The sequence below is a fragment of the Geotrypetes seraphini genome, chromosome 1 (genome assembly GCF_902459505.1).
Source record: "Geotrypetes seraphini chromosome 1, aGeoSer1.1, whole genome shotgun sequence".
NCBI lineage: Eukaryota > Metazoa > Chordata > Amphibia > Gymnophiona > Dermophiidae > Geotrypetes > Geotrypetes seraphini.
The window spans coordinates 469,604,776-469,665,723 of record NC_047084.1 but is presented as its reverse complement, the minus strand read 5'-3'; the positions used below and the strand labels follow the sequence as shown (position 1 = coordinate 469,665,723).

Here is a 60,948-nt window from a genome sequence, read left to right as displayed (position 1 = left end):
GAGTGAGTGGGCATCTCTCATGCTCTTTGTCTACAAGTCTATTATGGATCACACAGGTAGGCTAGGGAGGTGGGAGGTGAGGCCTAAAGGGGATGCTTAGAGAGGGAACTGGAATGGGGGTAGGGTCTTATGGGGTGAGCAAGAGTAGATCAGACTAATTTGGGGGGGGGGGGGTTGAGAGGGGTTCAATGCTTTTCTGAGGGGAGGGAATGTGTGTGAGACAGAAAGGGAGAGAAAGAGAAAATCAGAATAGGGGGTGGTCAGACCTAGCCAGATAACCCTTTTGCAGGTCCTGGCCAATATTCAGTCAGAACTTGCTAAGTGTATTATTTGGATACCCAGATAAATATAATCTAGGAGTCACATAAATCCTTGTGGCTTCCTCTTATGTGGTTATCTGTGAACATTCATTTCTGATGGCCAGACATGGCCCATCATTCCACCCGCTCACCACTGCTGTCTGAAATATTGACCGATGTCCTCTCCTATCTCACTATCTACAGCTCCTAATCTCCAAACTACTTTTCACTGAAGAATCCCACCCTCACTCACTCTCAAGATAGCAAGGGCTATACATTTTAAAATAAAATAAATTTCTAATTTGTGTCTCCGGGTCTTTCCCTTTTTTAAAATCATAATGAATAGCCTTATTGAGAATATAATAACGCCTCTTTGTTGCTTGGGTTGGGTCATTGGCTGAGGAATAATCTTTCATTGTTAGGTGTGGCTCTACTGCAACCTTATAAAGAGTGTCAGTCTTAAAGCTTGCTCTGTTAGTTTGCAGCTTCCAGTGAAGACACATTCTAAGTTGTCTTAAAGAAGATGTAAGTTATTTTCTGATTCAGTTTTCTTCTCTACAGTAAGTAAGTTTTGTTTCCAATACAGATATCTATGGTCCGTTGGGAGGTTTTATAGGCTGGGGAAAAGATGTGGGTTTTAACACCTGGAAAGGTGTGGGTGTGACCCTTTCATGAAAGCTGTAGAACATTTGAAAGAAGCAAGAGCACAAGCAACTTGCAAGAGTAGACAGCATCTAGTTACCTATAAGTGCTTGAGGTTTATCTACAGGTCACTCTTGGGGATTATTAACCTCATAAATGCTTTTCTGTATTATACTTCAGTGCTGATTATAAAGTTTAATTTCTGATAATGGAAGACTGATACTGTGAGCTGATACTCTCCAGATACAACAAAAGTAGAATAGTTATTTATTTAATTATTTTCTAGCCTGCTGTCCCCAAAGAGCTCAGAATGGGTTGCAGGATTAACAGCAAGGACAACACAAAGGAATCCAATGAAAACTGCAGTATCACCAGCCATAGCAAAAACAAAAAACAAACTGCAGACTCCTAAGTACCAGATGCAGGCAATGTTTATTATACCAAATATTTTATGCAGTTGAAAATACCACCTTATAACAAACCAAGGGACCTGACACGGTCCGTGTTTCGGAAAACACTCCTTCCTCAGAGGTCCATGGTTGCTAAGGTATAAAGTAAACTGCAATAAAAGGTATAATACAGCCGTCTGTATGGTATCCTTCTCCACTTAGAGTGTGCGATGGCTGTTTTATACCTTTTATTGCGGTTTACTTTATACCTTAGCAACCATGGACCTCTGAGGAAGGAGTGTTTTCTGAAACATGGACCGTGTCAGGACCCTTGGTTTGTTATAAGGTAGTATTTTCAACTGCATAAAATATTTGGTATAATAAACATTGCCTGCATCTGGTACATAGGAGTCTGCAGTTTGTTTTTTGCTTTTGCTTTTGCAGGATTAACATACATACTTTCTATACAAGTTTACGACACAAGTTTTTATCCTAACTTGATACATGCAAGGGGCTAATAATAATATATGGTCTACTGGTTACAATTTGCTATGGTTGTCCTTATGATGCAAGGTTTCCAGTACAAGTTATATCTAATTTGACACGCAGAAAGTTACAGTGTAAGATGCAAGTTATCCTTATGTGACACTTACTGGTTCTGGTACCAGTATGCATTTCTTTGTAGTCTATCGGTCAAGGGTAGAGGTTTAGGTTTTTATTGCTTTTCTAAAGCTGAGGAGTCCTTCAAGTGATCGGATCTGCACGGACAGTCGATTCCAGTGACTCGGAATGAAGTGGGAATAGGATCGTCACTTTGTGGTTTGCAGTTGAAGGGCATGACCAGGGGGGCATTTTGAGGTGTATTTCATCCTGGGAGCAGAGGGATAGGTTTGGCACATATAGAGGAAGCTTAGTCATCATGTAGGCTGGCGTCATGTTATGCAAGGATTTGAACACTAGCATCAGGCCCTTGAAGACACAATGTTTGGCTACAGGCAGCCGGTGAGCCAACACTAGAGCTTGGGAGACAAGGTTGTGGGCTCTCTCAGCCTTCCATTAGTGTCTGAACCATGAGCCATGCGATGCCCCCATGTGACCCGTCTGACTGGTGGATTAAGACCTTGCCACCCAACTCCACTGGGGAAACAAGGTAACAACCGTAATCAAAATAGGAGGTTTAAACTCTCACAACAACAATGAAATCAAAACCAAATTGTTCTTCATCTTGCAGAGAGATGTACACAGCCTGATGGTGCAAAGGAAATATTGCACAGTTTCCTGAAAGATGAAATCTTACAGAATCTTAAAGTTAAAAAAAAAAATATATATATATATATATTTGTTTTTCTCAGCTTGGGGTCTCAGGGATGACATTAGTATTTTTTTTTTTGTAAATAAATCTAGAATTACATTTGTAAATACAACAGATGTGTTTCCCTTTCCCCTTTTATTAACCGGTGGAGGGCTGGTGTCCTTTTTTTTGCAACGTCCAGGAAATTTGGGTTGGTGGAAGAGGTGGGTTTTTATTGCCTTTCTAAAGTTCAGTTTTTGGTCGTTTTTATAATCCTTATTATATGTACCACACTCTTTAACCTGCAGAGGAAAATCACAAATTCTCTTTTGTTGTCTCTAAACTTGCTTCTTTCTGCTCTGCTACATGGAGATGTCCACCTTGTAAGAGCTTTGCATCCAAAGCTTCATAGACGACATGTTCAAATTTCACCCAAGAGGATTACCTAATTAATTGATATGCATGGATAATAAGAGAGATTGTAGTACTTGTGAATGCTTCCAGGACTGCAAATGTACATACCTGCTTGTGTTTTCAATTCTAGTATAGCATTACTATGGATGTGGTAGTCCACTTAGATATGTAGAAAAACTTCCTTAATGACTTCTCAATTAGGATTTTAGGAACTGGCAAGAAACCAAAACGTTTGAAATGAAGACATAGGAAGTAGGAACATAAGAATAGTCATACTGGGTCAGACCAATGGTCCATATAGCCCAGTTTTCTGTTTCCAACAGTGGCCAATCCAGGTCACAAGTGGCCCTAGCCACTTTAGCCTTTCCTCATAGGGAAGTCGTCTCATCCCTTTTATCATTTTCGACACCCTTCTCTGTACTTTGTCTAATTCCACTATATATTTATTCAGATGTAGCGACCAGAACTGCACACATTATTTCATGGGCAGTTGCACCATGGAGCAATACAAGGGTATTATAACATTCTCATCTTTGTTTTCCATTCCTTTCCTGATAATTCCTAACATTCTAGTTGCTTTCTTAGCTGCTGCTGCTGCATATTGAAATCAAGCACTTTGAAACAAACATAAGAGAACTTAATAAGGACACTGACCGTATTACCTATTGTAAAATTCCACTGCCTTCATCCCATCAGTCCCCTCTCCCACTTTATTGAACTGTAATGATATATTCAAATGAGCAAAGACTCCTCCCCCCTCCAGAGTTTGTACTATTAAACTGCAGTGTGGAGTATATCTGCAGTTTCCTCATTGACCCAATGAAACAAGGATATCTTTGGAAGATAGTCACAGGTATATTAAGTTAGTCCAATAAAAAGGTACCACCCAAAGCTTACTTGCTGACCCTTATTTTAACAGTTCTAGTATACACATTTTTTTAAAAGAATCAAGATGAGCATTTTCATGTGATAGTGTTGATAGGATATACTGAAAAGAAACACCAATAAGAGAAAAAGCTTCCTTACTCTGAACTGTAGAAAGATAAAGAGTGAGAAATATGAGGGGCCACTGAAATGTTCTCAGTCCAACCAAGAAGAGAATGGTGTGGAGCCATGAAACTTACAAGTTATTCTACACTTTTCTTGACGTTTTTTGTTTCAGTGGTCAAGAAAAAAAAAGTGTCAGAAAAAGTATGGAATACATTTTAAGTTTTATGCTTCCACATCATTCTCTTGTGGGTTGGGCTGAGAACTTTTCAGTGGCCCCTGGTATTAATGTTTGTTTAGGCAGCTTTTCTATTGAGCACTGTGGTTTGTAGACAGTTGCTACACCCTAAGAAAATATGCATGTGAAAAGACTCAAATGTCAAGACTAGATTTGTGCCCATCCTTTAAGATGAGTTCACTGGAAAGGAATTTTAGCTGGCACATGCTTTTTTGATCCCTATCATTTGATTTGCCTCGTCTAAAAATTGCTAACTAAAGTAAATGTACAGTGGTTTTTGGAAAATGTAGGTTGTGTGCTTTCTGGAGGTAGTTGAACCACATGAATGAGATTAGTGCACCTTTAAAAGAGCATAAGAACATAAGAGTTGCTATACTGGGACAGACCGAAGGTCCATCAGAACCCAAACACATTTTATGCTGCTTATCCTAGCATAAATAAAATCCATCTTAATAAATGCATATGGACGTTTGTTTTAGAAAATTAGCCAAACCTTTTTTAAACCTTGCTAAGCTAACTGCTTTCAGCACATTCTCTGGCAATGAATTCCAGAGTTTAATTACACATTGAGTGAAATAATATTTTCTCCAGTTTGTTTAAAATCTACTACGTAGAAGCTTCATCTCATGACATCTAATCTTATAATTTCTAGAAAGAGTAAACACTCATTATTTTATAGACCTATATCATATCTCCCCTCAGCCTTCTCTTCTCCAAGCTGAAGAGCCCTAGCCACTTTAGCCTTTCTTCATAGGGAAGTCGTCTTAACCCTTTTATCATTTTCTACACCCTTCTCTGTATTTTTTCTAATTCCACTATATATTTATTCAGATGTGGCGACCAGAACTGCACACATTATTTCATGGGCAGTTGCACCATGGAGCAATACAAGGGTATTATAACATTCTCAGCTTTGTTTTCCATTCCTTTCCTGATAATTCCTAACATTCTATTTGCTTTCTTAGCTGCTGCTGCATACTGAGCTGAAGGTTTCAACTTATCCTCAATGATGACACCTAGATCCTTTTCCTCTTGCACTTTTTCACAATCCTCTTGCGATTTAACAACTTTGAACAATTTAGGGCCTCTTCTATCAAACTGTGCTAGCAGTTTGTAGCGCGGTGAGCTGCGCTGAATGGCCCGTGCTGCTCCCGACGCTCATAGAGTTCCTATGAACGTCGGGAGCAGCACGGGCCATTCAGCGCGGCTCTCTGCACTAAAAACTGCTAGCGCAGTTTGATAGAAGAGGCCCTTAGTGTCATCAGGAAATTTAATTATCTTACTTGTTATTCCCAGCTCTAGAGCATTGACATATTATAAAGCAGCGTTCTTAGCACAGATACCTAGGGAACCCTACTATTTACCCTTCTCCACTGAGAATATTGACCATTTAACCCAACTCTCTAATTTCTATCTTTTCATCAATTCTTAATCTATAATAGTTCACTACCTCCCATCCTATGACTTTTAAATTTCCTCAGAAACCTTTCATGAGGTACTTTATCCAATTGTTTATCCAAATGTTATCAGTCAAATGTCTTTTGAAAATCTGGATAGAATATCAATGGCTCACCTTTATCCACATGCTTATTTACCGTTCAAAGTAATATAGTGGATTGATGAGGCAAGATTTCCCTTGACTAAATCCATGTTGGCTTTATCTCATTAATCCATACTGAGTATATGCTCTGTAATTTTGTTCTTTATAATAGTCTCTACTATTTTGTCTGGCACCAATGTCAGACTCACCGGTCTATAATTTCTTAAATCACCATTGGAACCCTTTTTAAAAATTAGAATTCCATTGGCCAGTCTTCTGGAACCATGCTGGATTTTAAAGAAAAATTACAAATTACTAGCAATAGTTCTGCAAATTCATTTTTCAATTCTATCAGAACACTGAGATGTATACCATCAGGTCCAGGTGATTTGTCACTGTTCAATTTGTCAAATTGCCCCATTATATATCCCAGTGTTAAAGAGATTTGTTTCAGTTTCTCTGGTACATCAGCATTGAATACCATTTCTGGCAATGGTATCTCCCCCACATCTTCCTCAGTGAAGACCAAAGCAAAGAATTAATTTAATCTCTCCACAGTTATGGATGTGAAAGCTAGACACTATGAAAACAAGTCAGAAGATTGAATTATTTGAGCTTTGGTGCTGGAGAAGGAGCTTACAAATTGATTCTGGAAGAGAACAAACCTGCTATGTCACTCGAAGCCCAAATGATGAAGTTATGACTGTCTTATTTTGGTCACACCATCAAAAGAGAAAGATCATTGGAGAAGGTCATCATGTTTGGGGAAAACTGAAGAACCAGGCAAAGAGGGTGACCTGCAATTAGATAGCTAGCCACATTGAAAACAACCATAGGGATGATGCTGGAGGACCTTACTGGACTAGCACAAAACCGACTCAAACATGAGTCAATGGCACCTAACACACTGTTTGTTAGCCACCCTAATTTCTGATAACATTTCAGCAGAATATTTCCTGAATCCTTAAGTGTAAAATGAGAACACCTATTGGTATTCTCTAATTCACTGAGACAAAATCCATGACACAAAAACAGCTTCACTTGCACACTGCAAAATCTTTGTTATGTGTGTGTGTGTGTGTGCACTTGTATGGCACAGTGCGGGGAGAGTGTGGTGCAATAGTTAAAGCTAAAGCCTCAGTACCCTGAGGTTGTGGCCAGAGGATGTGGTAAGAGCGGATGGCGTAGCTGGTTTTAAGAAAGGTTTGGACAAGTTCCTAGAGGAAAAGTCCATAGTCTGTTATTGAGAAAGACATGGGGGAAGCCACTGTATTGGTAGCATGGAATATTGCTACACCTTGGGTCTTGGCCAGGTACTAGTGACCTGGATTAACCTCTGTGAGAACGAGCTACTGGGCTTGAGGGACCATTGGTCTGACCCAGTAAGGCTATTCTTATGTTGTGGGTTCAAACCCACACTTGGCCCCTGTGACCCTGGGCAAGTCACTTAATCCCCCATCCCCGCAGGTATATTAGTTAGATTGTGAGCCCGGTGGGTCAGACAGGGAAAAATGCCTGAGTACCCAAATAAATGAATGTAAATGTTCTGAGCGACTGGTATAGAAAACTGAATAAATAAATATGTATATGCACATTTAGAAAATTCAGCACAGAGGCATCAGATATTCATTCCGGTAGCCAAATTCTTTGCTTGTTATTTGGAAAATATGGGTTTGATAATCGTTTTCAAATAACATTGTTATGTCTGTCTTTTAGACATCTGAAGTAACAGAGAACAATGTCGATTGTTCAAGAGATTCTCAGGACCAAGTACCTTGAAAAGGAACAAAGCTCTGTAGTAAGTGCTATACCACATCCTATTTATTGCATGAAGCAACGGTTTTAAGACAGACTGTGTTTCTTTTTTTTTTTTTTTTTCTTCAAATAACAAAGTGTTTAATGCACACAAGCATTTCTCAGTTCAGAACACAATGCCACAGCACACTTAACGCAACTGCTTCCTGATCTTCATGGCTTTCCCTATTCCTGTTGCATTGCTGTTCTTCCTGCTTGTGGTCCAGGTGAAGGAGCGAGACGACAGAAGTACTGGTTAGCAAAAAGATAAGTCAAGGGATGACTGGATGGAGGAAGGAAAAGGCTTGCGTTGCCTCTTTGGTGGCAAAACTCCATTGCTCTCCACCTGCATGAAATCCAGTTTACCATCATCCTTACAGCCAATATTCTTAACCCTTTCAGGACCAAGGGACATATTTGTCCCATAACTTTAAAATCCTATAAATTTTGATTGGGATAGTCTACAGTTCTAAATTTGATATGTACGGATTCCATATGATACTGCCTTTATGTAAACAAACTGGTTCCGACATTCATTCATTAGCGTCGTTGCCAGATTGACGAGAAGATTCACTTGCCACACTGTCCATAAGCCAGAAGTTTGATTTTTTTTTAAAAAAATAATGATATTTCACAAAAAAAAATCAATTTTTTGGCATCTGCAAGCCCTTTTTACCATAAAAATGTCGTCAAAACCACAGAAATTGCCCTACGATCCTTATGGTCCTGAAAGGGTTAAGGCCCTGCAGGAGGATCTCTCGTAAGCATGTGTATGGAGGTTGTGCCGAGTAACCCAGTTCATAGACTGCCAACAAGTACTTAGTTAATTCCTCTGGTTTCTTCTCAGGAAAGCATTCGTCCATCATAGTAGAAACTTCATCACTGAAGCTTATTTTAGCTTCTCTGACCGATTCATGATGACTGTGTTTCTAAAGGACATTGCAACTCTATTTTGGTTTTATAGGCACAAGCTGGGTCATCTGTGAAACCGTTCCCAGGTTTCAATGCTGCTACCGATGCTGCCAGTCTGGACAAGGCCATCCACGCTAAAGGTATTGCAATCAAAGTAAAAGCAAGTAATGCTACAATATTTGAGCAAATGCATAGGCAATAGACAACTGATTATTATAATTATTTGATTATGATAGCCTGAAACATTGTATCATATTACACTTATCCCCCCTCTTTCACTAAGGTGCGCTGACCGATTAGTGCATGCGAAACGCTAAGACGGACGTCTTAATAAAATAACATGCACATGTTAGTCTTTAGTGCACCTTAGGAAAAGAGGGCCTTAATTGCATTAATGACCACTGTACTGATAGCCCCAAGGGAAGGCTTCAACAGGGGGGAAAGGGATCATGAATAAAAATTCATGGTTGCATATGGGAGCTGCTAAAGTAGAGGTGGGATAGGGCTGGGGCAGAACAACCGAGATCCGGAGAGAGAACAGTGCCTAGATAACCTGTGTGCATGCGGACACACATGAAAAGGTTGACCAATTAGGCCTAGATTCACTAAACTCACCGATCCGGGCAATCCGTGGCCGAGTCTTGCCGGGCGACCAATTCACTAAAGAGTCCCCATGCAAATGATCTGATCGGACACACGCCCACAAGCGGTCGCACGGATCGCTGCAGAGCGATTCAGACATATGCGCAGACCGTCCTCTCCGCCTGGAAATGCGATCCGCCCATGCTCTCCGCACAAGCTTGAGGTCAAAACAAAAGGTAGGTGGCTGCACTCACTGGCCCCCACGAGAATCATTTCCATGGAACAGAACACGCTTTGCAGCCAGACTGGAACAACTAAGCAGAACACGCCATAGTGCAGCCCCGCTTTAACCCGCAGGTTAAAACCGCAGGTTAAAAAACACGGACTCGCAGAGAGGCGGGGCAGCAGAAAGCAGAGAGGCAGGGCGACTGAGAGCAAAGATCAGGACGGCAGAGAGCAGGGCACTTTTTGCACAAGGGAACTGTTTTATTTTGATGGTTTCAGGGCTGCAGAGCTAGGATTTCAGGGCGGCAGAAGTCAGGACAGTCGCTTCTTTTTGGATTGGCCAGCCCAGTCGGTGTTCCTTCTTCTGTTTAGTGAATCGCTGCCTTCCTACTTTGCATGGGAGCAAACAGATCTCTCCTGACAGTGTGTGTAGCGACAGTAGTGCCAAAAGAAACACTAATGCTAAATAAATTAAATTAATGTGGTTGGACGGAGGGCCCCCAGTAATCACAATTGAGGAATTAACAATAAACCCCTCTCACAGAGTTGTCACTACCAAAACCCAAAAGGGAAAATTGTGTTACATCCCTGAGTCCTAACCGTCCAGTGTAATGGTGCACAATAATGCTGAATAATAAAGTGCCTAAATAATGATAGTGAAATACTATAGTGCAGTGGTTCCCAACCCTGTCCTGGAGGAACACCAGGCCAATTGGGTTTTCAGGCTAGCCCTAATGAATACGCATGAAGCAAATTTGCATGCCTATCACTTCCATCATATGCAAATCTCTCTCATGCATATTCATTAGGGCTAGCCTGAAAACCCGATTGGCCTGGTGTTCCTCCAGGACAGGGTTGGAAATCACTGCTATAGTGTATCAAGGATCACTGCTGTCACTAAACATAATCAGCGACTATTTTTTAAGGTCACTGCTAAAGCAGTGTACAAACAACATTGCAGTTAAAATAGTTAGAAACCAATGTACTACTTATCTTCGGGCTATAATGAAAATCAGTCGCCCAAAAAGATGCTCTGCATGCCTTTAAAGTTCAACGGACTCCGTTTCGAAGGACAAGCCTTCTTCTTCGGGAACTGAATGCTGCTCAGTGTGAGGAAAATCAACCTGCTGCAATGAACGCAATGCTTGAAAAATGGCGCTACTTTGCATGCCATTTCCCCTCATTTGCATGTGCGCATCAAATCGGGCAGAAAATTAGTGAATTGGGTCGGGGGACACTCGCAAACTGGTCGGGACATGATCGGTGAGCTTAGTGAATCTAGGCCTTAGACTCTGGTCACCGGACAGCACGGTTGGGCCCTTTGAAATCAAAGTGATTCCCTTTAAGCTGTATTTCTAGGGATGGTCACTAGGGAGAGCCAGAGGAAACTTGGTTATACCAATTGTCACATTTTAAGTTTGGATAAAAGTTAGTATTGTTTCCATCATCTCCTTTGGTGAGTATTTTCATTATCAGTCACAATCAAATCTACCATTAGGTGTCCATATATTACTGCTTGTCATCATGGCATTGGAAACTTACAAAAGTGTAAGGAAGTCTATAAGACATGGGCAAGTCCCCTTAAGGGCACTCCATCACAGACTCAAAACTACCTTAAAACTCATAGTTTCACCTATGGTGTAAGTGATATGGGAGGGGTGGATCCAGGAGAGCATGGTCCAGGAAGTATAACAGTTCAGGGCATAGCTATGTATACCTCCACCCTGTGTCTTTGAACTACAACCATGACAGCCAGATAGGCTAAGTCTAATTTAAGACCTTGAAGAACTGTATTTTTGATTTAGGCAAAGTCAGGCTGGCAAATATTGCTGACTAGAGATCATAATGCATGCTATGGCCTGCAGGAGCAGGACCAAGAAGAAGTTGTGGGGGAGAGGGGGAACTTTTGCTGCATAGGACTAGTTTATGTTATTTTCTCCCTTGCCTTCATGTTAACAGGACCCCTAATACCTGGCACTTTTAAAAAAGTATCGTTTTCTGTTACCTTGAACCCGCAGTGTGATTCCACTTTGACCGAGCTCTGGGCTCACTCTTACTCATATTACCATAAAAAGAGAGAAAAGGGAAGTAAAGTATAACATTACTCAGAGGGACACGTTTTTAGGGCTATAAACGGCATCCCGATTGTAGGTAGCAGTAGGCATCCTACCTCTGTTTAACCAGTCAATCGGGACACGTTTTCTAAAAAAAAAAAAAAAAACAACAACAACAACCTGAGGCAGGCCACCTGTACTGTAGGCATCTGTTTCAGGTGCAAGGAGGCACCAAGGGATGCTTAAGCTTGCTTAAGGCTAGGTGTGGGCATGGTTTCGCTCGCATGTGGCCTACATTTCAAATAGACACAGTTGCTACACTGATTGCAGCAAGGAAAGCTCTCTGCCATGATCAACTGAGCGGCTGCAGCAGGGAACCCCCAAACCCCATGCAAGTCATCCAGCAGGAGGGATACCCACTCGTTCCTGCTGCCACACCTGAAGCCCCCCCCCCTCCCCACACACACACATACAGACTGCCCGTGGCAGGAGGGATGCCCATTCCCTCCTTCTGGCACCCCCCAAACACATGACCCCCTGAACCCCAAGGCCCACCCGGACCCCCAGAACCTTTAACAGCAAGGCCGGCCGGAGGGATGCCTACTCTCTCTGTCCAGCAGGCCCACGTCTTCAGAATGGTGCTGGGATGACCACCTGATTTACATACTGAGAAAGAATGGACTGTAAAAGAATGTTCACAAAATGGAGGCAAAGAAGGTATACAAATGGTGCAGACTTAAGAAACTGTTCTCATTTACAAGGAAAAGAAAACGTTATAGGACTGGACATAGGCAACATGTCCTTGGCTCACAGCCCAAAGACAGGACAAGATGGCCTTCAGCTGCACATGAAAGAAGAAGAAGAAGAAAGGAAGAGCACCCTTATATGGACAAGGAAACAACTCAGGCCCATGACAGCTAGGAAGGGGGGCTGGAGGTGAGGTGTAGCTGGGCAAACCAAGAACAATGAGGGAAATTAGGTGTCACAAGCAGATTTGCTAAGAAAACTTTCAGGAAAGTCAGATAGCAAGCTTGGCAAAATATTATAGGTTCATAGAGATGACGTCTTACAGAGTGTAAAATAGGAAAACAAATAGAGCAGGCTCAGAGTGAAACTTGTACCTTGTAAAAGCCAGCTACAGGGAGCAGAATTTCCTCCCTTGTTACAATTTCTTGAATTACTTACTTTTCTTTTTACTTTTTGTATTTGACTGCATTTCTTTGAGTAAAATAAACCATTTGAATTTGAGAATAGTAACAAGGCGAGGAGCTTACAGCAGCCGGCTTCTGATCTGTGGTCTTTCCCTTGCCTCCTCCTACATGAGAGGGGCTTTAGGTGCCTGGGCCAAGCAGAGTCTTAGGCCTCCTTCACAGTGCATTCTGGGATGCATTGGAAGTGGCTTTAGACTCTGATTGGCCAGATATCTAAAGCCACTCCCATGTAGGAGGAGGCAAGGGGAAGACCACAGATCAGGAGCAAGCACAGGACATGTAAATCAGGTGGTCATCATTCCTGCCTTCTTCTGCACTTCTTTACTGATAATTCTATTTCAATGCAATTGCAACAAATTTTACAGTCAGTTGAAAGTGTTTATTGGCTTTCTTTTCCAGGTGTGGATGAAGGCACTATCATAGACATCCTTACAAAAAGAATCAATGCACAGCGTCAGCAAATCAAACCAGCATACCAGAAGGCCACTGGGAGGGTAAATACCAGCTTTCTTCCATTTAATGAATGGACAAATTGGGGTCAGTGGCGTAGCTAGGAAGATTGGCGCTCGGGGCAGTGGCACCTGGCATCACCGCACTGTGTGCCTTCTGCCCCTCACTGTGATCAGGAAGTTATATCAGAAGGGAGCCAAGGCATGCGTGAGCAGGAGGTGGAATATGCTGCTCGCGCTGACGAACATTTAAAGAGATATGTGTGTGTATGTGTATGTGTGTGTGGGGAGGGAGGGGGGTGGCGGAGAGGAGGAGAGGCACCGGTGCCCCAGTGAACATGGTGCCCAGGATGGTCCACCCCTCTAACCCCCCCTCCACTACACCACTGATTGAGATCAATATTTAAAGAAATTTAGGTTTGTCCATAGCTAATTGCAGTTATTCAGCAACACTTAATCAGTAAGTGACATTGAGGGCTGGATTGTAGGCAGTGGTAGGCGTCCTACCGCTGTCTAACCAGACAAATGGGATGCATGTTTTTTTTTTTTAAAAAAAGCTCCCAAGGCAGGCCTATATTGGCGGTGCCTATGAGAGCCTAGGGAGGCGTGCAAGCCTGCCTAAGTTCACCTAAGGCTGGACATGGGCATGGTTTGCACCGGAAGTAGCCTTAGGCGGACCTAGATGGCCGTACTCATCTCCCTAGGCAAGTGGGAGACGCGCACAATGTAGGCCAGCAAAATACTGGCCTACATTGTACGTAGACACAGACGCTAAGCTTATCACGGCAAGGAATCTGCCTGCTGCATTAAGTTTAGCAGCTGCACTAGCAGCCACCTGTCCCGCCCAAACGAATGTGCAAGAGGGATGCCCAATCTCTCCTGCTGGAACCTCCCACCACTGTAGATTGCATGGCCCCACCCCCGCCCCCACTAGAGCCCCTCCTAACCTCCCCACCCTCCCCGGACCCTGCAGATCCCCCTCTAACCTGTTAGGCTGTTAGGATGGCTGGCCAGGTCTCTCCGTCCATCTGGCAGGCCCACCTCCATCAGAATTAGGCAGGTCCGTCCCTTCCTGGTGCATTGTGGGATGTACTGAGGAAGGGCCTAAGGCCTGATTGTCTCAGGTGCCTAAGTCCCTTCCCATAGGATGGGCCTTAGGCACCTGGGCCAACTGGAATCTTAGGTTGGTCCATGTGCCTATGGGCGGGAGACACATACAGCTGCCTAGGTTTGCCTAAGGTGACTTCTGGGGCAAACCACGCCCATGGCTAGCCTTTAGGTGAACCTAGGCGGCCATGCAGACCTCCCTAAGCTCCTGGAGGCACCTCCAATGTAGGCAGGCTGCCTGGGGAGCATTTTTTTAAGAAAATGTGCATCCCGATTGGCTGGTTAGACAGCTGTAGGACACCTACAGCTGTCTACAATCGGGATGCTGTTTCCAGAATTTGAGCCTAAGAGCCCACTGGGGTAACTGCATCCCCTTTTTATACCAAAGCCCAATAAAAATTAAAATGTATTCTCTTAGGGGGACATTTTACAAAGTGGGTATCAACATTTAGGCCCAAAACCATATTCTATATGATACCTAAAGAACTCAGCACCAAAAAGGACAGTTCATAGCTTGATTCTATAAACTGGCTCTAAAGTTAGGTGCAGTTTATACAATTATGCAGCTTGCAAATCCAAGATTATGCTATTGACCTTCAAAACTAGAGCCACTGGCCAGCCAGAATTTATTAACAGACTCTTGATTCCACATTCTTCTCAATGTTTTCTCCGATCGTCTAATCAAAACTTGCTCTCAATTCTCTCACTATGACACATTAATACAATGAGAACTAATATCTTATCCTTAGCTGCTCCCCCCCCCCCCTCATGCTTTGGAACTCAGCTCCTAATCACTTAAGAGAGATTATATCCTTAGACACTTTCAAATCTAGCCTAAAAACTGTTCAAAAATGCCTTTGAATTTTGATTGTCCTTTTAAGGATGTTTTACATTTCTGATAGACCTGACCTTAAGCTGGTCTCGCTGTTATCCCTGCCTTTTGTTTTTTTCCAATTTTGTTCTTTTCTATTCAAATTTTGTATTTCCTTCCCTTCTCCTCTCGTACCAGTCAGTCATTGTTTCTATTGAATGCTTCATGTTTGTCTGTTGCAGGTTTTGATGTATTACTCATTTTTATGTTTCTTCTGTATTTTTAACTATGTATAACTGCCTTGAATACTGATAAGGCGGTATATCAAATTTGAATGAACTTGAAGCTTGTTTCAAGTTTTTATTATTTCTTGATATCCTGCAAATGACAGAGTAACTAAGCGGCTTGCAATAAAATTAAAATTAACGTATCCAAATTCCTTTGGCTAGGATCCTCAACTAACCCATGTTACACTCCAAGGATTACAGTAGATGACACAGACTTTCCTTTAGAACTATAATACCGAATCTTAGGAAAAGCTGAAAACCACCTATCCATTGTACAATAAATAATAAAACAATCTTTCCTTGTACAATAAATAATAAAACAATAAATAATAAAACAATCTTTCCTTGTGATGAGAAAGCTAAGACCCAACAGAAAATACTTTGAAACAGAGGTTTTCTGAATTTTAGAGCAATCTCTAATCCTATATCGACTAGACTACTGTAATGTAACACTAGTAGTTCTTTCCTCTAAACCATTGCTATCACATCTATAACTAGTTCAAATTACAGCAGTAAGACTCCTATATGTACTATGGAGATCAGAATACCTACAACCTTTAAGATACTCAGAGGGAATTCCCCGACTACCTAATAAATATTAGTGCAAACCTGCATCAATATGCCTACGTTTAGATGTGAGCCTTTACAATAGGTCTGTGGCTCATAAGAACATAAGAACATAAGAACATAAGAACTGCCATCTCCGGATCAGACCTTCGGTCCATCAAGTCCAGCGATCCGCACACGCGGAGGCCCTGCCAGGTGTACACCTGGAGTAATTTATAGTCCACCATATCCTTATATGCCTCTCTTAAGGAGATATGCATCTAGTTTGCTCTTGAAGCCTAGGACGGTCGATTCCGCAATAATCTCTTCTGGGAGGGCATTCCAGGTGTCAACCACTCTCTGAGTGGTATATAAATCATGGTAGTTGTGGAAACAGCAGATTGGCTATAGGGAAATGTTCAACAAAACTTTATTCATGTGGAAGCCACACAATCACAGCAATAAAGTTTTGTTGAGCACTTCCCTTTAGCTGTTGTCGCCACTATCTTGGATTTTGCATACTGCCTGCCCTGTTGCTTTCTGGGTATGTAAATCACAGTATGCTGTAAAACTATGCATATAAAGTAACATCAGTGGCCCTTGCCCATGCCACTCCCCTTGCTCCCCTTCAAATTGGGTGCTAAACCATTTGAGCACATACAGTACATTGTAGAACAGAGCTTAGTGTGCTGCTACCATTTATATGCATACATATGCACACTACACAGAATGAGTGAGCACACTTCAACCTAGCAATTATATAAAACAACTAGTGTGTATTTTATTCTTTTCCTTTCCTGCTGAGGGTGTGACATGTTTTTATAGCAATATAGAAAAACAGTCTCAAAGACTCAACAAGCATAGAGAGCAGGACAACCGCCCAAATGAACTATGTTTTTCTGGAGCACAGCAAACTATCACTGGCTGGTGTTGCCAGAAAAAAAGAGCACAACTAAAAACCCACTTTCTTATAGGAACCACCCCCCCCCCCCCCCCCGAGCCAGTGATAGTTTTCTGTGCTCCAGAAAAGCATAGTTCATTTGGGCAGTTGTCCTGCTCTCTATGCTTATTGAGTCTTTGAGGCTGTTTTTCTATATTGTTATAAATATATGTATGTCACACCCTCAGCAGAAAAGGAAAAGAATAAAATACACACTAGTTGTTTTACATAATTGCTAAATATACACACTAACATAGGAAACATGGCAGTATTCTATAAATTTAAGCATACAAATGGCATTTACCGTATTTCTCCATGTATAGGTCGCCCATGTTTGAAAAAACAGAACATAAACTGCTCCATGGTATTAGCCACGGCTTATCTTCCGGTACCTCCCCTGCCTTTTCCATTCATCCCCCCCAACCCCTGGTACCTTTTCGTAAGCCCCCCTCGTTAGTGTGTGGCTCGGGTCTCCAGCGGTGCAAGACAGCTACGATCTCTTCGGCATCTGGCCTGCCCCTGCACCACCCGCTGAATGGCCGACATCATCTCTCGCGAGACTCACAGGACTCACGAGAACTGACCTTAGCCACTCAGCAAGCGGTGCAGAGGTAGGCCGGATGCTGAAGAGAGACTCGAGTCGCGCGCCAGCGAGGGGGCTTACAAAAAAGGTACCGGGGTGGGGGGGATGATTACAAATTTTTATATAGGTCACTCCATTTAACTAGGTAAACACCCCATACACGGGTTTGTAAAACCCATGTATAGGCCACGGCCTATATATGGGGAAATATGGTAAATGTGGACCACCTGTTATAGAATGAGGGATTAACTTCCAAAGTATTGCACAGAAAGCTGATTTACGCATGAGAAATACATCTGCATCAGCACTAATCTAATCTTACATGCATTCATTTCTGATATGTGGTTCCTCAGCTTGGAAAAGAGACGGTGTTTAAAGATTAGGGTACATTCAATGAAGTTACATGGAAGCACTTTAAAACAAATAGGAGGAAATATTTTTTCATTCAAAGAATGGTTAAGCTCTGGAACTCATTACCGGAGGATGTGGTAACAACGGTTAGTGTGTCTAGGTTTAAGAAAGTTTTGGACAAGCTCATGGAGGAAAAGTTCATGGTCTGTTATTGAGTTAGACATAGGGAAACTATTGCTGTCCCTGGGATTGTAGCATAGAATGTTGCTATTATTTGGGATTCTGTCAAATACTTGTCACCTGGATTGGCCACGGGTGAAAGCAGGATATTAGGCGTCGGGCTAGATGGACCATCAGTCTGCCCCAGTATAGCTATTTTTATGTTCTTATAACAAAAAAAAAGTCTAAAAATTGCCAGAAAAATCAAATCTGATCCGAAAACAAAACAGAACTTTTTTTTTTTTTTTTGCCTGTGCGTGTCTTTACATTACATTACATTAGGGACTTCTATTCCGCCTATACCTTGCAGTTCAAGGCGGATTACAAAAGAGCTAACTGGACATTTCCAGTGAAGTTACAACAGTTTTAGGATGTTATTTTTTTTTTTTTGGTTACAATGGAGGAGAGGTACCTGGATTAATTCTGGAAGAACTTGCAAATTGGATATTAAATTGACTGTACGTTACTGTGTGATATAACAAATAGATTACAGTTAGAATACAAATAAGATTGAGTTACATTTCAGGAATCTGATTGTCTTGTCTCAGGTTGTTTTTAAGCTCCATTCATTTCATAAATAATTATATTTTGTTTGTTTGCTTTCTTTGCAGTCCCTTGAAGAAGATCTAAAAAAAGCCGTTTCTGGTAATCTTGAAGGAGTTGTTTTGTCTTTGCTGAAAACTCCAGCTGAGTTTGATGCCCATGAGCTCAAATATGCTACAAAGGTATGAAACGCATGTCTAGACATTGCAGCATCCAGTAACATAAGCTGATTTTAAAATGACTTTAAAGTGATAGTGCTTTGTGTTGCTGGAAGAGCTTTGATTCCGTTTCCAGGCCAAGGGCTCCTTTTACAAAGGTGCGCTAACGTTTTTAGCGCACGCACCGGATTAGCGTGCGCTACCCGAAAAACCACCACCTGCTTAAGAGGAGGCAGTAGAGGCTAGCGCATGCGGCATTTTAGCGCACGCTATTCTGTGCGTTAAGGCCCTAACGCACCTTTGAAAAAGGAGCCCCAAGTTTTCTATTTGGTGGGCTAGTTAGTTCCATGGATGCTGCCGATGCCTGATAGCAGAGGTGTCAGGAGAAAGATGAAGTCTCAATCTCTGACAGAGTTCTTGCTAGCTCGTTGTCATAGAAATCTGCAGTTTATGTCACTGCTGCAGCTGAGTTTGAAGAGGATAGGTGACCCACTGAACAAAAAGATACCAAAAGTGGGGTATGTGACTTATTCATACTACAAGATAGAGGGATATCAGCTGCATGATATTTAAAATTTCAACTTCAGACATGGACTAGTTATATTAAAAAAAAAAAAAAAAAAGAGTGGACTAGGTCCTTTATGCTTTTTATGTGGATTACTTTATTTTAATGTGGATGATATTATTTTATGTGAATGATTTTATTGTACCTTTGGAACTTTGATTTTCCTAAAAAAGTCCATTAATGGAACATTGTCACTCCACAGTGCTTTTTTGATTCTTACAATAAAAACATAAAATGTATGGAAAAAAATCTATTTGAAAAATAGCAAACTTAAACCATCTATATTTCTGTAGTAAATAGAAAGTTATAGATATAAAACAAATTGCATACTTCCTTTTTTATCTTTATTCATGTTTAAATCTTATAAGTATGACATCAAATAATAACATTTTAACTTAAATACAACACTTAATATTCTTCAATAATATATCATAAAGCATACTTCCTTTTTACAGACCATATAGTACACTAAAATTTGTGCCTCCAAATTTCATGTCTCCTGTATTCAGCGATATTTAGCCAGCAGGGAACGGCTCTGTGCTTGCTCAATGATACTAAGATGGCTAACCACCAATATTCAACAGAAGATAGTCGGCTTTTGTTCCAACTCCATTGGAACTGGCTGCTTCTCCAGCTATGTTATCATCCATCTTCACTTGCTGGTAGCTCCTATTACTAGACCACTGCTGTGGCTGAAAAGTACATATTGCATTTCATCTGAAATCTGGCACATTTATAATCTTAAACCATTGGTAGATGCAGCCAAGCCAAGTCACACACATTTGCCTCCCACACACTGAAGCACCTTTTTTCTCCAGCATTCTCTTTCCTCCTCTCCTTTCCTTCATCGGCACCAGTCTCAGTTCGGCATCTGTCACTCCCTCGCTCCCTCCATCACCTTGTAGTTCTTTAAGCTTGTCTTCTAGCCTGGCCAGCACTGGCAGCAGCAGTACTGAAAGCAGTTGTCTATAGGCAATCCACGGGGCCTTCCTCCTGCTGATACTGCCTCTTTTGGGAAAAGGAAGTAGAATCAGAGGAGGCAGGACATACAGAAGAAAAACCCTGTGGCTTGCCCATAGGCTGCCTGTTTTCAGTGCTACAACTGCTAACACTAGACAGGATGTAAGGCAAGTTTAAAGGACCCTATGGTAAGGGAGCAAGGAAGCAAATGATTGACAGATGCCAAACTGGGAGGGAAGTGAGGGAAAGATGCTGAACTTGGAGGGGTGTATGTGTGTATGAAGTCACAGATGCTGAACAGAGGAGGGATCGATGCCATACTGTAAAGTAGGAGAAGAGTGGGACTTGCAAGAAAAGGAAGAGAAATGCAGGAATGGGGGAAGGGAGATAAATGATGCAGGAATCTGTGAGGAAAAGAGGAAGAGGGAGAGATACTTGACTCACAGGAAGGATGAGGGACTTGGGGCCAGGCAAGAGAAAGAGGGACCTTTGTTAAATTTCTAAGAAGGAAGACATGAGGAAGGGGGAGAAAGGGAGAGATGCTGGACTTAAAGATGTATAGGTTCCTAGAAGGATAATGCTGGAGAGGTGACAAACACATGAGGGAGTATGGGGACACTGGTGATACTGTATAGGGCAAGAAGAGGAATACTTAACATAGTAGGAGATAGGAGCAGGGACACAGGAAAATTACTAGAAAGAGTGATAGCGATACAGAGACAAGATGGATGGTAGACATGAAGAGAGAAGAAATGAGAAATGGACAAAGAAATCCTGGCAAGAGAGTTAAGAGAAGACAGGAGAAAGCAGAAAGCAGAGGCTGGGATCAACATGAAAATTAAATGACCAGACAAGAAAGGTAGAAGAAGGGATATTATTTTCTATGTATTGATTAGAATTATGTAAGTTTTTGGAATGTACATCTGCCAGAGCTGGTTTTAAACACATCTGGGGCTCCGTGAGAAAATTCTCACTCATTGGCCTTCAATCTCTAGCATAGCAGTGATAAATCTCCAGCTTTGGGATGAGCCACCTTTGGCATCTCTGTAGATGTCACGATCCTGTGGTGACCAAGTCTCTCTATAGCACTGCCGCTGAACTACTGGGCTAGACTTGAAGGCTATAATTTGTATTTCTACAAGAAGTGCTATAGTAAGAAACCTTTATTGGAACATAGAATATACTGTATTAGTTTTGAAGCTAAATGACTTTAGTAAAAGCCTTCTGTTCATTGTTAGCATTGACTTGGTATGCTATCCATTTTTATAGGGTCTTGGAACTGATGAAGATTGCCTGGTGGAAATTTTGGTGTCAAGAAGCAACAGTGAAATTCGAGAAATCAAGGTGGCCTACAAAGCAGGTAATCTATTCATATAGTAGCTGTTTGTGCTTTAGAAATAATTAGCATATTTTCTATAGATAATTTTGATTGTTTTATTTGAAAATAGTGAGAGTCATGCACACAATAAAAGGTACAATTTGATTTGGGTCAGGACAAGTGTGAGGACAAGGGCAGTGAGAAAATACATATGTTCAACAGTACAATTCAGCCTCTTAACATATAAGTTATCATTTTGGTGCTAATGAGAAAATAGTGGTAAGAACTATCCATTTAAATTTTATTTATTTATTTTTCTTTAAACATTTTTTATAACCCACACTATCTGCAAATTTTATGCGGGATACCAATTAAAAAACCCCACATAAAATAAAAACAAAATAAAAAAGCAATATAGATTCTATACCAGGTCTTCAAACTTACAATCATATGTTTGCAGAAGAACAGTACTTAATCCAGGCCTACACACTGAAGGGCACAATAGAAAAATGTCCAAAAAATTGCATAAAATGGCATTTGGATGTTTTTCTTGCTTAAACATCCAAATTATTATTTTCAAAATCAATATTTTAGATGTTTTTCTAGGCTGTTTATCCCATTAGTCTAAATTCCAAGGGGGCATGTTGAAGGTATGTTTCAGGCGGGCTTAGGATTTGGATGTTTTGCAGCAATAATCAAAATATATTAACAATCTCAAAATTTATTGCACAGCAAACATATTGTCATGATAAGCAAAGCTGAGCCCCACATTAGAGAAGAATGGTAACCGTAGAGTTATTAAAAAACCAGGGTCTAGCACTTAAAACACCTTTCATGTCAAAAATCGCTATGAGGTAGGAAAAAGCCTCAGAGCCCCTCCTCCACCAACCAACAATGCGGCTAGAAAAAAATGGAGAACTCAGCAGGGTAAGATAAAGTTACTGACATAAAAAACCTCCTCAAATAGATATTTAAACAGAAAAGCCTTGTGCAATGCAGAACTTCTGGTTTAGAATAAAGCCACCATAAAACAATGTACCAATAGAGGAGTACTTATCTGAAGTTGGATCCACCGCACATCGATGATGGCCAGCGTTTCACTAAATTTTAGCTGTCTCAGGATGTGAAGGTGTTATTTTTCTTTTCCAGACAGAAAAAAACTTGGAAAGATTTAAGAGTAAACTTAAGCGTTTTCTTTTTAAAGATGCATTCGATGAATAAATGAATTGCTTATACTCTTTTGTACTCTTATATCCTCAAAATATTTTGCTTTTTATTTCTCTTTCCTATCGTATTTAACCTTTATTGTTTTCTTTATAACCAGATTGTATTTCTTTCCTATCCTTTCCTCATGTTTCAATATGTTTGTATAAGTTGGTTTTTTATCATGTCTAGTAGTTTTAGTTTTTTGTTAGCTGTGTCTGTTACCCCCAACTCTGTAATTTTAATTATTTGTACATCGCCTAGAATTTGGAATAGGCGATTAATCAAATTTGATAATAAACTTGAAACTTGAAACTTGATTTAAAATTTCTTATACCGCCCAATCAAGCCTTCTAGGTGGTGTACAAAAACACCAAAACAATATGCCAAATAAAATACAATTTAAACAGAAACAGACCAGGGGAAATGACAATTTTTAAAGACATTGTCGAACGGGAACAAAAGGAAAGAATGGTTGGAACTACAATTGATAGAGAGAAAGAGAACACACAATGGAAAGAATGACAAAGGGAGGGGGAACTGAAGGTAAAACCTTTCTTGAAGCTAAGTCGTCCTTAAAAGGACAGTTTAAGTTACAAAAGCATCAAGGAAGAGAAAAGTTTTAACTTCACCTTAAATTCCGCTTATCATCATGGCTTCCACCCAGACTAGAAACATGGCTCACAAAAACGCATTTCATCATCCACCATCTGCAGTCGTTCACTTTTTATCGATTTAATTTCTGTCAGAGCTGAAAATCCAAGTTTGCAAAGATAAGAAAATCCAAATGGTCTTGATTTCTTTGTTGCTCAAGTTAGGATAACTACTGCATAAAAAATAAAAATAAAATAAAAATACTTGCCTTTAGTTTTCAAGAACCAATCATTTCAAAGGATGATGCTTGTCTGGGCAGTTGTATCTTTATGCACACAGACGCTCATAACATTGACAGACTCCATTGTACATGACATACATGTCATCTATTCTAGTGTATACTTATAAAGGGAATTTTTAAAAATAAAGTAAAATTCTGGAATCTCTTGTGGCACACCTGGAATCTCTTCAGGGTACTTTGAGAGACACTGGGATAGAAGGTCTTCAATTGATTTTAAATTCCAATGTATGTAACAAAATTGTTGGGTCCCCAGATTTGGTGGAGGAGAAAGGAAAGCACAATCCATCTTTAGAGTTACTCCAGTTTTCTTCTGACATAAGAAGTAGAGATCCCTTACTAACAATAAAAAACAGAATTTCCCATTGTAAAAATCTCTAGTGTTGAAGTTGTGGAAAAGGCAACATTCTTCCAAGTTTATTTATCTTTGATATACTGCATAAGGCGTTTTTCTGGTGTTTCCAGCAAGGACACTTTACTTGGGTTATTATTAGGGGTAGGCAATGGTTAAAAATGTTAATCACGATTAATCATGACATGCAGAGATAAAGTTGGAAGTTGTGTCAGGGAGGGACAGAACACAGCAGAGGGAAGGCTGCTGAATCAGCTGCAGACAGCGTGTGGGAAATGTTGCCTCTGCCAGCAACCCTATGAAGAGCCAGGCCTGTTAAGATAAACATGGGGAGGTGAAAGAAGAGATGCCAAACCACGAGATAGACAAGGGGAGAGAAAACAATGCTGGACAACAGAGAGAAGTTAACAATTTTGGTCAGAGACCAAGAAATGACATCAGAGAGAGAGCTGAGACCAGCATGGGCAGCAAGTTGGAGATATTGGAGGTACCGGAGAGGGAATGTGTGTGCGTGGCAGGGGGGCAGAAAAAGAATGGGGGGCAGAGAAGAGGGGGGCACCCACACCTCAGCTAGTGCCTATCCTTGCTATGACACTGCCTCCATCCACCTCTCCTTCCCCAAAGAGCAATGCCCCTCTCAACATTAACCCTCACCCTCTACCATCTGTAGGTCTTCCCTGGCCTTATTTTAAAATCTGGTGTTTTAAGACTCAAAGATCAGTAATTTTGAAGCTGGAGCTATACAATGAGCAGAACAAGTGAGGACTGCCCTTGCCTTTTGGATCCTAAACCACTAAGGGTTTTAAAGGCAGGCCTGGGGAGGAGGAGTCTTGCTAATGAGGAGGAGGATATGGAAGGAGGATTATTAGAATGGAGAAGAATCTTGCTTTTGGGGAAGTGAGAGATCAGAATGGAGAAAACTCTTGATGTGAGGCTGGAGGAAGGAAATGGGGGGGGGGGCTATAGAATGGGGGTAGGGTGTGGACATGACCAGGTACCATTGGGTTTTGCATGTGTTCTCTATCTTATTGCTTTTTTCCCTTTATTGCAGCATTTAAGAATGATCTAGAAAAAGACATTATCTCTGATACATCAGGAGATTTTCAAAAGGCTTTACTTGCACTAGCTAAGGTATGTGTATTCAGATCAAACTCATGCATAGTACTGGAAACATTTATACCACAGGAATATTTTTACCTTTGAAAATTTTACCTGTGCACAAATTTTCAACTGCTACTTGTATTTTTTTTCTGTCAAATTAGGCACATAACTGTAGAAAACCAAAACTGTGGGGCTCATTTTCAAAAAAGGTAGACATCCAAAAGACAGCATAAACTGGCACTTGGACGTCTTATTAGTCAAAACGTCCAAGTGGCATTTTCAAAACTGATTTTCTGGATGTCTAGCAGGAACTTCTTATCTACTGTGCATCCGGAGTAGAAATGGGCATATTGGTAGGCATATTAGGGGAAGGGAATGGGTGGGCTTAGACTTGGACGTCATGCAGCTATAATCATGCCTTTCCCAGCACATCCTAGATGGAACTTAGATGTTTTCAACTAGACCTGTTTGAGAATCATCTAAGTGCCAAAAGGGTACCCAAACTTACGAGATGACCACCTGAGGGATTAAGCAATGAGCCCCACACACTCCCCAAGTGGTCATTGAATTTATGGAGCTGGCAAAAAACAGCCAGTTAAGTGGAATTAACTGAATACACTGAATTACATAAAGCTAAGGCTGACTTTTATATGGTCCTAATTATGTGGTTACTTTTCTGTTTAAATGCTTAATATGAGCATATAACCAGCCAAGCAGATTGGACTGCATTTTCTGGATTTGATATACCACCATAAACATTAGGAGGGGGCCTAAGGCTCCTGGGCCTATTCTGATTGGCCCAGGTGCCTCAAGCCCCACCTCTGGGCGGGGTTTCTTCCGCCTGGGCCAATCTGGCCCCATTCAGGACCCGGCTGGCCTACTAGACGGGCGGGCTTGGCACCCGTCCGTCTGGCCAACGTTCAGGTACGGGGTGGGGATGGGGGTGGGGGGGTCGTGGAGTCGACCGGGTGGGTTGCGGGTCAGCGGGGGGGGGGGTCGATCGGGGTTCTTGGGGACGGTCATTGGGGGAAGGGGTGTTGTGTTGAGGGCAGGAAGGCCTGGGATCCCTCCTGCCCGTATTGTAGTGGGGGGTGGGGGGTAGGGGGTCGCCGGGGCCAGGGGGGCTTGGGCTCCCTCCTGGCCCAATCCAGTAGGGGGGGGGTCACCGGGGCCAGGAGAGCTTGGGCTCTCTCCTGGCCCGTTAAATCGGAGGGGGGGGTCGCCGGGGCCAGGAGAGTTTGGGCTCTCTCCTGGCCCGTTAAATCGGAGGGGGGGGGGTCGCCGGGGCCAGGAGAGCTTGGGCTCTCTACTGGCCCATTAAATTGGAGGGGGGGGTTGCTGGGGCCAGGGGGGCTTGGGCTCTCTCCTGGCCCGTTAGATCAGGGGGGGGGGGTCGCCGGGGCCAGGAGGGCTTGGGCTCCCTCCTGGCCAGATCGAGTCGGGGGAGGGCACGATCGCCAGGGCAAGAGGGCTTGGGCTCCCTCTTGCCCCAATATTGTCAGGGGGGTCATGGTTGGACGGGGCAAGAGGGTTTGAGCTCCCTCTTGCCCCGATGTTGTCGGGGGGGGGGGCCGCGGTTCGACATGGCAGGAGGGCTTGGGCATCCTCCTGCCTGGATCATTGTGGAGGGGGGGTTCTCTAACCGGTGTTGTTTTTGACAGACACCGGTTACAGAATCCAGCTTTTAGGCAAAGGACTGGCTCCTCCTTCGCCTAAAAGCCCTTCTGTTGGACGTTTGAGGCTTAGGCGTTTTTTTTTGTTCATTATGGCCAAAATTGTAGACGTCGTGGGGGTGTACTTTTAGACGTAGTGGTGATCTGGCCGTTTAGTGGAGGCAAGCCATAATCAAAACAAGAACGTTTGTTTTGGTTATGGACACTTTCCTTGCTTCTGCTTTGAACGTTTAAGGACTTAGGCCAAAAGGGGACTTAGACTTTTTTTTGATTATGCCCCTCCACATGTTCAGTTTTTTTTACTCCATTAATGAGCTGAGCAGCTGTGTTTTGTTCCAGCTGCAATCAGACAGACTTTACTAATTTCAATTGAAAGAGAGTTACAATAGTCCAAACTGCTTGTGATAAAGGCATGTGCTAATTATATCAAGTTCTCTTTAGTTAATATAGTTTTCATCTGTTGCAGCATATGTAGATATTAAAAGAAGGATTTTATGACTTATCTGTGATGACTTTATCCCCCCAAATGATCTTAAAATAGCCGATTTTGTGTTGGGTTCAAATTGGCCATTTTTATTTATTTATTTAAAAGATTTATAAACTGCTTACAATCGAAGTGATGTACAAAGTAACATACATAATATAATGACAAACCAACATCCCTCAACTTCCCTCTCAACATCCCTTCTTTAACCCATTGAGGCAGTATGATGCTAAATTATGACAACATACAATCAATCCACATTACATAAATGCTTCAACGAACAATTGAGTTTTCAGTTGTTTCCTGATATATATCCGACCATTACACAGTCTCATAATTCCAGGGAGTTCCAGAGCTGAACACCTACAACTAAAAACATCATATTTCCAAACCTCTTATGGTGAATCCTAAATTCCTTAGTAGCACTATCCAGTTAAGTGCCGCTGAATATGACCGATTATCCTCAAACAAACAATTTAAGTGGTCAGGAGTAATTTCTGACCAGTTAAATCACTTTGAATATTAACCCTCTTCATTTTTATCTCATTCACTATTTCCAAATCTTCATGACTATAGCATTGCAGAACATAACATGTAAAACTAGTATAATTCCAGGTATATTTTAGATTAAAGAATTACTAATCGATACAAGTTGTAATTTTAGGGAGAACGTTCTGAAGATCGCATGGTGAATGAACAGCTTGTTGACAAGGATGCAAGGGTAAGAAAACATTGGTTTGGGAACTGCCAACTTTAGTTGTCCCCTGACATCTTGTATCCTAATATCAACGTCTTCAGTCCTCCTTGCCCATACTCAGACCCACTGTCTTGTTTGAATGGAAGAAACTGGTTAATACAAGCAACATGCTTTTCATAGATCTTCCACTGAACCATCTCGCTTCCCTTCAATCCATTCAAAATTCTGGTGCATGACTTATATTCTGCCAGCATAAGAAGTGGAAAAAGGAGGTATTGATGCCCCTGAATAAAACTCTTGGCTAAAAGTCCACTTTTTGAGAGTTGCTTTTAACTCTTAGCTCCCACTCACTTGTAAAGTACCCTTGTCTGTTTGATCATTCCATCTGTGAAAAATTCCCTAATCTCGATTTGTACTGTTTGTTTATTTTAATTAGATCATAAGCTGTATCTATTACATGTTTAATGTACAATGCTGCATAAGTCTAGCAGGGCTATAAAAATGATAAGTAGTAGTACATAGCTTGATCCCATCTGCCTAGAAGGGCCATGATTCCGCTTGTCATTGGATGGATACAAAATAAACTCAAAGCTAATAGAATAAAAAGAATTAATAATGTGCATTGGACATCTCAAGAAACTGTAGCATGCCTCTTTAGTATCCCCATCTCTTTATCTCCCTGCGGGGCTCATTTTCAAAACAGAAACATTAAAAAAAAATGGCATAAAGTGGCACATGGACGTTTTTTTTGCCAAAACGTCCAAATTGCCATTTTCAAACCAGACTTTCTAGATGTTTTGCTAGGCTTTTTGCCTGCAATGTGCCTAAATCTCAAGAGGGGTGATAGAGGCATGTTATTCATGGGATTTGGACGGGCTTAGCACGTGGATGTTCTACAGTGATATAAAACTTTTTATTAAATTTCCAGGGTACAATTTGGATGTTTGGACTAGACCTGTTTAAAAAATGAATGAGGGCCAAAAGGTGCCCAAACAGACCAGATGACCACTGGAGGGGATAAAGGCATGGCCCCCACACTCTCCCCCAAGGACACTAATCCCCTCCCACCCCTCAAAGATCTGAATGAAACAGTCTTTATGACAGCTGCATGTAGCAAGGCCAGTCTTAGTACAACAGCAAGCAGGTGTCTGGAGTAGCCTGGTGGGCAATGCTGTGGACTCTGGAGAAGGGGACCCAGACCCACATCTCACCATAACTAGTATACTTCTGAGGGAAAGTGTGAGCCCACCAAAACCTACTGTACTGACATATAGGTGACACCTGCAGCCATAAGGGCTATTGGGATGGTAGACAGGTGGGTCCAGTAGGTCTTGGGGGTGTTTTGGAGGGATTCAAACCATTTCAATATATCAGGGGATGAAAAGACCTCAGAGACCTTTAAAGTGCTGGAGTTTCATTGTGGCATTTACTGCACAAGATAAGTCTGTTCTTAAAGTTTTGTGTTATCTTTTTGCATTTAAACTAAGTTATTACTGAAAATTTATTCTGCATTTTGCACTTTTCACATTAAGTTTTGACCAGTGATTGAGACATGACCTGCTTCATTTGCTAACTTAAAGCAGCATTGTGACTTTTTAAAGGTCTCTGAGATCTTTTCATCCCCTGATATATTGAAGTGGTGTGAATCATTTTATGGGTGTGTTTGCATGTTGCACTTTTTGTGAATATACACCTTGAAGTTGCATTTTCTTGATTTGAGGTGTTTTGGAGGGCACAGCGTGCAATGGAAGGGGGTTCTTGTGAGATGTGTGCCTGGCACCCTTTATATGAAGTTCACAGCAGTGCCTCCTAAGGTGCTCCACTACTATGATTGCATGGCCAATCTAGTATAGATGGTGGCCCCACCTACTTCCAAATGGCTTGGTTTTGGACGTTTTGCATTTGGATATTGGATTTGAAAATGAGCAAGAAAGATAGATGCACTAAGGGTCAAAATGTCTAGATAGGTTGGGTTTTTTTTCTTTTGGAGGGGGGGGAATGTTTTGTGGATTCAAAAATAGACATTTTCTTCACCTGATTTTGGGATATTTTTTCTCAAAATGTCCAAAGTCGAACTTAGCGATCCTATTGAAAATGGCCAAAGATTTATTTATTTTTTTATCTTTTCCATGCATCCTGCATTCTTTGCTTTTCAATACTCCTATTTTATTGCACACCTGCCAACATCTTGGAGCCCTTTTATAAAGAAAAAAAGTGGCTTTACTTTGCCTTTATGTGGATGTTTCCCATGCACTAAGGTAATTTGTTTCTGCAGTTGAAAATGGCAGATTTTCAATTTCCAGCATTAATAGCCATATACTAATGTTTATTTATTTATTTATTTTTAAACCACTTGATATACCCCTTTTTAAGTGGTTCACAAATTTAAAAATAAAGAGTGGAAAGAACTACAATATTTTTAAAAATAGAGGAAAGGCAGAACAATGGAGAAACAGTGAGTAAGAAGTTATAGAAGATGTCCCTGGTGCAGAGGGTACCCCAATCATCTCAAGATCCCAGAAGGAATGCAAGAGTGAATAAATTAGCTTTAAGTGTTATTAGCATGTAGTCTACATGAGTCCTTATCACTACTTATTTTGTAGGTGGTAAGGGCTCATGTGCTAATCACACGTTAACTGATTAGTGTAGAAATGCCCATTATGCACTCTCAGACATGCCTCCTCCATGAACAAAATTAATTTTTTTTAGTGAATGGTGGTGCAAAATTACTGCAGGACACCTCAGCACAACCGTCATCCCATGGTGGGCTGTTTTAACCCTGTACTAGTGCTTATCACAGCACCATAAAATGACCTCCTTTTTATTAACACTTTTCCACTTATCCCCTATAACTATACAAAATGGGCTCCTACAGTGTCTTCAATAAATGTAGAATGGGAAATCCCAAACAAAAACACAAATACTACTCTCTTCCAATACAAAGAGAGAAACAGTGTTCAAAGCTAACAAAACTATAAAGAAGGTGGAGAAAAAGACCTCAATTAAAGCCACAAGTGGTTAGGAAACCACTGTTAAAACTAAAAAATAGCTTGTCAATTTACATACAGAGGGTCCATAACAGTCACAGATCTTAGGAAAAAAAACACTGGGAGCGAAGCTTGGCTGCTTGGACGTGTGATTTGTTGCTCTTCCCTTCCCTGCACTTCCTAAGCTCTATAAGTAAACTGGAGTGTTTTTTTCTTTCATTTTTAAATAAATTATTAAGGCTGCTGACTTCCTATGGCGTCGAGGAAACAAACAAAACTGGAAACTGCTTTTGCTGCCGTGGGAGGAGCGAAGTAGCCTAAACTGGATCCCCTGACTCCTTCTAAAATACCGTTGCCACAAGAACAAGTGGAGGTTAGTGATCCGGTTATGGCTGAGTTGCGAAAAATACAAGAGCTGTTACAGGGGAACATGGAAAAACTTACATCAATCCAAATGGAGGTTTTTAACCTTTCATAAAAACTATCAATTTGTAGCACTCAAACAGACCAACTGGACCAGCGCGTGCCATGAGATGAGGATGATCTGAATAAGTGTCATGCAGATCGGAAAGTTATCACATGTGTAGTTAAGGATCTAGATGATTCAAATAATCATAGCAGATGAAATAATATTCATCTGCTGGGTTTCCCGAAAGGTGTTGAGGGTTCAAACCCAATTCATTTTATAGAAGACTTCATTCATAAAGTTCTTTCACTTAGAGCTCCTTTTACTAAGCTGCGGTAAGGTTTTTTTGTGTGCGCTAACCCCCGTGCTATGTGGAGAAACTAACGACAGCTCTTTGGAGGCATTAGCATCTAGCATGCAGGGCACTGTAGTGCGTGCTAAAACCACTAGCACAGCTAAGTAAAAGGAGCCTTTAAATTTGCTTTTCTGTTGGAGGTAGAACGGGCCCACTGCATCCCGAGCTGCACACCAAATAAACAAGTGGGGCCTCGACCACTCATATTTAAACTTTCGCGTTATCAGCAAACATTGGAAATCCTGTCTGCAGCCAGACAAATGAAAGATCCTTAAGTGGCAACATAACAAGATATCGCTGTTCCCAGAATTTGCAAAGCATACTGCATCCCTGAGAAAGCAATTTTTGCTGCTTTATCTACAACTTAGCGAAATGGGAGTGAAATATGGATTACTTTACCCAGTGATCATGCGAGTGACATTTAATAATAAAACAACTAATTATGAAGATCCCAGAGCTCTACAATAATTTATTTCTCAGCAGGATGATCAAATGACTTGAGGAACTGGTTATCAAATTCATTTTTTCAATTCCACTGATCTGAGAGAGAATTCAATGGCTTTATTTTCTTTTTTATTTTTATGAAAACTTAAGGGATTGCACCTTTCAGTTGGCCATGGTTGCATAGGTAACATAAACTTAAGCTTGTCTAGTGTGGAAAAATCAACACTACTGAAGGTCCCTTTATGTTTATTCAAGAAATTATCTTTGTCTGAAATTTGGAGCTGTTACTTCCTAAAGGGAATAATGAAAAGACAGGGGTTTTTTCAACGTTTCTGTCTTCTTCTTGATTCCTCGTGGCTGTAGATTTTTGACAGTTGCTGTGGTGATGTATCCTGCTTATGGTTTTCTGTTGGAAGTAGGAATGAAAAACGTAGGTGCCGTGTGGAGTTTCCAGTACCAACACTGAAAACAAAGCTGAATTATTGAGCACAATTGACAAAGGAGCAGAATTCTGGTACTATGGCAGAGGCTCTCTCAATTGTGCTCCCAAACCCAAATAAAGATCCTATGCTGGTAACAAATTACAGGCCGATCTCCTTAATTAATGTGGACGGAAAGTTATTAGCTAAGCTTCTAGCTTTGAGATTAGCAAAAGCTCCCCCTTATATTATTGGTATGCAACAAACGGGTTTCATTGTTCAGAGACATTTCAGTAACAACACTAGATTGGCGCTTCATATGCTTAATTTGGCAAAATCTCTAGAAGTTCCGGCCTCCTCTGTGTCATTAGATGCAGAGAAAGCCTTTGACTGAGTAGAATGGTCTTTCATGTATCAAGTAATGGGTTGGTCCGGGATAGGGCCTGGATTTGTTCAGATGATTTAAACTCTCTATAGTTTCCCATCTGCTAGACTTTATATTAACAATACAGTCACAGAGTGGTTTCCTTTAGAGAGGGGAGTTCGGCAATGATGCCCTTTGTCTTCCCTACTTTTTGATATAGTTTTAGAATCTTTATTATTGGCAATTCAACAAGCGGGGGAGAAACATGAAATTCCATATGCTGGACAAATGTATAAAGTCTCAGCATATGCAGATGACATTGTATTGCATTTAACTAATTTGGAACTGACTATTCCACCTTTATTACAGTTGATTGATAACTTTGGAAAATTTTCTGGATATAAAATCAATTGAAGCAAATCTGAGGTTCTGCCATTGAATGTTCATTGTGTGAAGGGATTACTTGATCCATTCCCATTCCTTTGGAAGGAAGATGGAATCAAATATCAGGGAATAATAATCCAAAGAAACCTGGAAGAAACTGTGCTGGTTAATGAAAGATCATTATTGATAAAGGTCAAGGAAATGTGTGAGCAGTGGAACCTGTTACATCTTTCTTGGTGGGGGAGAGTTCAAACTATTAAGATAATGATTGCATCTGTAATTTGTTATCAACTGAGTATGATTCCAATTTATTTTCAGGTATCTTTTTACAAAAAATTAAATAGAATTCTTTTGGGTTTCATATGGCTGGGGAAGACTTAACATCTTTACAAAATTCTCAATCCATGGGAGGAATAAATTTCCCAAATTTTTATAGGTATCATCAGGCTTATATCTTGCGTCAGGGTATGTATTGGATTCTCAAAATATGTCCCTTGTATTCAATTTTCAAATTCTTAATTAGAAACAGTGATGAAGTTTTCTCATATCAGACTTATCTCCACTAATCACACGTTTAAAGTTCTTTATAGAGGAGAGGCCTCAGATCCCTGTGCATTGCCAGTGATTAACTATACAACAGCACTAGATAGGGAACTAACCTCATCGGCACTCTCCCCCTCCTGCCTAATTTTAAGATGATATATATCAAAAAACTCTCAAAAAAACTGGTAATGGCAGGAGGGGGAGAGTGACGATGAGGTTAGTTCCCTATCTAGTGCTGTTGTATAGTTAATCACTGGCAATGCACGGGGATCTGAGGCCTCTATAAAGAACTTTAAATGTGTGATTAGTGGAGATAAGTCTGATATGAGAAAACTTCATCACTGTTTCTAATTAAGAATTTGAAAATTAAATACAAGGGAGGTATTTTTGTGGATTTATGATTGATCTCTCTTTATCCTATATACATGGTTTTTGATTTATGTATTGGATTCTCCCTGAACTCATGAAAAATCTGCCAGATTGGCTTATTCTTGAAGGTTATCTTATGGCTCCGCTTCACCTTAAGTATTTATTGACCATATTAGTTCAGTTGTAAAAATCTGCTTCTTTAAACTTCGCATCATTCGATCACTAATTTCTATCCTGGATACCGACTCAATTAATATTCTGATTCATTCCTTAGTTATTTCCCATTTAGATTATTGCAACTCTCTTCTCAACGGTCTCCCCCAAAAAGAACTACGACGTTTACAATTAATACAAAATACCGCAATAAAACTTATTTACAAAAAAGGTAAATTCGAGCATGTCACTCCTCTTCTAAAAGAGGCTCATTGGCTTCCTATCACCCACCGCATCACCTATAAAATCATCTTACTCTCTTTTAAAATCAAACTCTCTCACCAACCTTCATTTCTTGACAAACTCCTTATACCACAATGTTCCCCTCGCACTCTAAGATCAACTGACCAAAAACTTCTCTTCATTCCTTCCCTAAAAGACTTCTATTACATCCGGAAAACAAACTTTGCAGTAACTGCCCCTACATTATGGAACTCTCTGCCACAACACTTCCGCGACGAACAACAATTAGTCAAATTCAAGACTAGCCTAAAGACTTTCTTATTTCGGGACGCATTCGACTGTACTTAGATCTTCAATTTTCTTCCTTCTTTTTTTTTTTTTTTTTTCTTTCTCTCTTTTTCTTTTATTTCCTCCTTTTTTTTCTTTAAGCAAATATTTGCTTTAACAAAGCGCCCTTACCCCTTATATTCTATCCCCACCCCACTTTCTCCTTTTCATCTAAATTATGTAACTTTTCCCCGTCCCTCCCTTTCACCCTCACCTTCTAGTTTGTCTAGTCTTTGTCATCTATGTTCACCTTATTTATTTTTTTATACACCTACTACTATTTTTTAATCTACCTTTTTAAATTTTATTGTTAACCGGCCAGACATTTGTTTGATGGTCGGTATATTAAAAACTATTAAACTTGGAAACTTGGAAACTTGGATTGAGCATTGGACTTCCAAGAATTTATAAAAGTAATAAGATCTTTCATTCAACGTGGAAAACTTTGAGATTTTGGGATCTCTTATTGCTAGTCCCCACTAAGAAAACAAAATGTCAGTCCTTATGGCCAAATTAAAAAATTATGGTGGGGAACTCAAAACTTTTATGGAAACAGTGATTACAGGCTAGAATTCAAACTCTAGATGATGTAATTTATCAAGATAAATTGTCATCCTTGCTTCAATTGGAACAGTTGTTTGGCCTATCTAAGACTCAATGTTTCAAATGGTTGCAATTGAAGCAAGCTATCCAAAAAGGGATTCCTGAGTGGTGCACTTTAACAATCCCAATGTAGATTACTGTGATCTCCTGTAGTAAAGTGTAAGGACAGTAAAGGCTATATTCCAGTTAAAAATGAAGGAAAAAGTCTCAGAACGGGCCCTCCCATCACCACCGAAGTGGATTATAAAGGTAGTCAAGCGATAACCTCATTGGCAAAAAATCTTCAATATATATTGGAAAATTAAAGCCTCAAACTGTGCTTCACTCAAAGTTTTAAAAGACTAAGGGAAGAAAAAATTCCACTTATCTTCTGCTGCATCTGAAATTTCTGAGATGTTGAACACCTTTTTGCGTTCCTGTCATCATACGATGATTGCATGTGTACATATTTTTTCTGTAGTGACAGGAATACTTTCTCTATCTAATGGGGATAATTTCAAGTAAAGGGTACTACTAAGGGGGGGGGGGGGGGGTGAGGAGGCCATGCTTGCTTGCTCCATAGCATGCTGTTATGTGGAGGAATTTGAGGAACAGCGATGCTTCCCATCTCTTGTTATATACTGTAAAGAGCAAACATTTATTTTTGATTGAAATATTATTGTCCCTCATGGGTTATATCAAGAAGCTGAATGGACCTATTATGATTTCTATGGACCTATTATGATATTATGAATTTTATTCTGATTGGTGGGACTTTCTGTGACAGTTCTCTGATGTCATCATGTTGTTATATATACTTCCAGTTGGCATTTTTCAATCATTGGGTTGCGTCAGTTGATCTCTCACCATATCCATGCTGCTTGTTGTTTTTGATGTATTTTGTATCTATTTTATAAATGGTTTAGCTTTTGAAACATCCTAGCATCCTAGCATGTTGCCTACCAGCATTTCAAGCTGGTAGGCAACAATCTTGGTTAGGTAAATGTATTCAGCAAGCTATGTTATTCTATTGCAGTTTTCAGAAATTAATTAAGACCACTTTGTTCGATAAGTTTATTACTTAGTGAGTTTTATTATTGAAATTCTATTTTACAAATATTTGTATTTTTTACTGTATTTCGCTGATTGTCCAGCTCTTTTTAGTGTAAACCGCCTAGAACTATTGGCTATGGCGATATAAAAGAATAAAGTTATTATTATTTGTTATATAATTTTTTTTAAATTCCCCTTATAGAGCTAATGACACAGATCTCCTCAGTGGCTGAGACCATCATTTAGCTATGAAAGTGTCAAGAAATGTACTTATAATAAAATTGGACAGTCTATAAACCTAAACAGTTTAGAAGAAAATAAGGACTGTGGTTGAATAAACAGTGCTGTAGGACTCTTGTTTGGATTTCTGTGTTTCGTATTGGCAAGCAGATATCAACAATATCTCTTAGGAAAAAAAATACAAAAGCAGAAAGCAATTTTGTGTTATAAGTTATACAGCAATGCATTTCAATAAGCAGTAAACATATTGGAAGTATAATTCACCTGATCCACAAATCCGTTCAATACCTTTCTCGTCTTTCACGTTCCTTCCTCCCACCCTATGTCGCCCCGCCACACAACTGTCTATCTTCCCCTTCCCAAATCTAATTGATGTTGCCTCGCTGTTCTCCTTACAGCATCTTTAGTTGTACACCGTCTTGAATTGAAAAGGTATGATGGGATATAAATAAAGCTATTATTATTATTATTATTATTATTATAACCTAGGCCAGTGGTAAGCAAACTTTTTAAAACAAAAGCCATTTTATCCCAAATGTTTGATCCTAGATTTACAAAGAGCCACAATGGGTAGAGAAGGGGATTTCCCAAGGTCTAGCTTCTCTCTCCTTTTTGTCCCCTGCAATTCCTTGCAGGTCTCTGCACCTCTCAACCCTCCCCCAACTCATAGCTAAGGCTCTTTCCCCTCTCCAAGTCCCTACCCTTTGATATCCCTCCCCCTAAGGGCATACCTAGGTACCAGATCCAGCAGGGGGATCTTTGGGGCCGAAACATGACCTTCTCAAGAGCCATGTTCCTGCCACAAAGACCAAGTACTTTGGTAGGTCTGGGGGGCCACGGGAGAAGAGCTGAATCCACACGGGAGAAGAGTTGCATGTGGTTTGTGAGCTGCAGGTTGCCAACCCCTGCTCTAGGCCACTGTTGAATATTCACATCCTCAGAAGTTCAATATCACCTTTCAGAAGGCTTGACAAAAATCATTAATTAAGAATAAAAATTAGTGGGGACAAACCACTTTGTCTTAGATCCATTCCATTAAGATTAGTCCTAGGCAACAGGGCAGCATGGGGAGGGAGGAGCAAACATGACAGCTGTCCTAGACCTCAGAGCTACAAGGATCCCCATAATGATATCCCTTCCCTTGCTCCTTTGGGTCTGACTTCTCCTCCTTCCCCTTCCCCTCCCCTGGTATATCCTAAAACATATTTTTCTTCACAGGACTCATTGTGTGGCATTGATTCTCATATGCTCCTTGTAGCTGGCCCTGACCTTTTCTCTCAGCTGCACTCCAGTCAGGCGGAAACAGGACATTGCATTAGAAGGGGTGGGATACTGCCTACAGAGGTCTATTTTGTCCACTCCCTGTGCATTGTCCTTCAGTTGGCAAGAGGGTACAGAGAGTAGTGTTTCTTACATGTTGTTCCTCCATCACCATGAGAACCATGGAAGGGTCCAATGTTCTGGTTTGTAGGTTGTGGGGGCATAGTTTTAGAATGCTAGCCTAAAAGGTAGTAAGTTACAGTACTCAGTTAGATGGCATCATCTATAGCCTATTTTATGACCTACATTTCCAAATATTTGGGAATAACTCAGTTTTATTCCTATGTCTGGAACAGGCTCTGTATGAAGCTGGAGAGAACAAGAAAGGAACTGATGTTCCTGTATTCATTGACATCTTTACATCAAGAAGTTTCAAACACCTTCAAAGGGGTAGGTGAAAGTTGATTTTTAAAAAACTATTTTTTACATTGGAACTAAAAATTATAATCTATTTGTGAATGAATGAATGAATGAATAAATGGTGCCTTAAATACTGCAGCAAATAAATACCTATATTCTCAAAGTGACCAAAATCATTTTTAGTGCTTTTGATTATCAGTACATCAAGATGTATACCATAATGGCTGTATGTGTAAGGACACTTTCAGATCCTCATTACCCCATGTAGGTGGGAAACCCCGGCTCGGATCACAGGTAAGATTTTTAGGAGCGCCTTTTATATGGTTGGTCAAGGAAAACCCGGAGACTGGACTTTTCGCAAAGCTTCACCAGGTTTATTAATGTACAAAACAAAACATCACTGTGTGCACACTTGTCACAGTGCACAGTTGTTGAGTTCACAGTATATTACATAAGTCCAGGGCACGCTGGATGTGCCTCTGCCTGGGACTGTCAATCTTCCTCAATGCATTGAAATCATAAAACAGAAAAATGCTTCTGCAGTTTCTTCACTGCCTCCGTAGCATCCCCTCTCAGGACTCAGACTTCTCCCAACCCCAAGCTGGTTTACTAATTCACAGCTAAGCACTACAGGTATCAGCAAGCTTTCCCCTATACTTTGTAGAAGGAAAAAAAACACGTTTTTGGCTTTTATTATTTTTCCTCTTTCTCTCCTAGTCTCTCCCTTTGAAGGACGTTCACAACCTGAACCCAGGTTGTGCGGGCAAGCCTCCCTTATGCTAAAGGTCTTATTGCCCACCCGAACATGCCCACAACATCCAGAACTTTAATTCAAAGGGCCCCTAGGAGAACTGAGGTTCAAGGAATTATTTTGGCATTACTTAATTAGGCACTGCTGCCATGCCTTTTCCAGCTCAAGACTCCATATCCGTGTCTTCCTCAAACATGTATTCTCCAGAGCCTTCCTCACTGAGCATTTCCCAGGCTGGCTCCAGGGGATTAGGGCTCTCTATGAAGTCCTTCACTTCTGTCTGTTCCTCCCCTCCCCCTCTGGATGCCTGCCAGCCTTCTCAAATCATTTTCCCCTTCAGGGACAACCTCCAGCCCCTCACCCCAAAATGTGTTAAGAAAGTGATTGTACTTCCCTGGAGTTAATCTCTCTCCCCGGGTGGGCTGGTGTCCTGGAAACTTTCTTAGCTGGCTTGGGGAAGAAGAGAGATAGCAGTTTTCCTGGTTTGAGGCTGGGCTCCTACTATCAGGAACAGGTGAGCCTCCTCCTCCTCCCTGATTACTCTGCCCTCTGCCTATTTGAGGTTTGCTTGGTTGCAGGGCTCGGTGACCAGCTCCACTCCCTTCTACCTGGATTCCTCTAACTTGGGGAAAGGAGTAATAGGGACTGGCTTGTGGTTTCAGTGCACTCCCTTCCTGCATTCCGGGCTGACTCCACCCCTGCTTTTCCCCCAGGTTCCTTGGTTGTGCTACCCTGCTGCTTTTATCAGGATAAATAGGCTTTATTTTAGAGCTTACAGCCTTAAGGGCAGTATTTCTGACTGGACCCACACTCTTTTTACCTGTGACAGGAGCTTCCCTGTCACTATATATATATGTTCTTTGCTTAAGTAATGCATTATTAAACATATTTTTTTAATATCAGTTTGGAGTCCCCCTTAGCCCCCCCCCAATAAAGCCCTGTTAATTTAGATGTGGACGCCCAACTAAGTCACACCTAAATCATGCTCAAAAGTACCTAGTTTTGCAACACCTACATTTTAGGCGTTAGGTAAAAGCGTTAGCATGCTCAGTGGCATGCAATTCTGTAAATGGACGTCTGTTTTGAAGCCACGCCCATGCCATACCCACACCTATCCTGTTAAGCACAACCTTTCCGATAGACATTCAAGAAATTGTGGACCTCTATTTTGAGAATCACGTCCAGCGTTTGGATGTCTAAGTTCCAATTAATGCTTATTAAAGCCATTAATTGGGCTTATTATCCACTTTATTTGGATGCCTAAATCGATGGACTTCTACATTGTGGATGCCTAAAGTTAGACGTCCTTTGCAGAATCTGGCCCAGAGTGACTATTGACACCAAAGTGAATATCTTCTGTGCAAAGAACTGATGACCAAAAATGCACATAGAAGTGCAACAATGAAGTTTTCCTGACTGTCAACTTGAAAATGATGAACAAAGCAGCAGTATGCTTGAAAGAAATCAAAAGCTTTAAGTGGTAACTGGCTTTCAACAATAATCCAGTAATGCCATCTGTTTAGAAATTGACACTCTTTTCAACTGTTAAGTTCAAGTTCAAGTTTATTTGTTCTTAATGAATTGCTTATTTAGATTGCTAAGCGATGTACAACATAATATAAATGTACAGATAAAATATTGGTGCTAACGTACAAACTTACTTTTATATTGTGGGTTAAAACTTACAAGAATTGTGTGGGTAAATGGGGAGAAAGTTACAATGTTTAGATAGGAAAGAAAGAAGAACATAAAAGGAATGAACAAAAAAGGGGGGGGTAATTTTGGCTACTTAAATAAGAATTGTTAATTAGAAAGCTAGGAATCATATGCATCCTTAAAAAGATATGTTTTTAAAGTTTTTTTAAATAAGGTTAAATCTTTTAATTCTCTAATGTATTGAGGTAGAAGGTTCCATGATTGGGGGGCCATAACAGAAAACATGTCGTGCCGTCTAATTACACAAACAATCAAAGGGAAATTCTATACAAAGGCGCCTAAAGATAGATGCAAAATGGTACCTAAATAAACAGGCGCCTAAGTTAGGCATCTAACGTAATTAGTATATTGGCTTCAGTTATGAGTTTTAATAATTGAAAAAAAATGTAATTGGGTGATAAACGCCTATCTTCTTAGGTATGATCGTACATAAGATAGGTACCTAACTCCAAAGTACGCATATTTAGGGGTAGAGAAGGACTTAGGTGCCATTAAGCGCAATTCTCTAGAGTACTTAGGCTCCTATAGCGTAGGCTTTTTAAACCCTGGCCTACATTTTGCCTAAGTTTGAATTAGGCATAGCTATAATGGGTGCCTGATTGATATGAAATAGGTGCCTAACTTTAAACACCTATCTTTTTAGGTCTCAGTTACAGAATCTGTTCCTTATTGCAGTTCTTTTGTAAAGGTGTATTATCTTCCTATAAATAAGAAAGTCCAGGAACAGTCGAGTCAGGATCAAAGTTATCAGGAGAAGCCCCTTGGTGTTTCCAATTTTTTTTAAAACTTCTGATGAAACACTTGTGAAATCAGCAACACTATTGGTAACAGTGGCTCTTGATCCTGATAAGGAATGGGTAATGAAGATATTCTTTAAAAATAAGTCTAAAGAATTTTTGGGACAGAAAATATTGATATTTCCTGATGTCTTTAAAGATACCCAAAAAAGAAGGCGTCAATTTTTGCTAATGAGACCCGCAGTAACTTCAATTGGAGGAGGTTTTTTTCCTGCATTATCCGTGCAAGTACATAATCAGATATAAATCCTTTAAATATGTTTTTTATGATCCATCCCAGGTGACAGGATTTTTGTCTCTAAAACACCTTGATATCAATCTCTAAATGATTAGATTAACTCTCCACCCATTATAGGCTACGATTTTGTCCTAAGTATATTGGTTCTTTATGTTTAATCACTTAAATTGATTCTTGGATCAGATTAATTGAGGACTTGAGAATGATAAAAAATCGTCAGTTGTTTCTTTTTACTTTGAATCAGTGTAATTCTGATTTGAATCATGTTTAAATTTATATATTTCTATCAATCTTTCTGTTCAAGATGATTATGCTTGGAATTGTTTTTTTTTTCTGAAAATTAAATAAAGAATTAAAAAAAAAAACAACAACAACAAAAAACACCTATCTTTTTAGGTCTCAATTACAGAATCTGTTCCTTATTGCAGTTCTATAAACAGTGAGGAAAATTAAATAGCAAGGTGTAAACTCCACTAATATGGAACAGGAGGATGTTACTGGCCAGACTTTATGGTAGATGTCCTGTAAACAACGAGATGGTTGGATAGGCTGGAGTGAGCTTGAACAGCAATTTCAGCATTTGGAACCTAGGACAATACCAGACTTTACAGTCAACAGCCCAGAAATATCAAAGAAGAGACAAGTTAATCTAATCATGTATTTTTTTATGAGTATAACTTATGGGCAGACGGGATGGATCATTTACTATGTTACTATGGGGATAACCTCACTTAGTGACAGTCTGATAATTCTCTAGTATTCTCTAGTATTCCAGAGTTACTGCAAATACAGCAAACATGATGTGAATAAAGCGCTGGATCTGGAACTGAATGGTGACATTGAAAACTGCTTGATATCTATCGGTATGTAACTCTTCTCATTCAAATAAAAATGTGCTTCTGCCTTCAAGAACTCAGTTGGTCACAGAATGGAGAAAAAAAGCTGCAGCCCAATGCTCCCAGGCTAGATCTTAAATGGCCCGCGGTGCTAGCCAACCACCCCCGATCATTACCCCCCCCCCAATCACAACCATCACCCCTGATTGTACTTTCACCCCAATCATACCCCTATCCTCCTGATTAAACTCTATACCCTAGATCACACTCCATACCCAAGATCACATTTCTTTACCTCCCAAAGGACCACCCCTCCATTACTGCAAGCTTACTGGCCCTATACCTATTGGTCAGCAGTTCCTAAGTAAGGAATGACCCCTCGTTGCCCCTGCCCTGTCAGTGCTGACTCCAGAATTGCATACTTGTAGTCATGCTCTACTCTGCTAGGGGACCATGTTTCTGTGTGAGAATGTGATCAGGAGTAGTTGGAAGATACCATAGCCCCTTTAAGCTATGGTGCAGGGGGCATCGGACCACAGTTTAGAGGCTCGATGCTCCTGGACTGCTGGATTAACACTGCCTATGAGGTGCTTACAAAGAGGTTTTTCATGTACTATAAGAAACCTGTGGTATCTCAACTCCTGTGGTAAATTAAGGTGTGGAAAAAGCATGTCTTTTATTGCATCTTAATAACTTTTCCCCTCACTATCACCTCTATCTGATAGCTATGGGCAGAACTGTTCACCATTTGGATAGCAATGCTGAATTTCTGGGAATAATTTAAATGCCACAGCTGGCATTTAAATCAATGCCAGCCACGGAGTTTTGATATTAACCTGTTGATTACTTTTTTTTCTGACATAAAACAACAACTGGATATCATATTTCTACGTTCCTTAAACTTTATATTTCCATGAACCCGTGCTTCTCTTCTCTACCTCCAGACTGATGTAGCTGGGTGGCTTAGACCTCTCTATTATAAAGCCTACCATCCTAGGGTTTAACCTCTAAGGAGGAGCTCTACTAAGCAGTTAACACCACGCAAATCTTGTAAGTGGAGAGGTCCCAGCCTATTTACTAAAAAAAAAGATAATTCTGCTCTTATTCATATCCATTAAGGGAAAAATTAATAATAATAATAATTTATTCTTATATACCGCCACACCCAAGAAGTTCTAGGCGGTTCACATCCATTAATTAAGATCCGTGCTGACACACGGATTTACAAAATTTTGACAAAGTTACAGCAACAAAGAAGGGAGTGTGGGAGCGCTTTAACAGAGTTTTATCAAAAGTACAAGCAGCAACAAAGGTAGGGATGGAGGTAAGAGAAAACAAGTAGGGGAGAGACCAAAGCAGGGGGAGGGGGGGAGCAATAGGAGCGGGGAGAGTGGGAAAGGGGTAGTTGCAGGTGGAAGGGGGTTAAAGGACCTGTTCTCGGAAAAGGTGCGTTTTGAGTAGTTTTCTGAAGCTAAGGTAGGTGGGGGCCTCGAGTACTAAGTAATTAGGCTAAGGCTTGCGGCATTGTTATAAAAATAAAATTGTTATAAGCAATAAGTAGGAAATTACCTCCTGAATTTCAAGAATCATTTTTCAAGATTCTGTCATATAATTCTGCTACTTTTCCCATTTACAGTAAAATGCGCTGTAAACAAGCCAGCTTATTTTGCTGAAAAACTCCACTTGGCAATGAAGGTACAGTACTACATATCTAAATATATTTATTTGTAAATGTAGAAATGTTCTATAACGAAGGCACAGGAACTGACGCCTGCAAGAAAAAAGGACAAACACCATACATGACGGCTACATTTAGGGGGAAGGTTTCTAGGTTTGAAATTTATAGAATAGGACTTTATGGAAACAGCTGATTTTACATAGGATTTTCAGGTGGATGTGAGTTGTAATAGTACAATTTACATAAATTGAGAGGTGCTATTATCAGCACCGATTAATCTATTAAGCAATTAAATTAGGCGCTTACATTGGCCAGGTGCACCAATGTAGGCATCTAACTTTGCCAGGCTATATAGAATTTGCCTGTCGGTGCTTTGAAAATGAGCCCCGTGATCACTGACATCATCAGAACTATGGAACTTCTTGCAGGAGTTAAGTGAAGCAGCAGAGATGCTCCCTGAAAGCGCTTATTCGTATAACAAATGCCTGGGATAGGCAGCCATTTGCAATGACGGAGGATACTGAATGTTGTTAAAGTCCCAAAACGAGCAGAAAGGGCCTAATTCTATAAGTGGTGCCTAAATTAGACACCGCTAGGTGCCTACCTTGAGGATGCCTAGCGACGCCTAACTGAATTCCATGCAAAGCCTAATTGGCATGCTAATTGGCCATGCCATTAAAAACCAATTAAAAGCAGTTTAAGTTGCGTGTGCCGAGCACCTAGAATACAGCGTGGCACCTAGCGATGCCTAAGTTGAGGCATCTACCAGTGTCTAATGACTCCTATATGAAAGTAGGTGTGGTTAGGGGGCGGAGAATAGGTGTGGTTGAATTAGGTGTCATTAGGCATCTGTGTTAGGTGCTGGGAAATTAGGCCAGGAAAAACCCGGCCTAATGTAACAGTTAGTTCATTAGGACACCTAGAGACACCTAAGCCTGCTTAAGCACTGCTAGGCATAATTCTATAAACAACGCCTAATGGTTCATAGAGAACTGCGCCAACTGACGCCTGCGAGTTAAGTGCCATTTATAGGATCAAACCAAAAATGCACAAAAATTCATGGAGTTGTTATTCAAAGCAATTAACCAGTCAGAAACGGCTCCTGGCTGGTTAAATTGTTTGTGGCTAACCGATTATATTCTGCGGCATTTAACTGGATAGCAACACTAAGAATGTCCAGTTAGCGCCTAATGCAAAACTGGCTATTTTGAAAGCACTCGGGGGAAGGGGGAGCGGGGGAGGGGGGCGGAGTCAGCAATTGGCCATTTAAGTGCTGATGTTTAGCATTTAACTGGCCAAGATAAATGCATAGATAGGACCATATAAAAGTCAGTTCTATATTTATGGGTTCACAATGGCCGGTTAAGTGCTGAATATAGCACTTAGGGCCCCTTTTACAAAGCCGTGGCAGCGATTCTGCCACGGTAAATTCACCGACGCCCACAGGAATTGAATGGGCTTCAGTGTATTTACCTTGGCAGCGTCACTACCACGGATTTGTAAAAGGGATCCTTAATCAGCTATGCATTAGCCAGTTCTGGAAACCTGAGAATTCATTGCTGGAGCCCAGACATGACCCAGCATGGAATTTCCAGAGTTAACAGTGGCGGCAAATATCGTGTGCATGTACATGCTATAGGGAAAAGATTGTGCGCTTTCGGAAAGAGTGGACCCTTCTCTCAAGTAGCACCATGGGCTAAATTCTATATATGGTGTCTAAAATGTTGTCATCAAAAAAAAGCACTATTCTTTAAACTGCGTTTAAAGTTAGATGCAATTTATAGAATAGCATGTATGATGGGGAATCGCGCCTAGCTTTAAGCATGGCCATTTGCACAGATGTAACCATGACGCAAATGCTTACACTTAAATTTAGGCACAGATGCCCTTATTCTATAACTGCGTGTGTAACTTAAAAAAACGCCCCCAATCTGCCCATGACCTGCTCGTTTCTGTGCCCCTCTTAGGCGAGGATCCCGTGCCTATCTTTATGCGCATAACTTGTAATTGATTCTAATTAGCACCAATAATTGTTTGTTAAAACACCAATTATTGGTGCTAATTAGCTTGACATTCAGTTAAATTTCATGTGCAAATTGGGTACGTGCCCAAATTTGCATGTTCACGTTTCAGCACTTTTTATAGAATTAGGAGCAAAGTCACGTCCCCCTCCCCCACGACAAGAAAATGGTTACATGAAAACAATTAAAGCAAACATCCCTGCGAAAGGCACAAGAAATGAAGTGAAATGAACATTTTCTGGCTGTCCCCCCCCCCCAACAAATACTAATTTTGCTTTTGAAAAATTTTGTTTATAGTAATTTACTTTACTTCCAATAGGGCTCCGGAACTCAAGATAAAGCACTGATCAGAATTATGGTTTCTCGGTCTGAGATTGACATGAATCAGATTAAGGGTCATTACAAGAGGATGTACGGCAAAAATCTTCACCAGGCTATTCTGGTATGCTGTTCTTTTTTTTTTTTTTTTCCAATTATCTTTATTAGCAATTGCAAAAGGGAACATACAACCAAAAGGGAATCAAATAGAAACAGTACAAAACAAGCATGTATCATACTAGGGGATGGTGCTGTTTCTTCTTTTTATTTTAAGGTTAACTGTCCCAGATATTTAAAAATCCACACAAACTGCCATGTACATAGTTGTTAATGAAGGCCCTCTTTTATCAAGCAGCTTTTGGGGATTTTATTGCAGACCGCTGCAGCAAAAGCTCCGATTCTCATAGGAATTCTATGAGTGTTGGACCTTGTATCACAGTGATCTGCGATAAAAAAAAAAAACCCCTAACATTGCTTGATAAAAGGGAGGCCTAAGTTAATGTAATTCCAAATACATTCTCACCATTTTCCAGGAGAGAATTTCATATAAAATTCCATGACCCCAGCATTACTTATGGTTAGCAAAGAATTATAAATATTTTGATATTTAAAAACTTAAAAGGGGTTACTGCAGGATGTGCTGAGATGCCCCGTGGTAAATTTGCTAATATGTGCACCCTAAAAAATATTGCTTCTAACTGAGGAATTACTGACTCTGTTTGTTTATTTATATGGAATGAAAGTAATGAAGGGAGACACTGCAATCTGAATTAGCTGTTTGTTTTCATTCCTACATATGATTATTGAGTTCTTTTGTTATCTATTTTTTAATGAATTACGAGGGTGAATCAAAAATTAAAGGCAATTCTTAAATTACGTGATAACTGGAACAGAGCTAGCGAAATGCGACATAAGTATTCGTTCATTGCCCATTGGATAGTTCGTCCAAGCACAGTGTAGCGTTCGGCCTTTGGTCGTGTGGCAGCCAAGAGGTCAGAAACTTGGATGCTCCGTAGCAAGATTGCACCATTGAAGAACATTGTGCCAGAAAGTTCTTTTTCACCCAGAGGGTGGTGGACACATGGAACGCGCTCCCGGAGGCTGTGATAGGCCGGAGCACGTTACAAGGCTTCAAAGAAGGTTTGGATAGGTTCCTAGAGGATAAAGGAATTGAAGGGTACAGATAAGAGTAGCGGTAGGTTATAGGGATAGTCTGGGACCATTGCTCAGGCAATGGGCCTGATGGGCCGCCGCGGGAGCGGACCGCTGGGCGAGATGGACCTCTGGTCTGCCTCAGCGGAGGCAACTTCTTATGTTCTTATGTGCTGTAGTGTGCTTTCTTTGGGCAGAGGGAGTGAAACCTGTGGAAATTCACCGTCAGATATTGACTCAGTGTGGATAGAGCATCGTGAATCAACGAAAAGTTTATGAGTGGGTAGAACAGGTGTAAGGTGTAACTGACGAAGGTTGTTCTGGTTGCCCATCAACATTGCTCACACAAGAATACATTGGCAGGACAGATGCCTTGATTAGAGAAGTCTGACAGATAATGGTGTCTCAACTGGCTGCAAATTTGGATACCATCTATGGATCTACATTTGCCATAATGCATGATGACTTGGGATACAGGAAAATCTGAGCATGATGGGTTCCCAAAGAGCTCACTGATCTGCACAAGCAACAGCGAGTGGAGGTTGCAACCCAGGTGCTGAGATGATATGAAGAAGATCCAAGTATTCTGGAGAGAATTGTCACCGGTGATGAGACATGGGTGCATCATTGTTTTTCCAGAGAACAAATGACAAAGCATGATGAAATAAAGGAAGCAGTGCTCACCTGGCTTCGGGAGCAGCTGAAAAAACTTCTTCTCTGAAGGAATGCAGAAGCTAGTTGAACGATACAACAAATGTGTCATCTTTCATGGGGACTATGTGGAAAAGCCGTTACATGCATTTTGCCTTTACTTTTTGATTTACCTAGTATAAACCACCTTGATTTACACCGCAACTATGGTGATATAGCAAACTCAAATAAATGATAAATGGCAAACAATACCATGAAATTCATAACGAAGTTTTCCAAACTATAGCGAGCATTCTAAGGCACAGTTTTTACCCAATATGCCAGATTTGTGAGACTATGCACATGATACCTAACATTAGTACTGGGAGTTTATTGCAAGGGACGTCACATTGGTTGATGGTGCTGACAATGGCAGGAGTGACTGAGAGGTTGCTTCTGCCTGGGGACCACCAGACCACAAGAATGTGCCAGTAGACTCACAGTCGACTGGGTCTTTTAGGGGTGGGGATTCTGATTGCAGGGGAAGGTTCTTTAAGACAGGTCAGCTACATCAATTTTGGAAAGATCTAAAAACCTGTCTGTTTACGCAATAGTTACCCAAGATTACTAGTCAACGAATATTAACTATGCATAATTTATCTTTTAACTATTTATCATCTAACTAATCTTAACTAATAGTACTTTTTTCCACTTGGCCTATTAGTTTGTTATTTTATTTTTAATTAACTGTAAATCGAATCGAGCTCCGGGAAATGATCCGGTATATAAACTGAAGATTAGATTAAGGGAATGGTGATTGGTGGTGGCAAGGGTAATCAGAAGTGGGCCTTCTGATCAGAGGGAATGGGGTTCTTGATCACTGAGGGTCATCCGACTACAACTTTGAAATCTGATGCTCACAGACTGTTGGAATTATGCTGCATATTGTCACCACCTAGTCTCTGGCCGAGCGGTTTTCCAACGCTAGGCAGTGACACACTTCTAACACCTGGCATGAGCTCCTTTGAAGTAGGGTTACCTTGCAAGCTGGATATCCCTGGAACAGCTGAAGGGTGCTTTAGTACAAACAGTCCAGTAGTCAGAATGGTTTAAATCAAAAGCTGAGAACTTTATTTAGGCGCACAGCCTCAGCAACACACAATAACATTGCTTCATTGGTGGAAAAAAGGTTGCACAAAACAAAGATTCTTCATAAATCAAAATATAATGTTCCCTGCTCTGGGCTTTATTCATGCCACATAGTCCCCAGCATTTCTCTTCACCAGAGCTTGTTCTTTAAACAGGCATTCTGCCTTCACAGTCCAAGACACTTTCAATTCAAATAGTGTAGCTAGATAGTTATAGGTCGTAATTTTTTAGGTTAGCAGTGCAGGTAACCAGCATAGCAAACAGCACAGTCCTTAAGCTAACTTTACCCAGCTCCTAAGACACACAGAGATAATGGGGCTTCACAGTTTGCTTAAGGAGATTAATCAATAGTTGCAAGCAGGTACGTTGGTTTGTAATAGGACACCAGAGTCTTCCAGCTGTCTCCTCACTCAGAGCTACGGCTGGAGCCACATACATAAACTGTTATGCTTTACAGAGGCATACAATCAGGGATTAACTTCCGCCTCAACTTTCACAGTTCCTAACACAAGGTAGAACAGGTAAGTTGTAAAGATACCTTCTTTATCACACTTTCCAAGGCTAGGAAATCTCCATTCCTTCAGGTTGGAATTCAGTGAGATTATCACTGTCCTCTATCACAATAGGTTCAGGCATACACAGATCTATTGGAAGGTTCCTAACCTGGTCCTCTTCCATGATCCAGTCATTTCCTTCCAGTGGTTCTGACTGCTCTCCAGTCAGCCCAGACTCCCACAGGGCTGCTTTCTCCGTCCTGGGGCTCCTCCCCGATCTGGTTTCTGTTCCGCTGCCTGCTTCCCCTGCTCTCCTAAGCTCATTACAGAGTCTCCGTTTAAGCTAAGGGAAAAAACCATTCCCCTTTTGTTGCGGGGGAGGAAGTTTTCTTCCCTTGGCTTGAACTGTTCTTAAGGCACCCTGCTGTGCTGCCTTCTGCTTCACAGACTCTGTAAAACAATAAGGCCAATCCTTACTGTCTGATCTCAATACATTATCAGGGAAGTTCCAGCTGTCTGGACCTTCTTCCCTTTCTCCCTCTGAGTCCACCAGATAGTCAGATGACTTACTCTCCCCCCCCCCCCCCCCCCGGCTCTGATTTGGTTCGCCCTGCTGCATTTGGGCTTGTAATTCCTACTTAATCTCTGTGACAAGCCTCGGCGTTGCAGGATTGTCACAATATGATGCTTGCAATTCTTTTACCATGGGGTCAGCAAATCAAGATGCAGTAAAAATCCACTTTATACCACACCTTGAAAAATTGAAAGATTTATTACAATACATTGAGGATGTTTTAGGAAATTTCAATATTTGTGGGAGCCATTAACAAAATATTGTACTGATTAGATGACATTTTTTTCCCTTAAATTTACAGGTTCAATTATGAGGGGGGAGGGGTAATTTTATGATTACATGTTGTACAAGGTATTGATTATATAATAGGAAGGGGTGGGAAGGGTGGGAGATAAGAATATATAATTTGTACTATTGATTATTAAGTGATATACTTATTGTTAATCTGTGTTAACATATTGACACACTTATTGTAAGTTTGAAAATGAATAAAGATTTTACAAAAAAAAAAAATTCCCCTCTAAAAGATTATCTGTAAGGAGGGTTTTTTATAAAACTTATTGCTCAGGAGCATCCAACTGCTAATATTCAGCAAAATTAACCGGTCAGTGCCAGCTATCAAAAAAGTGGGCATGTCAGGAGTGATACAAGGAGTGACAGTATGAGGTTGCTGGCAATATCCAACTAAATTCAGGCGCTTAGTAGTGCAGATGATAGCTCTGAATATTGGCCGTCATCACCATCATTTTTTATAAGGTTTCCCAGTCCTTCCGGTCCCCTTTTTGTTCTTCCTTCTGAATTAGCTCCCTTTATATCCTCCTCCCCTCAAAATAGCCTTCTCTCTGGACCCTGGTCCCACAAACCAGCCCCCTCTTCCGATCTCCCGCCCCCCTTTCCCCAAACAGCAATACCTCCACCCAACTGCCCCATCCCCCCTCCTTTCACCATAGGCCCCTCACAGCCTCCCTAGCAGCCCTTTTGATCCCATGGAGCAGTCAAGAACCTCACTTGCTCCTGCCCTTAGTGGCTGCCTCGTCAAAATGGCTGACACAATTTTTAGCAGTAGCATTGTGTTACTACCCGAGTACCACCGTTACCATGCCACAAAACGCATCCTTGAAAATGTGCATTCTGCAGCTCTGCATGCGTATGTAAGGAATTGATATATGTAAACATCACAATATACATGAGTGAAAGCATGGTGGTACTATCTTAATAGTGCTGTTGAAAATCCCTCTAACTGCTGCATCACTATCCAGATAGAGCTGGGATAGAGTTAAAATGGGACAAGGGCAAAACAATTAGCTATATACAGTATAAGGTGAATATTGTTATATCAAGTTGATCACGTCTGAAGGCCACATAGGCACCTATTATTAGCCTGTTTTATAAAGATGCATAGGCACCTAATACTAGCACAAATTCTACAGAAACAACAATTACAGTAGATTTACCCCCAGATTCTACGTATGGTGCTCAGATTTATATGCCCAAATTTGGGCACACTTCTGGAATGTGCATGCAACGTAATTGGACAATGAGCCATTACCAAGCAATAATTGGATTCTAATGACCAGTTATTGATGTTAATTGACATCAGTTAAGAATTGTGTGCACTATTCTATAACGCTGGGTGCCTAAATCCCATAGCACAACCCCCAAAACAGGGCATGGCCTTTGGAGGTGCATGCCAGGTCATGGGTGCTCCAAAAGATTGTGTGCAGTGCGGTATGCAGGAGGAGAGTGTAGCGAAGTGGCTAATGCTACAGCCTCCTGAGGTTGTGGGCTCAAACCCCACACTGCTCCTTGTGAACCTGGGCAAGTCACTTAATCCTCCTCTGCCCCAGGCACATTACATAGATTGTGAGCCCACTGTGACAGATAGGGAAAATGCTTGAAGTATCTGTATGTAAATTGCTTTGAATGTGGTTGTAAAACTACGAAAAGGCAGTATACAAGTCCCAAAGAAGTTATATAACAATGGGTCTCTGCACCCAATTTAGCCACCAGGTTTCAGCAGTCATAGCTTTGGTGTCCAAAATTAGTGCAGGGGAATCTGGACTAATGGCCTGATTCTATAAATGACACCTAAGCGTACCTACATTGTAGGCACCGCACCATGCGGTTGTCAATCCGGCCTAGCAGCACTGAGATTTGCTTATGCATCGCTAGGAATCCTAGAAGTAGTCACCGGTATATTAGGCCAGGTTTTACTGTTTGGCCAGCTGTTCCTGGCTTGTCAAATAGCGCATAGCTGGCTATCCACTGATATTTAGCAGAAGATAACTGGTTATCTCTTGCTGAATATCCCTTTCCCTGGATTGGCCAGTGATTGGCTCTGTCACACAACATAGCTGGTCACCGCTGATATAAAGCGATTGGCTAGCTAAGGCTAATGGCTAGATAGACCTGCTTAAAAAGCAGGTCTATCTTTGACCATTAGGCCTTAGCCGGCTAGCTGCTGAATGTCGCCTTGGCCAGGTAAGTCCCCAGCGTCGAACCTTGACCCAGATAATCAATGCCGGTGGCCAGATATGACCCTATCATTGAATATCCAGGATTGCTGCAAACCAGGGGAAGTAGCTGGGCTGCCTCCCGTGGTCTCAATATCAGGCCCACGAACTCTGAATCCACTTACATATAAGCACAAAATTGCACTACAGATGCTTTTATATGTGAACCAATTGTATATAAAAAAAACTTTTTATGTGCATATACCAGCATAGAGAAACAAAAAAAATCATTTGCAAAATTTTATCCATCTCTGATTTTGCAGCTCATTGGTTTAAAAAGATCTGTAAAGTAACACTATAGTATAAGGTAAAATACAAAGTGCTGCAATACTAAATCATAGAATGACATTAAAATAGCCAGTCACATCTTGCTGTCTTGGCATCTGAATTAATACATCTACAGTAATTCTTAGGTTAAGTAATTTTTTTTTTTCCCCAATAATATATGAACAAAATACAATACTGGCATGACCTGGAAAATAGTACATTTTATTGTTTTAGTCATAACATTGATTGAAATTGTATGAATTTTCTTTCTGTTCTTTATTTTACAGGATGAAACAAAAGGAGATTATGAGACCATCCTCCTGGCCTTATGTGGTCCTGATGATTAGGACTCTTGTGTTCTTTAAATGTAAAGCACTCCAAAATGATTATAGTGCATTTGGCTCTCTGAAATAAAATGTGTTTACCGGTATCTCTTTTGCCTAATATGAATTGTCTAGAAATATACCTGATTCCAGTTACCATGGAAAGCTTGGCAGAATCTGGAAATGAATAAGGTGGATATATTCCAGATGTGTATGAGGATATACCCTTGTTCAAGCACTTTTGCTCAGACAGTAAGATCTGGGGTTCCAACATTCTGGGGTTCCAAATCCTGCCCTTAAATTTAAAGAATATGGCATATCCAAGAAAATAAAACTTTAGATTCCGATGGTAGCAGCAGTATCCCCAAACAGTATATTGTTATACCAGAATTAGACTAAGGCTTTTTATTCTTGTGACCGCTGACACAGAGTTTCATCTCTTTTTTTGGAACACCATTTTTTTTCACAAGGCAAACCAATTTCAGATTCCTGTACTCAGTTTCTACATACTACTGGGCATGGAAAGATCTGAAACTCCTGACAACACCTGATTGAGAGGTGGACCATTCTATTATATCTTCCCCACTATTTGCTGTATTATTAGATTCTTTGCTTAAACCAAAGTATTGCTGGGTTTTACTAAATGGCGCTGGAGGTTTTTAGTGTGGGCTAGTGAGTTAAATGCTCTGATGCTCAAAGAAATTCTGTGAGCATTGAAGTATTTACCTCGCCAGCCTGTGCTAAAATCACCTAGTGCCATTTAGAAAAAAAGGAGCCACATGACATAACATAACATTGTTCTTATGAACCGCGTAACCAGAAGTTCAATGCGGTTAACAAAAAATTAATAATAAAATAACATAGAAGACGCCTAAAACTATTTGGCCAGATACTTTGAGAAAAGATAGGTTTTCAGCTGGGTTCTAAAATGTTTGTAAGAACAAGCTTTACATATCAGCGGTCAAAATTCTTTATCGTAGGAAACTGCCAGAAACGCTAGTGTATGATCCAAGAATTTCTTACTTTTATAACCCTGAGCCAATGGAAAAATGAACAGGGCTTGAGATCTTCTAGGGCTCCTTTTACTAAACTAAACTAAACTAAACCTTAGGTTTGTATACCGCACCATCTCCACAAGCATAGAGCTCGGCACGGTTTACAGGGTTAGGTTGAAAAGGAGCTACAATGAAGGGTTATAGGAAAGGAGCTAGGAAGATAAAGAAGGTCAGGGTACCAAAGAGCGGGAGGTGTTAGATTTTTGAAAAGAGCCAAGTTTTCAGGTGTTTGCGGAAGGATTGGAGGGAGCTTGAAATTCTGAGCGGGGATGTGAGGTTGTTCCAGAGTTCTGTGGTTCTAAAGGGGAGGGATGTTTTAACATGTGGAATAGCACACACTGAATTGCTGCGCTAGACCTTAACGCCAACATTGAGCTGGTGTTAGTTCTAGAAGCGCAGCACGGGTATAGTGCACACTAAAATCCTGCGTGTGCTAAAAACGCTAGCGCACCTTAGTAAAAGGAGCCCCTACTGTATTTGTGAGATACTATAAAAAATCTATATAAAGTGGAACAGTACCATATGCGACTTTGTAGCAAAGACAACCCAACTTAAACAAAACATGAGCCTCCATCGGGATCCAATGTAACTCGTGATAAAATGGTGTCACAAGGTCATATTTCTTCAAACCATAGAGCAGTCTGATTGCTGTATTGTGAATTAATCTAAGTCTAGCCGTCTCTTTCTTAGTACATTTTAAATAAACTATATTGCAGTAATCATAAAGGCTCAACAATGAGTGAACTAGAAGTTTGAAAGCAGAAAACTGAGTAAGCTGTACAAACAGATTTGTGTCTATGGGAAACATGCTTTGTACTTCTGCCCATGGTACGGCAAAGTGTGTAACATTTCTAATACAATTCAGTTGTTAAGATCTATTGTTTGATTTTTGTTTTTAATGAAATATCTTGAGCTGATTGTCTCAGGGGCCTATATATAAATAAATATGTGCTTAAAACTGAAGTAGTCTGATTTAAGAGTAAGCACAAAACCAGCGGAAAGGACCAGTGTTCCAGAAACAAAATCAAAATCCGAAAGCACAAAGAGGAACACGAGTCTCTGGAGAACCAGGAAAGTATAGTTTATTCAAATAATTAGATAAAAACAACCTCAAAGTTTATATCAGGTACAAGATATGTGTCACGGATGTTTAATACTTACAAGGTGAGACTCAGAACCTACATGGTTTGTGTTTCACAAATTCTCAGCCTTCCTCAGGTGTCCTTGAAGTTGAATAAATAAAAATAATAAACATAAACAGGATGATGCAAAAAAGTGAGTCTGTGTTGTTTGATGAAATTTGAGGGAAAATTAAGTGAATGAATAAGTCACTGATAAATGCTAATGTGTGATGTGCTTTACAAAAATGATGGTGAATGATAGTGAATAGAGGGAATGTGTTTGAAACTAGTTGTGAAAGAGAAAAGAATGGTTTGTCTTTCAAACTTGAAAACACAATAGGAGATTAGATAAGAACTTAAGAATAGCCTTACTAGGTCAGACCAAAGGTCCATCAAGTCCAGTAGCCCTTTCTCACGGTGGCCAATCCAGGTCCCTAATACCTGGCCAAAACCCAAAGAGTAACAACATTCCATGCTTACCGATCCAGAGCAAGCAGTGGCTTCCCCCTTCTCTTTCCTCCAGGAAATTGTCCAAACCTTTTTTAAAACCAGCTATGCTACCCACTCAATGCATTCCAGAGCTTAATTATTCTTGAGTGAAAAAATATTTCCTCCTGTTGGTTTTAAAAGTATTTCCCTGTAACTTCATCGAGTGTCCCCTAGTCTTTGTAATTTTTGACAGAGTGAAAAATCAATCCACTTGTACCCGTTCTACTCGACTCAGAATTTTGTAGACTTCAATCATATCTCCCCTCAGCCGTCTCTTTTCCATGCTGAAGAGCTGTAACCTGCAAAGTCTTTCCTCATATGAGAGGAGTTCGCTCCCCTTTATCATCTTGGTTGCTCTTCTTTGAACCTTTTCTAGTGCCGCTATATCTTTCTTGAGATAAGGAGACCAGAACTGAACGCAATACTTCAGATGAGGTCGCATGACTGCTTGAGTGAGAATGAAAAGACAACTGTGGAAATCAAAACAGAAAGGACAACTGTGGAAATCAATAAACCGTGCAAATTAAAAGTACCAAAGATGTGAGTAAGAAGCCCATGGTGTCATGGTGAAAAGGAACCAATTGAATCGACCTATGAAGCATGACATGAATTACATGGTACCTAATATATCTGATAAGACCTAGATAAAGAAAATAATAGTAATGATCTACGTTAAATTCTGAAAAATCTGAAAAATTAGGATAAAACAGCAAAAACTCAAAAATGTGGGTAAGATATTGCATATAAAGAATGTGAATGGCCTTTTAAATGATTGAGATGCTCGGCTGGCATCAAGAGGAAGTTGTTGTCTGCTGAGCACTCCTGACTGTTTGAAACTTGATGAAAAGGATAACTATTAAACACCACTACTCAGCGACTAACAAGTATAGTAATCTTAAAAGACTAATAAACTTGGAAACTTAAAAACTAAAAGGCTAGCCAGCCCAATTAGTGTTTAGTAAAACTGTGAATTTACTTGTAGATAGTAGAAAAGAGTGGAAATGGTTGACCCAGCACACTTTTTGGGGTAAATAAGAATATAAGTATTGCTACAGTGGGTCAGACCGAAGGTCCATCAATCCCAGTATCCTGTTTGCAACAGTGGCCAATCCATGTCACAAATACCTGGCAAGATACCAAAAGAGTAAAATAGTCCACTCTGCTTGCCAAGCTGGACTATTGTAATTCTGTTTATACTGGCATCAAGCAGGGTAGTCTAAAACAACTACAGTTAATATAAAACACGGCAGCTAAACTCATTTTCAGGAAAAGAAAGTATGACCATGTCTCTCCTTTGTTGAGAAAGCTTCACTGGCTTCCAGTTCGTTTTAGGATTCAGTTTAAGTGTGCATGTGTTAGTCCCCTTATATTGGAGTACTTCTAGATCTTGTCACTCGAGGATTATACCGAAATATAAATTATCATTCCCCTCTTTTAGGGGAATTAAATCTGTTGTGAAGCTTAGCCAAACTCTTGCGTTCAAATTGGTAGAAAATTGGAATGGACTCCCTGACTCTGTTAGATGAATAAGTCGGCTATAACAATTTCGTAAAAGCCCTAAAAACTCTGTTGTTTACACAATATCTTAATGGCTTACCTACTGAACTGATTAATTGATAGCACTTTTACATTCTTTTCTCCATGTTCACATCTTTTTATGTATTCTGGTCTTAATTATTTCTGAACCAAGTCGAGCTCTGTTAGGAAATGATCCGGTATATAAACCGAAGACTAGACTAGACTAAAGTAGATTTTATGCCTACTGAGTTATGATGGGGTGCTGAAAAGTTCTCAGCCCAACCAACCAACTTCCTAAATTTGGAGTGTTATTTTGCCACTGTAGCTTGAAAGCATGCTGTCTTATTTCATTAAGTGCCACTTTGTAGAAACAAAATTCTATGTTTTTTGACATTGTTTCAGATCATTGATTGAACCATATCCACGTCATTCTCTTTTTGGTAGGGCTGAAAACTTTTTGGCACCCCCTCGTAGGTGCCTACCATCCAATTAATTTTAATTTAAGCAAATTATGAGTTGCTAATTGCTAGGCACCTATCTTTAGGCTTCTTTAATAGAATTTGGGCCTTCTTATAGGAACTTGTCCAAACCTTTTTTAAATAATGCTAAGCTATCGGCTTTTTCCACATTCTCTGTCAATGAATTCCAGAGTTTAATTACACATTGAGTAAAGACATATTTTCTCTGATTTGTTCTAAATTTATTACCTAGTAGCTTCAATGTGGGCTACTGCTAATAGGTACTATTTTAGCACTGGTCCTATTTTATTCAATGAGAAGTAGAAAGGCATTTATGAAAGAATGTTCAAGTCAAAATGGGGACATCTTGCTCATAATGTCCCCCAAAACCCAGTCCGTCCCACAGCATTTGTTTGGGGAGGGGAATTAGTCATATGCATATTAGGTTGGGAAAGAAAGGGGAAAAGTGCATTCCCTTTTTTCAAATAGCCTGATTATAAATTTTTCTGTTAATCTTGCAGGGAGTTTAGACTTTTTTTCTGAAATAACAGTTAATCTATTGCATCTGCTAAGGGAAGTTTAAGCAATTATCTCTTTCATGTGCCTCTTTTCTTGTATCTATGTATACAATCTCGCTCTCTGTGGGTTTTTTTGTTGTTGCTTTCATTGCTGTTTTTTGCATGCATCGTATGTGGATAGTAAAAGTTTAATAGAGCAGGGAAAAAGAAGCGAGCTGGCCTCGACAAAAGCACAACAAAAAGGCAAGAGAGATAATAATAATAATAACAGTTTATATATCGCAGTACCGTTAAGTTCTATGCAGTTTACAAAAGATTAGTGAAGTACAAGTTGAGAGAACTTAAGGGATGGGAGAACAAGAGGGGGATAGGGCAAGAGAACCGTTATAGATGGGAAGGAGAGGAACGGGTCAGCTGTCTAGGTACTTCAGGAACAGGTGAGTTTTGAGGCACTTCCTGAACACCTCGTAAGTGGTGGGCGAGAGGAGTTGTTCTAGATCTTTACCCCATAAAGCTGCTTGATGTGAGAGAAGGTGTCCATAGTGTTTTTTTTAGTTTGCAACCTCTAACCGGGGAAGAAACGAAGTGCAAGTGGGACCTTCTCTTGTGTCTGTTGGCTGAGAAGGAGAAGAGGTCAGTTATGTATTTAGGGGCTAGACCGTAAAGAACTTTAAAGCAAAGGCAGGCGAACTTAAACTTTACATGAGCTTCCACCGGCAGCCAGTGTAGCTGTTTGTAGTATGGCGTCACGTGATCGAATTTCTTTAGACCGAAGATAAGTCTGACCGCAGTGTTTTGCATTAATTGTAAGCGTCGCATATTCTTTTGGGGGATTGCTAAATAGGCGATGTTACAGTAGTCAAGTTGACTCAGTACGAGGGATTGTACCAGGATTCTGAATGCAGAGTTATCAAAATATGATTTAATGGATTTAAGCTTCCTCTCCCACTGCATCTGTACCAACCATTAGTCACATTAATTCAAAACAACATATAGGAGGTATACCTCCTATCTATATGTTGTTTTGAACTAACAGTTCAACAGTTGGTACAGACATCTCTCTTGCCTATTTGTGCTTTTTGATAGTAAAAGTTTAGTATTTGCTGCCATCTGGTGTCCAATTGTCAGAATACTACCTCATGTTTTATACCATTTTGTTAACAGGGTGAAAGGATAGGGTCTAGGAAAGTTTATTGCGGCTGTTTCAGTGAGGCCATTTCAGTGCAATGAACTGGCCACAATGAATCTGATTTTCCTCCCTGCTCTTGGGGGGGGGGGGGGGGGGCAATGCAATGAAATGTTCCAGTAATGAACTGGCCACGATGGATCATCTCATTCCATAAAGGATATTGTCACAACCCTAACCCTAAAGCTAGGCTTGTGCCAGGAAAGGCTATTCCTAACCCTGGCCTGGCCTTGAAGAGGGCTGACCATTGTGACAGGCTAGACACCAGTGGTAGGGAAAATTCTGAATTCCCATCGAAAGCCCAGCTCACAAAACCCTGGGGAGGTGAGGAATCTGGAGGTAACAGCCTAGAACAGCCTCTGAGCAAATCCACCAGCTCAGCTAACCCACAGCTGCAGGGCTTAATTAGAAGCTCAGGGAAATCTCAGACCAAGTTACAGGCTGCCCTGCCCCCGTACAGAACAGGGTGTGGTCGCCTCAGTGCTTTAGAGGCAGCACTGAGGAGGAACCAGGCAGTCTACCCTGGGTCAGCCCAGGAAGGAGGTTCACAGGACAGCTCTCCTGAACCTCAGAGCTTTCAGGATATTGAGATGGTAGATGCAGCCCCTGTCTCTGAGGCCAACCAGCTAGCTATTCCAGAGCCTATGGAATTTATGAACACTAGCATGGATACTGAAGCATGTGAGATGGATGAAAGTTAAGTACACAGTCTTTACTCTTTGTGGTGCTTAATTTTGTGAACTTTTTGGGGTTTTTTTTTACTTACCTGTTTGCACCTGT

The 60,948-nt window shown here is 40.7% G+C and overlaps 1 protein-coding gene across 3 annotated transcripts; it reads left to right on the top strand.

Annotated features, from left to right (window-relative positions):
* The first annotated feature begins 754 nt into the window (after positions 1-754).
* LOC117350274 (annexin A1-like) lies at positions 755-53,930 on the top strand. 3 transcript variants are annotated; one of them, XM_033924491.1, is made up of 13 exons: positions 755-824; positions 7,517-7,598; positions 8,559-8,646; positions 12,978-13,072; positions 18,483-18,596; positions 21,367-21,457; positions 24,914-24,993; positions 27,785-27,841; positions 38,303-38,396; positions 42,636-42,731; positions 44,341-44,399; positions 46,723-46,845; positions 53,788-53,930. In XM_033924491.1, the coding sequence occupies exons 2-13, from the start codon at positions 7,539-7,541 to the stop codon at positions 53,845-53,847; spliced, it is 1,017 nt and encodes a 338-aa protein (XP_033780382.1). In that variant the 5' UTR covers positions 755-824; positions 7,517-7,538; the 3' UTR covers positions 53,848-53,930. The 3 variants fall into 3 exon arrangements, with proteins under 3 accessions (XP_033780382.1, XP_033780391.1, XP_033780400.1); XM_033924500.1 differs by having other exon boundaries at positions 784-859; XM_033924509.1 differs by lacking the exon at positions 755-824 and adding an exon at positions 2,366-2,480.
* Positions 53,931-60,948: the final 7,018 nt, after the last annotated feature.

Bases quoted from the DNA above. Each gene is read 5' to 3' on its own strand.
- LOC117350274 (XM_033924491.1), top strand. From the start codon at position 7,539: ATGTCGATTGTTCAAGAGATTCTCAGGACCAAGTACCTTGAAAAGGAA. The intron at 21,458-24,913 runs GTAATCTATTCA...CCTTTATTGCAG, and splicing joins CAAGGTGGCCTACAAAGCAG to CATTTAAGAATGATCTAGAA. The intron at 42,732-44,340 runs GTATGTAACTCT...TCCCATTTACAG, and splicing joins AAACTGCTTGATATCTATCG to TAAAATGCGCTGTAAACAAG.